Here is a 72089-nt window from a genome sequence, read left to right on the forward strand (position 1 = left end):
TTCTTTAAATCAGTATAATTTCCATATAAAACCATTATCTAAATCAGTATAATTCCCATATAAAACCATTCTATAAATCAGCATAATTCCCATATAAAACCATTTTTTAAATCAGCATAATTCCCGTGTAAATTAATAAATCAATTATTGAAAAAAGTATGATACTCATGTAAACTGACGGTTACTGCTATCACGACTTGCATTCCCACTTACTGTCTACATCTTATTAATATCATGTAATCTAGTACTGAAAATACACGTTTTCATGAACATTTTTCTTTTCCCCATGACACACCACCAAACACCTTAATATATTATACTTACTTTCACTTGACCTCGTTTCGTAAGGCCGGGCATGGATGGGGTGGTAATACAGTTCTGTTCTGATGTGGTAAGTACAAGTAAAGGTAAAAGAGCCGCCAGCCCCCAAGGCGGTTTGGGTAGATCAGGCCATTAAAATGTGTGCTTTCATTCGGACGAAATGGGTTTATAAAGATATTCCCCTCTGGCTAAAGCAACGAACCATATATATTGAGATGTTTAAATAACGAATACCAAGCGTAAGCTAAGCGGCATAAAGACTTCAGTCAGTCTAAGATAATTTTTGCTAAATATGTCAATCGAAACAAAAATGCACACATGTGTCATTTTGCATGCCGCATTTCCACTCTCATACTATTTGGTGACTTTGTTTATGATTTGTAAATGCACATGTTTGATGAATTGTTACTAACTAGATCTCATAAAATTTATTGAAACTATTCCTAATGTGTATTTTTGGCTTTATAATTTCCTTGTGATAAGGAAGAATATTCCTATGTTACTTGATCACAAAGATATTGAATTATTCTCTCTCTCTCTCTCTCTCTCTCTCTCGTTGACGATATCAACGTATCAATACAGATTCTTTAATTCCAGTGTTATAGGTCAGTTGTAAAAGGCACTCAGTGCTTGAATCAAAGTACCTTAATATAAATCCAGTCATCCGTTTGAGCAGTCTACATTTAGTTATACCTAAATAATTACAACTATTTTTCCACTAAGGGTTAATGAAAATCACTCGAGTATAAAGACCTATTCCGTGAGCTCATTTGGTGGTGACTTACGAGGCATTTAGATTTTACACAAACTTCTGAACAGAATAAGGACAATATGTGGAAAGAGGACATTCAAGAGGAATTCCGTCTGAAACAACTTGTCCCCTCAATCTATTGACCGATCGTGCAGCAACGCAATCAAACGTCTTCCTGCGGATAGACATATGGGCCAAACGTTATACAGTACAGTGTGTGTGTGTGTGTGTGTTACGGATGAAAGCTTGGATTTATATATTTCTTGTTATTGTTCTTCTATACCTACCAAGGAAACGTTTTCATTTTTAAGCTGTAAACTTTTAAACTAATATTTATCTTACGCATGTGTAGATATAGAATTTAAACACCGTGACGAATGTATTCTGATGTTACAAAGAGGCAAGGCCTACGTTATTGTATCTTGTGGTCTATGAATAACAAAACATTTTGTATTTATATCATACGATGGTTGTTGTGTATGAGTTGGCGTCTGTAGAGAATTGGTAATCATTTATTCATGTATTAATTTTGCATGCGTAGGTGCATACTTTTACCTGTTAACCTACCTACCTAGATCATTTACCAACCATACCACCCACCCAATAACCACGTTACTTATCTACTCACCCGCCTACCTACCTACCTACTCATCTACATTCGTAAATATATACATGCGTAGGTGTATGCTCTTCTCACTTCCTCTATTGTTTTGGTATACCATTCAGTCTTTCATAAACACATTATCGCAGGACAGTCGTGTTGTAACATGTGAAGGCGAGAAAAGGCGCTCACGTCCCCCTATCAAACTTTGCACTCATAACTTACACAACGTCTGACCGGGCAAGAAACTACTAGTCCATATAACGTTGATCGCATTCGAGCGATAAGACAACATTGATTCTTTGCAGGTTTTACTCTTCCCTCTGGAAAATGAATATGATTATCCTGTAAATAAAACGTTTGTCTAATCAGCAATCTGTCTCTCGTTTCAACTTTAGTGTCATCTATAGATATGTGAATTTTCGTTTTGATACTCCTTTTTCTACTCTAATTTGTTTAATTACTTTTCTGTGAGTTACTTCTTTCCCTCACCAGTTTTGTCATTAATTAATAGATTTTTTAATTAATAGATTTGTTTATTCTCTCTTCCACTGTGCCTTATATCTCCCTAATCAATTCACGTACTAGTTCATAAATCATCTTTCAATAATATACACATTCTTTTACTAAGTTTTTTATTCCCCAGATTCGACACTTCACTTCCACGTTCAATTTTTCATTCTTTATAATAAGGGACATTTTCCACTTGGTAAAATAAAAGAATGTATCTATAGTAATTCATAGTACAAAAGACGATGTAATATATTGGGCAGATGAATGGGGGTACAAATGTATATTTAGCCACTGCTCTAGTAATAGCGCTGGAGTTGCAATATGTTTTAGAAATACTTTTGAATTCGTAATTCATAGAGAAAGATGTAAACAGTCAAGGGAGACTTATTTTAGACATTACAATTAATGGCAACATAATTAATCTCGTGAATTTGTATGGTTATAATGATGATAATCCAGGTTTTGTTTTAGAAAGTTAAAGGAGGAGATCTTATTTTATTTTTTGAGAACTCATCAATTATAATGTGTTGAGACTGGAATACTGTTCAAGGCTTAGATTTGGATACTTATAATATTTTATATGATAAACACCAACAGTCTAGGGCAGCGATTCAAGACCTGAAAAACGAATTGGAATTAAGATCCCTGGCGAAATTCCAGTCAAGACGTAGGGATGTGAACCTGGAGGCAAAAATGTCCCTTGAAGCAAAGTAGATTACTTTGTTGTATTAGATGACATTCATATGAATACAGCTGATGCGTGTATCTCACCAAGGTATAATACTGATCATTCAGCTATTATTTTGAATGTGGCTTTTTTAACGTGTCCAAGGGGAAAGGGAAGTAGAAATGTAATGCCCAACTGTTGAGGAACATTGAGCATACTAATTTGGTCAAAAAGTGTATAACTGAGACTGTAAATATATATTGTGATGGGGAAATAAAAAGATGACTCTCTACATGTTTCTCTTTCCTGTAAATATCATTTTGAAAATGAAAATGAGATCTGAAACTATATATTATTCTATAAGAAAAACAAACGAGAAACGGGAAAAGTTAAAGAAAATTGTGCAGGAAATAATAGACATTCAGGGAGGATTGTCAAATAACATAGATGGGGAAACTCTGGAAAATTTAGAGAATAAAACTAGAATTAGAAGAATCTAGGAAAAATACACAGAAGGTGTTATATTAAGATCTAAAGCTAGACGGTACGAATTTGTGGAAAAAGCACAAAGTACATTTTAAACCTTGAATAAAGGAACTATGTCAATAAGACAATACATGAAATCATTTTAGATGATGGAACAAATATATCTGACCAGGTAGATGTTTTTGAAGCTCAAAACAGTTTTCTATGGAATTGTACAAAAGTAAAATTGCTCAGCTTGGTGATGAGGCTACTCAAAAAACTCGAAATAGATTTTTAATCACAATATTAAACTTAATCAAGAAGAAAGCGAATCATGCGAGGGTCTGATTACAATTAATGAATGATGAAAAAATTGAGGCCATTCTGATCACAACACAAAGACTTTCTTATTCACATCCTTTACCTCAAACAATAAATATCAGCAACACAAACATTAAATTCACACAATCAGTACGAAACCTAGGTGTTACTCTGGACAGTACTCTCACATTGCACCAGCATGTCATGAACATATGCAAGGCTGCATATCTTGAGCTGAGACACATCAGCTCAATTCGCAAATATATTTCAGTTGATGCCACTAAAACACTTGTGTGTTCATTATTACTTTCAAGACTGGACTATTGTAACTCAATTCTGTCAGGTTCATCTCAATATCTACTCAAGAAACTTAAAAAAGTTAAAAACAGAGCTGCTCGGATCATACTTAGATTGCCACGATCAGAACACAACTCCCTGCTGCTCTATACCCTACACTGGCTATCCATTCGATCCAGAATCAAACACAAAATGTGTTCTCTTTGCTATGTTTCACTGTCGGACTCTAGTTTAACGTACCTATCCGATCTCACCCATGTGTACACACCAGCAAGATACTTACTCTCCTCTTCTGATAATCGTATACTCATTATTCCCACTATGAAAACAAAGTCATATGGACAGCGTTCTTTTGCATACCAAGACCCAACAAAGTGGAATGAATTGCCCACTGAACTTAGACACAAAGACACAGTGATCACATTCAAGAGGGCTCTCAAAACTCACTTATTTCGACTGCAAGAACAAACTTAAAGATCTAATAATGTTTTCTACCTGAAATATTCACAGAATGTTTTTTTATATTTTTATAATGTTTTTTCTAATGTCATGGTGTTTGTTTTTGTAATAATATTACTATATGTTTTTTTATCTTATAGGTGTTGTCTAATGTTGTAAAGCGCTTAGGGCCTCTAAAGATTATTCGCTATACAAAGTCCACATTATTATTATTATTATTATTATTATTATTATGTCTATAAAACGGATGATAAATGGAACATGTCCTGACTCAGATGGATTCACTGTAGAGTTCTATAAATTCTTTTGGAAGTCTCTTGAGGTATTTATATGCAGATAAAAGAATTACGGATATACTGTAGGAAAGCCTTCAGATTTTCAGACTCAAGGAGATATCACATGTCTACCAAAGGAAAAAAAAAGACAGAATATATTTTGACTGGTGACCTATATCACTTTAAAATATTTACTATAAGATTGCTTCGGGAGCTTGGATTAAAAAGTTTTATCCATCAATAATCAGTGATACTCAAATAGGATATCTGTAGGGTAGATTCACTAGATAAATATCAGGCTATTATATGATATCATGGACCAACTTGAGAATTAAAAAAGATATGGTTTAGTTTTGTAAATATACTTATAAAAATCTTTTGACTCAGTTAACTGGACCTTTGTGGAAGAAGTTTTACAATCTTTTAACTTTGGTGATTACGTTTGCAAGTGGTTTTAACTGTTTTGTAATTACTCTAAATGTTGCATTAAAAATAATGGGCATATATCATCTTTTTAGACTTGAAAGAGGATGTCGTCAAGGAGATTCCCTTGCACTTTATTTGTTTATCACTCCTTGGCATATATTTTTCTCCCGATTTACAACAAATGATGGAAATTAATTATATGAAGAAACTAACAAAGGCAAACGAAATACTGGCAAGCTGGAATCAAGGACAGCTGTCATTGGTTGGTGAGGCAATTGTTACAAAAGTTCTTGTTCTACACATATTCATACATCTTTTTTCAGCACTTCCAAATCCATCAGCAAAAGTTAATATACTAGTATACCAAGAAAACGAGAGAGGACTAAATATGATACACATATTTCAATTCATTAGGTATATTAAGATAAGATGGGTAGAAAGACTGCTAGAAAAGGAATGTGGAACGTGGCAAAACAACTATACTCAGAAATAAAAAAGTTATTTGGAACTTTGAGAGAAGAAAATTAGAAGAATTTAGAAAACTCATTAAAAACAGTTTTTAGAGAGATGTAATTTTGTCATCATCTAATTGGAAAGTGGAACCGCAATGTCCAAACGAGTATCTATCCATGAACATTTTAAATTTTGTCCCCCCGCCAAAAAAAAAAAAATAAAAAAAAAATGTTCAATCAATACAAATCCTGGACTGAAACCGGTTGTGAAATTCCTAATGATCTAGTAGATGATCACGGTAATTTAATACCTTTTAAAATAATAAAACAAAAAACTAGAAGCGATGATTTCTTGAAATACTTCTTCTTAATATTGAAAAATTCCAAAATCATGGAAAGACGCTGTAAAATTCATTAGGTACATAATAATTTTGATAAGCAGGAGAATAAAATAATCCACTTGCAAAAACAAAATTCATTCAATTTTTTTACAAAGATCTTTTTAAAACGCTAAGAGGCAGTACTTTGATAAGCAAGAAACTTGGATACAAGTATTTAATGAAAATATAAGCAGTGAGGAGTAGTCTGAGATTTATAGCCGGGCCAAATGCTATACCAAGGACACCAAGTTGATCTCTTTTAATTTTAAATTAATCCATAGAATAATCGCTACTAATGATTTTCTGAAAAGAATTAACATATTAGACGGCAATAAATTTACTTTCTGTAAGAGTGAAAATGAAAATAATGAACATCTCTTCAATGATTGCATTATTACTTCACAGTTTAGGTACCGTTTTATTGAAGGGTTTGCATATTTTTGCCCAATTATTGTACATTTGTCCAAAAACGGAACATTTTTAGGAAGTGAACAACTGGACAGTTAGTGTAACTTCTTGCTTTTCTGGCAAAATATTATACTTATACTTGCAGATTCGATATGTAAAATCCTTCTATTTATGCTTTTGATAAAAAAAATTGCAATGAACAAGAAAATTTAAAAATACACTGCTAAGATAAATAAAAAAGTGGACCAATTTCTTCAAAAATGGACCTCATTAATGAAAATGTAACTTGTATCTAACTTGATGGTAAACAGGAACAAAATATTTTAATATAACAAACTCCATATCTCCTAAATTGAGTGCCATATGCATGTGTGCATGCATGTACGTATGGTTTCTTTTTCTGTAGATTATATGTATTATCCTTATATTATCTGATAACCAGAAATGTTTGATTGTGAGGTGACCTTGGGAAGGTTCCCCGACCCAGTGATCAACCTATTACGGGGTTTAAAAATAATAAGACACAATAATAAAGCCAGAAAAAAAAAACAAGGGCGGGGGGAGGGGGGACAAAACAAAACAAAATAGAAGCCCGATTGTCCCTAATGTGTCCTCATTCACTACTGACGTACTAAGTCACGAAACTTGCAACTTATGCAGTTGATGAACACTTTGTTGACTGATACACTGTAACCATTCGTTTTCTAATATATATATATATATATATATATATATATATATATATATATATATATATATATATATATATATATATATTGATACTTATTTATTGATTGTATTCAGATGATTTATTCTTATATCATGTAATCTTCCATGGAAGGAAATGATGATGATGATATCTTAGGTGAATTTTTATTTCAACAGGGCCAAATTATGCACACACTTTTTAACAAAACATTTTATATACAGTTTACAACTGTGAATACAAATTATGAAAAGTAAAAACAATCACATGCCACAAAGCACAGAAAATATAGATATTCGTAACAGTTGTATATAGTGTCTTATCCTATTATACTGTAAGTTCAACACAACATAAACATATAATAGCGAAATAACATTCAATTCAAGATGTTTCTACATATATAAGTAGAGTCATGGTTTGGTAAAATACTCCTCGATCAAATCGTTACTGTAAATCAATTGGAAAAATGCCCGTCTATTACAAGTAATGACTGCGCATTTCACGAATAGAGTTACACAAATCGTTTTACTTCCTGTTGCTAATATCATCTAACCGCAAAAGTGCACATACAACAAATACATTTTAATCTGTGTTTTTCCTAGATAGTATCTGAAGCCAGTTTAGGCAAGAATCGATTTGTTATATTAATATTGTTGAATAAACGAGAAACCTGGTCTAATAAAGCCAACAGCATCCTTACCTATCTTTCAGTTTATGTGTTAAGATATTTGAGTTTGCAATAACAAAATAATCTCATGTAATATTGTTAATGTATTAATAATGTTTGATCTGATAAGATTTGTTCATTTAGTTTCTGACAAAACGGGTTCATACCCTCTGGCAAAAGGAACCCAGCTGTACATATTGAGATGATTTGATAGTGAATACCAAATTGAAAGGCATTCAGCATAATAAGACTAGAGTCAGTTTACAATAATTTATTAAAGATGCATACATCGTTATCCTTTTACAGGCATTTTATGCCTTGATATTATTGTGGTAATTTTGCTTCTGATTTCTTAATTCAAACTTGTTGATACATGTTAAATAACTGTATGCTGAGTGGATATACAGTTGATCTAACTGCTTTCCACAGACGTCATCAGCCGAGAACCCATCTTTCCGCGGATGTAAGTAATTTCGATAAAGATTAAAATAAGTACATTTTTTAAATTTGTATTTGGATTTTATGATTTCCTAAAGACGAAAAACAATTATTCTACATTATTTAATCTCTAAGAAATATAATTACTAACTTTCAAATACGGAACAGTCTCTCTCTCTCTCTCTCTCTTTGACAAAGTCACTTATTATGACATAATGCAGCAATTCCTCTACGTCATGGATCAATTGTAAACGGCATTCAATACTTGAACCAAAGTACTTCAACATAAAGAGCAGTCATCCGTTCGGGCACTCAACGTTCGGTTTTCCCTATAAAGTCACAAATATATCACGATATTTAAGTATACATTTAACTATCTGATCTTGCATAATGAAACAATATGAAAACAAGGTAAATTTCAGCTGAAGAGAGAGAGAGTATTCACGTGTACCCCCGATCGATTTTAGAAACCAAAATAAACAAGGATATAAAAATGCACAAAACTTAAGTCATTTCACTCATTGATTTTTAAATTTCTAACCTGTTTCTCGCCAAGTGGTCCCCAACACTGTCCAATTAATGGCATTGCATCGCAAATGGAAACTCCCCGTGTAAACAAGCTCGCTGTCCGCTTCAGGTTTCTAGAATAGTTTATTTAAGTTAAAGCTGTGTCGTCTGAGTCCAGTATTTGCAATGTCTAGTTTCAATATTTCTAAAACAAATTGAAAAATAAATAAAAGGAACTCTTGTCTATACATGTCTTCAAAGAGATGTAAATTCAAAACGTAGGAATTATTGAAATTTTCACAGACGTTGAACAGCATCACATATGTTGTTTGAAATCATATTTTTGCCCAAGCAAATATGGTGTCAGTGCTGTCATAGAAATTCCTGTTTTGATTCGAAATGACAGCGAGTTGACAGTGTTAGTACTTATCAAGGTCTTTATACGCATTCTAGACAGGAGCTAGAGTCTTTGTAGACATTTTGGGAAGGATTTGGAATCTGTGTAGGCATTTATGGAAGGGATTCGATTCGTTGTAGGCATGATACGATAGATCCATTCCATGAATATCGTTGTATAAAATATAGAATAGGTATGACAAAAGATTCTTACCTCTTTTCAGTTAATATGTTGATTAGGTGAGTAATGAAAGCAAAATGAAGCAATTTTAACGTATTTATATGTATGTGTTATATGATAAATTTATTTGTTTATATTCTAAAAGACGATGTGAATTAAATGTATTACTCTCTCGCAATGAAATCAAAGAACACCAATCGCACTGTTTGCGACTGAATAAGAATATAAATGCCAATCAAAACATAATTTATGCAAAGACACGCACACACACAAGTGTTTCTTTACACGTCGTATTTTCTCTCTCATATTCTTGTGTTCAGTTCGTTTCTGATTTTAAAAGGCACGTCCTCGATGAACTTTCAATAAATTGATGCCATGCAAACCCGTAAAACTGAGTGGAAATCTAAAATTTCAAAGTTTCATTTTGTTATGTTTTCCTAAAGATGAAAAGTAAGTGTCCCATAATATTAGATCTTTAGGAAATTAAAGTATTGACTTCAATGTAACGACCACTCATTTTCTGGGATAAATTACTCTCTCTCTCTCTCTCTCTCTCTCTCCACGCGTCATTACAGATGCAGTAAAGCCTGTATGTCATGTAGTCCTAACTCAATTGTAAACGGCTTTCAGTACTTGAATAAAGGTACTTCAACATAAAACACGGTCATGCGTTTACGCACTTTACCCCTGTATAATTACAAGTAATGTTGTTCTTGTGGTCTTATTTTCGTTTCAGTCACTCAGTTGTGAGGGCCAATCCTTTTAGTTCATGCCCTGGTGACTTGAAAGTTTGGACCTCAGGAAAAAGAATATAAGAGAGACAATGTGCTCTAAAGAGGGCATTCGGGAGGAATTCCGTCTGAAAAATGTTGGATTAACTCATAATAGTCCTAATCTGTTTTCGACGTTGGAGGTATCTCTCTCTCTCTCTCTCTCTCTCTCTCTCTCTCTCCTACATTGCTAGGTAGTGAAATTTCTTCATGCTGATTGTATGTAAATATGCCAGTAAATTTCACAGCTTCCTTAAATCATCATATAACCAATCACTTTTGAGGCAAAGGCGTATAGGCACCATACGAAATGTTGTTACTGATGTCCTTATCATCGTCGTTATTATTCCAAGTCTCGTGCCTACCTATTCGAATCCAATTATATCCTATTGATCTGTTCGAGTCCTGGTTTCACTTAAAGAGTACCATTGGTTAAACGGAATATACAAAGAGATGTAATTCGCAAACTGTTCTATACAATGAAAGATTAATTTTTATTCTGAGATAAAATATGAAATCGAAATGTCTTTCTTCTACTATATTGAATGTTGAGGTGATGATGTTTTTGTATACCTGCCTATGGGCACGTTTTATCTTGACCTGGTACATTTTAAACCGTCAAATCTTATTCTTATATTGAGATCTATTTGTTACACCGTCACGCACGTGTTTGAAGTAACAAAGAGGAGTGGCCATCATTATTGTATCTTGTGATCGATTAAGTATAAATTTTACATTATATACCTACTTAAGTTAATCCATTGACCTACCAACATATTGGCTAACCTCTCTACCCACCTATTATCATAAACCCCTCTTACCTATGTACTTACCCGTTTATATGTACTTCCCTCATCTACAATTTGTCAAGTATAATATTCAGTCTTGCTCATCCATGTTTTCGTACAAGAATCTTACCATAACACGATTGCTTACCTGTTCAGGTGGAAAAAGTAGGTTATATCATTATGACAATCTTTGCCTCCAAAATATGTTACACAACGCATTACCAGGCATGAACTACGAGTACATTTACATGATCGGATACGAGCGATAAAGCAACATCGTTCTTCCATTGGGTAACATTTATATAATTATCAAGTAATTACATTTTTGTCCAATCAGAAGTCTATTTATCGTTTCAACTTCAATGTCAACTATATTTCAACCTGAACAAAATCTTACACACGAGAACACAAAAGAACGGGCATTTTCTCGATATACTCTAACTTGAGACGCATACAATTCTCTGATTATTTCTGAAATTCATTCTTAACCAGCTGAGTGGACCAATAATGCTTTCGCACAGTCCTATTCCTATAAACACAGAAACCGTTTTTAAGTTTTATTAACACCCGCTTGTCTGAGCTCACTATGAAAAGTCACAATTATTGCTATTATTACACTCCATTCGCCCAGACATTTACATTTTTGTTTAAAATATAATTATTTATAAAGTTTAATTCTTTGTTATCTTATTTATATTTGCAAAGTCTGCTTTCTGTCTAGGTTTGTAGATCTTATATCAACTGTGAGAGACAGACAGACAGAGAGAGCGAGATTGCTTTCAATGAACGGTACTATGTCATCGTTGAAGATGCTAGTGCATAATGTACAAAATATTCGCCTGAAACAAGATTCTCGTTATCAGAAGCAGAAATGCTTAAATAGATAACTAAATAAATAACTAAATAAATAAATAAATAAATACAAAACCCGCATTGACATAAATACCAGATCTTGAAGAAATTGAAGTATTGATTTCACAAATAATGAACAATCTCTCTCTCTCTCTCTCTCTCTCTCTCTCTATTAAGATCCGCATATCATTACAGCTGCAGTAATTCCGGTATGGCATAGGTCAATAGTAGCAGCAGAGAGGGTGAATTGACCACTTGCTGGAAGGTCCATTTTTGAAAAATAAAGCTTCCTACGAAAATGAAAAAAAAATAAGGTAAATAACGTCAAACCGAAGCCACTGACTGACCGAGAGTTTATCTAACTGGGTTAGTTTATTTTGTTACTTTATCTTCTTGTCGTTTGTGTTTTTCAAACTTTGTGTGTGTTTTTGTTTACCCACCTTGACACTTATTTGTGGTCGTACCCTCTCTGCTGCTGTGATGTGTGAGTAATTAAATCATTATTATATCAATAATGGAATCATATACTGCTAGATTAGCTCGAAAAATATTAGAAGCAATTAGAAAATATCTTCCTGTTCGTGATGCTGTCCGACAAAAACCTACAAGAACGTCAAGAATCTCAAGTGGAATTTATAGAAGGTATAGAGCAATTATTTAAACCTGTTACAAAGATTAATGAAAGAATTGCAGAAGCTACTGAATGTCTTCTTCCCATGTTAAAACAAACGGCTAAGCAAACTGAAAAGACAACAACAAGAACTTTAAAAAATTTTAAAAAATTAAAAGATCTTCCGGTGTAATACCTGCTGCTCAACCACAAATTCTTGAGGGTGCTGTTGGTGAAATTCGTGCTATGTAAAAGAAGAAGAACCAAAACCAAAACCTATAATAAGAAAAGAAAATATTGAATTGATTAATACATTTTGATAAAGTTTCATTAAAGATTTTATTGATAAAGAAAACGTTAAAGAGGAAATGTACATAGTGTTGCAGCGATGAGTTTTCTTCAAAAGTCTGAAAATTTGAAGCCTACATATGTTAGCGTAAATATTAATAATTTTCATAAATCAATATATCGTATATATTACAAAAACAGGCTAGAAAGCTTGAGCCAAAATATAGAGAATATATTGAAAAAGTAAATAATGTTTATACAGAGTTATTTAAACTACAATCTCATCCTGAGCCACAATCTCAACCAGAAACTGAAGTTGATGTTAAAACTAAAGTTACATCTTAAGGTTTTTTCACTATTAAAAATTCAATATACAATGAACTAGTAAATATTGCTGCAGAATATAACCAAATAAATTAATATGTAATACTTAAATATGCTAGATCTTGGACAAAAGATTATTGGATTAAAAATGTATATTTCATCAATTATGGTCTTAGTTCTGTCATCGATGATGACCAAAATTGTAATGAATTTAAAGATAATGTAGAACAGCAAGAAGAATATGATGAAGAATTTGGCACATCTCCTGGTGCTACTGGAAGCGGTTCTTTTACTCGGTGAAGTAGCCTTATTATTTGTCTTAACAATGTTCTTTCTGATGTTGAACGATTAGAAATTCTGATTGGAGGAAAACGTGCTGGAAAAAAATTCTCCAGAAATTGTTAAGGAACTTTCTGATATTTGTCGAAGATTATTTACAGCCGGTATCATGGATATTATTGTGTATCGATCACTCGTTAATGAAATCGCCAATAATTATTACAGCGATTAAAACAGTTAATTTGTCAGTCCGAGGCTGGTTGTTTATTTAAGAGAATAGCTTCAAAAGCAATACCGATTGCAAAACAATTAGGAATGAAAGCTATTGACGCTGTTGGTGAAAAGTCATTGAGTTCTGTTGCTAGTAAAACATTTTCAGCAAAGATATATTAGCACGATTAATACGCAGAAACCCACAGCCAGTAAAATTACCCAGCCCTGAAGTTAGGCCTGCAAATGTTAGTAAAATAATACATCAGGCTGCAAAAAAAAAAAAGTTAGCGGATTTGGCTAATTAAGTTATACCTGCAAATGTCAGTAAGATAGTAATTCAGGTTGCAAATGAATCAAACAAAAATATAAATGCAAGTTTAAGGACATAAAATGGAAATTCCGCAAGTGGTCTTCGTGTTAGATGATAATAATTTTAATAAAAATGTTTAGACGTATATTTGATATGGAAGCACCAGTTCTTAAAGCTGAACCAATACGTGATTATCAATATTATTCTTACGACGCACGTAAAATTATATCCGGTTTTATTATGTCAACGATATTAGATAATATTATGGTCGAGTACGAAAGTCCGGTGATGCAACGACTGGTTCTCTCAATATGTCTAATAATAAAAGATCTGATCATTAATTTTTGGGAAGTCCACCAGCCATCGATATTAAATTCTCCGATATAAAAATATTACAGACAGTGTAGTATATACAGTAGCGTCTGGACAAGCTTTATGGTCACCACTTAATAAATTTATCAAACATCGCGCTGAGGTTACCGGTATATACAGGTTCTCAGTACTTGGCGCTACGACATTTACAATATCTACCACAATTTCACGGCGTTATCCACTAATTGGATCCTCTGGATCTATGTTATTGATGTTGGAGCAAAACGACGAGGAAATATTTACTGTGTAACTCAAAGAAAAAATGGCTTGATTTACTATTTGTGTCTTCGATTAGTAGTTAAATTCCTAAATTCCCACCTTAAAATATAATGAGCATTCCAATCAACGTTCAACGTATTGATACAATGAAGAACGCAAATGGCAAACAAAATTAAAACTGTCGTTGACAAATATACGGTAATAGTGAACTGCAGACGAATAGATGTTGTTGACACAATTGTGTATTCGGCTTCTGCTGTGGAATTGGTATATTATTATCAGTAATAACAATGACATCACCAGTAGTTGTAACAATCTGTGTTTCATCTGCAACAATTGCTGGCAATCTTAATATTATTGCAAAAAATATGTACATGAACAAATGTAAAATTGCATGAGCATATAAAAACATTACACACAGCGACGATGGCATACTCCAAATTTTCCTCGTTATTATCATCAAGTCTTAGTGATGGACAAAATATCAGATTTTCAGTTCATGGAGATGATTAATATTTACAAGGAAGTAATGACTGTGATAGAATCCACGCCTGATTAAAAAAATCAGGATTTAGACAATAATAATAATGATAATAATAATAATAATAATACTAATAATAATAATAATAATAATAATAATAATAATAATAATAATAATAATAAAATAATGTCAACTACATCGAATTACTACAATATATTGTTGTTGATACAACGCGGTCAAAAACAACGATGATATCAGCAAGTTCGACTTATCCTGAATTTAGTGTCAACTTTTCAATGCAATTCCAGCGAAAAGAAAGCGCTAGCACAATGACGATTATATTACAGATGGCCAAATATCAGATCAAAATCATTCGGCGGATTACCAACAAATAATTCACTGGTATTTGCAAATAAGAATAAAGATGACAGAACTCCTGATTAGCAAGTTATTGGAATTCCCACAGGCATTTCTCAAATCGAACAAATCAACGATGTATTTCAGCGTAGAATTAAATCAATACGGAAAGAGAATATAATGTTGCTATCAATGTTCATCAACCAACATTATCAGCTGCGATAGAAATAAATTCGCAAGATTATGTTGTATATATATTTTTCATCAATCCAAAGTGTTTTAGGATACCGGAAATTCCGCCAGAATAACAAGTACCACCAGAAGCAAAACTTTTTGATTTTTTTACTCACGAATTTAAAAAAATATTAAACCTCCAGAATATCGGGAAGGTTATCCGTGGAGTATTGAACGTACTTCTATTGCTTCTAATGGTACAAAACTTCCTGATTTAGGAATAACAATATATATGGAATATAATGAAGGGAGAAAACCAATCATAGACAAACATCACACTAATATGTCTGTTTTTCGAAAATATTCGGTCTGAATACTCTAAATCACTTATAGATCTACGAAATAAGTTTTCTTCTCTATCTCAGTATTATGATGATGATGATATAAAACAACAGATCATTGAAACAATACAACATCTAAACCAGGTTGCATCAGACCTTGAATATATAAATAAAATTGTCGTTGAAATAGAAGTTTTCCGAAATGCAATAACACTAAAACACTATTTTCTTAAAATAACCTAGGCAGATCTACCAAAATTGATACTGCCAGGACTTAACGCCGATGAGTTAAAAAAACTCAATTAACGACCTAATCATTAGCTGCATGGAGAAAAATAAATCCACCGGCAGGTATTCCCACACATAACAATAATCCGTACGGTGAACGTCTTCATATTTCACCAGGAATTGTTAATATAACTTCCACGATTGCAGTCAATCTATTATGTGATGCAAATGATGGCAGTTATCTTGATCTTGAAAACTCCAGTCAGGCCCAGCAAGGATATGTTTAATATACATGTATGCCTCAAGTACCTCCTGGATATTTGATCGTACAAGAACCCATTAATCCGGTTTATCTGCGTTGTCATAATCCGTTATCAAAAATACTTTTAAAACTTACTGACGAATCCGGACACCTTCTTGATTTGAAATAAAATATTCTGAGTATACATTTCTATGTAAGGTCATAGATCTTCACAACTGTGATTGATTTTCAATCGAGGAAATCAAATATATTGTAACAGAATTTAGTTTTTACTGATTCTAGTCATGATTTCATGTAAATGACATACATAAAATAACAACAGTCAGATTTTAGAATTTGATGGGGTATACGGTTCTCGAAATTTAGAAAATCTGTCAGCTTTTGTAATTTGATGTGGTAATAGGTACTAAAAACAAAGAAAATCTCATCAACATAAGAAAAAATTAAACAGTTCTGTAACAATAATAATCAGGTAGAATTAAAAAGTTTGAATCCCTTTAAAAGTCAAAGATAAATATAAATCTGAATAAATATTTCAGAATTTAAAAAAGTTAATCTGAATAAATATTAACTTTCACGTTTACAATCACTTGTCACGACAGGAACCTCAGTTGCCATAACTTTCATTTTCACCAGTGTCACTACTTTCACCTTCCCAATCTCCATCACTGACGTTGTTACTACAGTCACTGACAGCACTTATCACTTTCACAATCACTTATGACAGCGCTTTCATTTTCGCGATCTCCCATAATATTTCTCAACTCCCTCACACGCGTGTTAATAAACTATTTTGTTTCGTATTCGTGAGCTAATCCTGACATAATTTTTTTTCAATCGGGCATTAGAGAGATACGAATTTTTTAACTTCTTTATCTTTGCCTGTAGCTAAGGATTGGAACATAGACTGTTGGATAAGCCTAATGAATCGATACTCTACTGGGAATTTATACCTATCCTCGAATTGTCGTGTTTGTAATGATTGAAACTCACATATGAATTGTTTAATGATAAACCCAGCGTTGATGATCTAAAACCGATGTAATTTTCGAAAATAAATTATGTAACCGAACGAGTAATAGAACAATTTACAAACGCGATACGCGGAAGTAAATTAACAGATCTACGACGTGAAAAATAAAGAATGGGTTGAATCAGTCAAGGATAAAGGAGCTACAATAAATGATGTTGCTGAATTAGGAAAGAAACTAAAATTCCTAATAAGATTAAAAACAATAGCAGGAGAGATTTTATACGAATCGAAATATAAATCGAAAGGAGCTCCGATTAAAATTACTGATGATTGCGCGCATGCGTGGACTCATGTAGTAATCGAATTGTTAATTATGCCAAGGAGATATATTTGATTTTATTAACGAAATAAGTAAGAGTGATCCTGTATCAATATGGCTATTTCAGAGCTCCGATGATGGAAACTATGATCAGTTTATACGAAAGATTCAAGATATTTATCGCACAGAATTTCTCCACGAAGAAATGAAAGATATTGCGTCAAAATACACCTATGAAGATGTCATGCATGAAAAGTTGCTAGGTAACAGTTTTACAATTCCATCAGTCGAGGGTCAATTTGCTAGAGAGAAACATTCGTGGAATCCTACGAGGTTTGATTTTCTTAATGATATAATATCGATTTGTGTCGAATAAGGAATACCAGATACTATTACAAGGATTTTTATCTCGTTTGATATGAATTCATGTTATCTGGGAAGTTTCTTGGAATGGGAGAGTGTTCTAAGTATTTTGTGCGATTTGGACATCCAATGCACGAGATGACCCGAGTATCGATGAATAGACCATTACGAAATGTTGACCTGAACGGATTCGCTTGTATCGAGTCATTTAAGTTTGCGGAAGATCTTCATCCGATTTGTTATGTCTCGTTTGGCAAACATTTTTCAGAAAAAATGTGGGTGCCAAGAGTATTATTCCGATAGATGTTCGATGTAAAAAATATCATTCATTGTAAGTGAAAGAATTATATCATATAGTTCGCAGAACCAAGTTTGGTTACCACAACAAAAGAAATATTCTGTAGATGGAAATCCTAATATGATTTTGAGAATAAAATCGCGAAAGATCTTGGCAGAAAAATAATCGGTAAATTCACTCGAAGACGATCATATGATCATAAACGACATTGTACAAGATTAATTATAGATGATGCTGTACTCGATTTTATAACTGATGATGCAACGAATATAAACACATTTATAAGTCGAACTACCGTTAAATTATCGGACGAACTAAATTAGATACAATTGTGAATTAAACTGATGGAGAGTCACCGCAGTTTACACATTTAAGATCTTTAATGCTCGCGTACGTTTGCTAAGTCTATTATCAACTATAAAAATAGTTTCTGAGTTTGCTGTTAAAGTCGCTACGGAAACATTTGATAATTAAAGTTCAAGATTGCTGAAACAACTATCGGCACTTATGCATCATGGGATGAATGGAGGATAAAACAAGAAAATATACTTAATTCTGAATTCGTCGACGTTGAAATTAAGCATGTTTATTACGAAAAAAGTCAAATATTACAATTTTCATCTGCGCCATCAGTTTATGATCATGTGACCAGAAATAAGACTGTTTATCTTAATGGACCTGGAATTCGGGTAAAACAACTCGTGTGATTTAATTATTTTGGAATTTTGATATATCTGTATTAACACTTACACACAGACTCGCAAGGGAAATGAAAGAAAGAAATATTGAATCATGTTTTTAACACAAATTCTTTCAATGGAACGGAGATACACGGACTCATGAACGAATGGGCGAGAAATATATTCTAAGGATTATTGTTTGGGATGAAATATGCAACGTTTCATTAGAAACGTTAAAAATATTTCTTTGTTGGTTATCGACAAAAATACTGCTGTGATAATGTGTGGCGATCATGGTCAACCCCAGCCTTTAGTTGGATTGTCTCCACATAAATGGCTAAAAGACCGTGTGGATTATTATGAAGAAATAACTGATGATCTTACAGCGCTTGATCCAGAATTGAGAATTTAAGAAATCAAGCAGACTACAACCGAATAAAATTAAATGTAAAATAATCCGTGAAATAATTTCAGAAACTCCTATAAACAATTGTTTGAAAATATGAAGACCACCTGATTTGATAGTTGCAAGTAGAAAGATAGTTCGTGATACACTTCAAGAACAACTAGTTATGCTACATAAAGAACAAATCTCAAATCTACCCGTACCATCGTGGTATCGACCAACAGATACGCGACGACAAAATATTGAAGCTGATATACCAGGCTCGTCAGAGAAACAAAAACTTTTGTTGAAATATATTGTTTTAGTTCCTGTCAGTGTTGTTGAGAGCGCGTTATTTATGTACAAAACTCATTGGACTCTAGGATACGCATTGACAATTCATTCATAATAAGGATTAACCATCTCTATGTTTGCATCGTCGATGATCATATCGAATGGTAACACTTAGTTTATCTCTCAGTGTCTCGAGTCAGAAGAATATCTAAGCTGCGGAGGGTTATCATAGACTTCACAGAAAATGATAATCAAATTCAGGAAACTAACGATGATATAGTAAAAAACAAATTAGTCATAAACAGTGTGACACAAATTAAGCGCGACTTTGATCTCGATGATGGCATTGCAACAACGGTAGAATATTCATTGTGCTAGCTGTAAAAGCTGTAACACAGTAATGTTGTGTCAATATTGAAATAATAATTCAAGACAATTTACCTTGGATAGAATTAATAGTAATCATGGTCACACACGCGAAAATGTGATGCTGACTTGTCTTGAATGTAATCGATGTCGAGGTGCTAGTTTATAAAAGTGAATGCGGTGGTAATTGTGTGTCTTCAAGAATTACTTGTAATAGTTCACATACAAACCCAAGTTGAGGAGCAGTTGACTCTAGTCTGTATATTGCAGGTCTACCCTCAGATCTTACTACGCAGGAGAACATTTTCGTGTCGTAATACCACCTTCAAGGTCACCGGGTTCATTTAAATATATTACTGTTACATTACCTAGTACTGGTTGTTTTGAAAAGTCATGTCGTTGTATCGGTATATGTTTTTTGTAATCGCACTAACGGGTTTAATAGAAATTATACTAGTAATTTCATTCTTTACATTCAGCTATCACATTTGGTAATCTTGCAACCTATTCACGAGACCTCATATCTTTCTCAATTATTTCCTTTGCATATTGATATCCAAGTAACCGATCAGCAAGTGTTCGATTAAATCGCTCAACAATTGCCTGATCACGATGAACTGCAGTATGTCTTCGTCTGATTCTGACGTTATGTTTTTGCATCAGAGATGATACTGCACCAATAAATTCTTTGCCAGGATCAATCTATAATAGTTGTGGCCATCGTAAGGGTCTTCGGTGATAAATACATTCGAAAGCAGATACAGTTTCAGCTGCTGTTTTAGTTGGTATTAGTTCTGCTTCTTTATATCTGCTTGCAACGTCAACGACAGCCTACGCGTATTTGTATGTACGTGATTGACGTCTTCCAATTTTAATAGTATCGTGTGGTAAAAATAGAATATCTGCTTGATGAACTTCATTAGCAGTGTGGACATCAAAATGTGAGTACTTAATTTGTTTAGGTGGTGGTAGCTAAATGTGCCATATTGCCTGTCGTGTTAACCAACTTGCAGCAACAGAACGTGTAACATTTGCTGCATCAGCAAGTTTACTAATTGCTTCTCTACCTTTCCGATATCCTCTTGGGCTATAATAAATCGGTTCCATTATTTTATAATAATCAGTTTATTAATTACCGACCCCTAATACTAGCTTACCTTTCATCGCAGATCTTAACAACCACTTAGCTAATAATTCTCTGAAAGATTTTTTAAAATGGAATTTAACGACTAAATCAACTTCACATCTGCAATATGTCGTTGATATAAATAGTTTCTTATAAGCTATCTCATGAACTTGACATGCTTGAGCATATATTGAATACTCTCCAGGTCTTGGTTGATCTCGGTCGTCAAGTCGGATATCAGGTCGAGTTTCAGGACCACAATAATTATATCCAGAAAGGTATTTTTTCACAATAATTATATCCAGAAAGGTATTTTTTCTCCTGGGGCTCCTGGTAATGTTCCTAATGAAGCAGCGATCTCACCACCTGTCTTCGTACAAGACGAAATAAATTTATATTCATTTGTACCACATTTCACACACTTGCCTGTAAGTGCGCGGTTTTTATTATTGTTGTTAATCCACTTGAGGGGGTGAATGGTGTGCATCGAACACAATATAGATCCATATTATTTATTATATGTGTACAACATTGATGTGATTTATTTCTCAATGACTCGAAAGCAAGAGCCAGTAAAACATCATCCAGCGCTACAAAATTCTATCAAAGCAATGTCGGTTTGGTAAGACGCAATTATTATTTAATCTGATAATGAAATGGCTCAAATGGGATAAGTTGAATTTAGTAGCTTTGTCAGTTGATGATCAGAGATGTTACGATGTACTTAACATTTGTAATGAAAATGCAGTATTGTTGGATGAGGACGGCAATGATATTGATTTTATCACCGATATTGATGAAATCTCATCTGAAGATGACCTCGATCGATTTATTAAAAATATCGTGGTATACGATGATGTAATGTATGATACACTGTCAAATCCTGCTCAGGTATTTTCTCGAAGAAGACATAAAAACGCCGATTTTATATTTGTTACTCAGCTATATACACAAATATCTCAAGTGATCAGAGATAACTGCAATATTTTAGTTGTGTTTCATGGAGTCGTTACATACACTCTGCGTGATATTCATCAGACTTGGTGTAGTGAGGACATGGACATGATTAAGTTCAAAAACTTCTATTCAAAAACACAATCTACTCCACATGGATTTATAACTATACATTTACTAGTCCGAGTTTGCTTTGATCCTTGCCACCCCATTTTTGATATTTGAACATTTATGTTCGGGTGTAGGCTCAGAGTAAATTCCCTATGGAAAGGTTAAAATTGGCCGACACTATTTGGTGTCGGCATGGGGTAGCCGTTTACTAGCCGGCTCAGCAAACTTGAACGACTTTTCATCTAGATAGGATATGATTTATTTTCTCAGAAATTGCGATCATGGCATTCGTTTTGTCTTTAATCCGCTGACAGAGGAGACAAAAGTACATCGTTGCTGAAATTTGACTTTGTTCTGGCCATTTTCATTCCTAGTCACGTGACTACACAACTCTTGCAACCTACATGTCAATGGCATCAGAGGTCATACGGTCACGTGATATCAAGAATAAACCATGTATAGTGTTTCTGTAGGAAAACACATAAATGAGTCACGTAATTTTTATATAAAATGAAAAAACAAAACGTTCTCAAAATATTTATTGTGAAAATAACGACCGAAAATGTCAATGTGGTAGTCACGTGACACCAACAGAAACATTTCTGACACGTACTCGGTACTTCTTTAAAATGGTTTTCTCCGCCCTGCAGTAATACCGACATGTTTGATCGTTGTTCTCAGAATAAATATGTTGAGAATTAAGTATGCGTTATTTTTATTTACAAACATTAAGTGACGTATATAATATATCAAAATTCTTTATACAACAACTTTGGAAATTTTTGTATTGTCCGTATCACGTGACTATATGGCCTTTGCTGTCACTGACATGTAGGTTGAGAAATTTGTAATGTCATGGGACTCGGAATGCAAATGGCCATATCCACGTCAAATTTCAGCAACGACGTTCCTTCGTCTCGTCTCGTCTCGTCTATCAGCGGATGAAAGACATGACGAATGCTATGTTTACGATGTGCGAGAAAATAAATCATATTCCTTTCGATTTCATGCAGATATATGTAGACGAAAGGTTGTTCAAGTTTGCTAGGACGGATAGTAAGCGGCTATTCCAAGCCGACACCAAATGGTGTCGGCCAGTTCCAACCTTTCGATAGGGAATGGACTCTGTCCCTACACCCCAACATAAATGTCCAAATATGCAAAATGGGGTGACAAGAGTCACAGAAAACTCGGACTATAAATTTACATGATCCTCGATTCTCGATCACGATATCGTATAGGTCTTGATAAAATATTTAGTTGAGAGATTGATATAATAATGATTTAATTACTCACACATTACAGCAGCAGAGAGAGTGCGAACACAAATAAGTGTCACGGTGGGTAAACAAAAACACACAAATTTGAAAAACACAAACGACAAAGCTAATGTAACAAAACAAACTAACCCAATTACAGAAGCTATCGGTCGGTTAGATACTTCGGTTTGACATTATTGATCTTTTTTTTTTTTCGTTTTCGTAGGAAGCTTTATTTGTTAAACATGGACTTGCCAGGAAGTTGACCCTATCTGCTGCTATTGTAAACTGCATTCAATACTTGAATCAAAGTACTTTAACATGTCAGGTTGTCATCCGTTTGAGCACTATTCATGCTGCTGTCCCTATATAATTACATGTTATCTATAGATAATTACAACGAAGGACTGATCCCAAGAGGTCCCGTACTGATTGCATATAATGTTTTGGACTAACTCATAACTTCTCTCTCTCTCTCTCTCTCTCTCTCTCTCTCTCTCACACACACACACACACACACACACACTCGCGCGCACACATAGACACACAAAACACACACATACGCACACATGCACACATTGCTATGACAAAATGCAAAATTGATCGTACTAAAAGAAATTAAGTTAGTATATCCCCTATCGCTTTCAAAGAAAACTTAGGAGTGCTTATCAAACCCGGTAGAAGTTTCATGGAGACGACCATAAAATATTGTGTTTGTTGTCATCGTATTCTTTGTTCCAAGAGTCTTGCTTCCCTATTGTTACAAATTCATTTCCTGCTGACATGCAATGGACGCTATTATTAAAAGCTGAATATGCATACACCAATAAACGTAATTTGCAGAAAGTGCCATAAAATAAAGAGGTGATTTTGTTATGTTATATTGTTTGATACAGTATAGGTGATTTTGTTACATTGTTTGATACAGTATAGGTGATTTTGTTACATTGTTTGATACAGTACAGGTGATTTTGTTACATTGTTTGATACAGTATAGGAACCACGATGCCGAGTGCATGCTGACTTGAACCCAGCTATATTCCGAAAATATATATAGAATGATCATGTTGATGCTTTCTTTTTCAGTCTACTTTGGCCACGGTTTATTTTATTGTCTTCAGAATTGTTAGACTATACATCTATACATTACGAAGTATACGACCATTTCCTAGACACAACGATTATGTAGCTACACATGCACACATTCGGTCACAATTGAGCCAACTCGTCACGCGCCTATATCACTCGCCTTTTACGACATGTGCAAGAAGGTACATCGAGCATAATCTGTACACCCAAGTCTGCAGGGGCAAATTTCACAAGTTCCTGTGTTTTTCAAAATCAATCACTTCTGTTTCTGAATTACGGTATTGCGGACTACGGTCAAGAATTACTTTCCTCCAAACATGAAGAGCTTTACAACGTGCAAAACATACGCAACTCCGATTTGACAACGGAAGCGCTTCAATAGGCATCGGCAATTTTACGCTTTGCAAAATTACATTCTGACACATTTTTCTTAAACAATTGTGGTTAGGTTAAAATTCCTTTTAGAAGATATATTTAATTCATCTCAGTAAGTCATGAATACTATAGTAATGCGGCCGCGTGTTTGGAAATATTTTGTTTCTCATAACATACAGACGCTACCTTTGAGTTGGTTGGCGAGGTGATAATATCCAAAATTGGATAGTAGATCGCCAGGTTGCAGAGTCGCTTATTTAGCCCGCAGAGGTTGGTGGAAAATGATGTTTGAGACACTAACGGTTGTAAATTTTATTGTCTATCCTTGACCATAGTCTGTCGCAGGTCCATTATGAATCGTACCTCACCTCCGGTCTTTCAAAGTATTTACCTGGCACGATAACAGGTTATAAAGCTATTCATATGGGTCATGTAGGCGTTCAGTACGATTTCAGTAATAGGTGGTTGCAACAAGATAACCCGGTGGGATTTCGGATTTACTATACAACACTTTTAATGGTGATACAAATACAATGTTAAATGACGAATGACTTGAATGAAACAAAGAATTATTATTAATACGTGCGTGTAATATCCAAATATTGGATAAATTAAAATAATCCGCATTAACTAAATAATGAAAATACAAATAAATGACCTTGCACAGTACAAGGACAAGGGGTGGATGATTCGCAGTGATTTCACAACGAAAGAATGTGTTTACTCAAATAGTAAAACTGTGGTGTTTTACTCATATAGCAAAAATGTATTCACTCAAATAGTAAAATTATGAAAACAAAGGGACAGATGTACAAAATATCTTTACGGTCCCAAAATCATACTGGGTATTACAAACCCGAAACATTAGCACACGGCTAAGATATTTCATGTATGGAGATACACACTCCGTCACCAGCACACTTGGCTGCCAGTCACACTGGTTAGTCAATCAGTCAGTATTCCAGGTTGGTCAATCAAGCGATCGGCACCCACCAATATCGGTCAGCAACGCCCGATCACCTGCTACTCGACCAGCAACACTGTTCATTCAGCTCTATGGCTGCTATGGTTCAGCTTCACAGCTGCTATTGTCAACTTCTATGGTACCACGTCGACTCCGATAACTCTGATAACTATGATCACTCCAATCAGCTATACAGCTGCGACTCCGATCAGTATGGTCCGCTGAAAATACATATAACACTGTGTACTATGCATGATACGGGCATATACGATAAAACGTAATGACGTCATGTACGGTAAGCTACACAGATTACATTATAGGCACAATAATTACAAAACAATACAAAAGTTCAGAAGTGAACCTAACCGTGCCCGACAAAAATCCTACGCTACTAAACCTTTCTAAAAAATGCAGCTTTATATATTGCTAATTCAAATCTCTTGCTAAGACACAAACAAGAATAGAAAATATTTGCATGATACTACGTAAACCGAAGCTATGTAGAAAATGTACAACAATAAACGTGGTAATACAATAGTTATAACTTATACACAAGAAATTAGTAACTCACATACCTCTACATCTGAAGATTTGCAAGTCCTTAAAGTAGACTGCTCACTGATAAGACGTTCTGTAATGTAAAGATTTTGACATTAGGTGAGGTATTTATACACAGACGATGCCGCAATACATCGTATGTGCGCTGAAAGTATTCGGTTCTTCCCATCGAAAGCACTTTGCACGTGCGGCATAGGATGGACCTAACTCACTATTTCGAAATCTTTGTACAATATACATAAAATACCATCAGGTATCGTCGTACACATAGAACGATACCCGAGAACATGTATTTAATAAATAAATGGATTAATACAACTCCGTGGCAGTGGTATTTTTTAGAATGTGATTTCACATACTTTAAACGGTAATTGTTTACCTTATTTGGATCCTCATACATCCATATTCCTATGTAAGGTCATATTGTTCACTCCCGAGAAAAACGAGCGGCTAAATCAAAGGTAATGTATGTGAACATTTGTGAACAAGGTTAACCGAAAGTGTGATCAAGTACAAACTGGTATGAATGTCGCGCGCTATAATGTTACAATGAATGCTGAGAATGTGGGAGAATTGTACTACCTTGTTATTTGTTATGGGAAACCCGACATTTGTTTTACTTGGCTGAATTCTGTACCTGGCCAAGATCGTAAAAGTCCGTAGCGATCAATAATTTTGGTCTGGAGGATCTTTAATCACATGAAGAGCATTCAACAGTGAGTATTAAACAGACTTGGCTTGAACTATATTATAGTACATTTCACACCATCGTACATGATATCGACGTCTGTAGCCCAGTGAAATTTTAGGTTAGCGTCAATAAATTTTGCTTAAAGTAACTTACTCGTTTCTTGCACGAAGTGTTTCGACACCGTTCGCACCGACATTGAGCATAACACATATCTTTAAATATATGCTGCATCATGGTGGTCTATTTAGATCAAATTTTTCTACGCTGCTATTGCCTGTGGAACAGTCGATTTGTTTATTAAGGAGTGATCAGCTTCTTTATTCGGCCATTTTGCAATTAGCTACTTTTGATTTCAGTGCAGTATTAAATATGAACTCTTCCAGAACTGAGGATGGATATGACTGATTACTTGTACACCGCCAGCCATTTTCAACATGTACCGAATGAATGGTGTTCCGCTGTATATCAATATACATTATGTTTAGATCATTCGTACACGAAACGAATTAAGTAATTTTAGTAGCATTCCGAGATGCTCAGGGGAAAAGGCAATGATAAACAGACGCATATAGCATTCGCGATGATGTGTGGAATGAGCTATAGTAATAAATGTTAGAAAAATAATTCAAATTTAATTTAACTTGAGTAAATGCGTCTACATGACCACGTATACATGTGTTTTATCAGAGGGTTGTTTAATCCTTTCATACTTTATAAATTTCAAAACACTCCTAGTTCAATTAGCACAAACAGTTTTAATTAAGAAAAATAAAATCAAAGGGCGAGTGCGGTATTAAAGAAATGTTAGTAGATGGAATAAACATGTGTGCGTCATAAGGTGAATGGTTATGACGTGGATAATCGCGCAGGTAAAATAAAAGTCGGTACATCTATTATTCTGGACAGTACTCTCACATTGCACCAACATGTGATGAACATATGTAAGGCTGCATATCTTGAGCTGAGACGCATCACCTCAATTCGCAAATATCTTTCAGTTGATGCCACTAAAACACTTGTGTGTTCATTAGTACTTTCAAGACTGGACTATTGTAACTCAATTCTGTCTGGTTCATCTCAATATCTGCTCCAGAAACTTCAGAAAGTTCAAAACACAGCTGCTCGGATCATACTTAGAGTACCACGATCAGAGCACACATCCCCGCTGCTCTGTACCCTACACTGGCTATCCATTCGATCCAGAATCAAACACAAAATTTGTTCTGTGTGCTACATTTCACTGTCGGACTCTAGTCCAACATACCTATCTGACCTCACCCATGTCTACACACGAGCAAGATACTTACGCTCCTCTTCTGACAATCGTATACTCATTATTCCCACTATGAAAACAAAGTCATATGGACAGCGTTCTTTTGCATACCAGGGCCCAGCAACGTGGAATGAATTGCCCACTGAACTTAGACACAAAGACAAAGTGATCACATTCAAGAAGGCTCTCAAAACTCACTTATTTCGACTGCAAGAACAAACTTAAAGACTTAATAATGCTTCCTACCTGAAAGATTCTCAGCATGTTTTTTATTTTTTAATGTTTTTCTAATTTCATGTTGTTTGTTTTTGTAATAATATTATTATGTTTCTTATCTTATAGGTGTTGTCTAATGTTGTAAAGCGCTTAGAGCTTCTAAAGATTAGGCGCTATACAAAGTCCTTATTATTATTATTATTATTATTATTTAGCACTACACCGCATATTTTAACTCTTGACCCTGATCACGCATGCGCGACTATGACGTATAATGGAGAAGTAAGATTTCCTTTGGACATCTCAGTGTTAGAAACTTGAAGTGGCCAAAAGTGATGGACAAACGGATGTATCAGAAGATATGATCCTCCCCCCCCCCCCCCCCCCCCCGGAGTTGTTTGCTCACTGCTGAGAGATAAGCGGGCATTATAATATATAGGTAATGATAGATCATGCTTCTCAAAAGGATCGCAATAAAGAAGCGAGGTAACGCATGTTACTGAGATGCTGGTGGGGTTGGTGAGCATACATAGGTAAGGGAACGCGCAAAATAGTAATGGGAACGGTTCCCATGGCATTAAACCGCTGGTTAAAGTCAACAATAGTTAATTTGATTATATTCCTTGCTTTCAATATTCCAGTGTGGAACACTGTTAGGTCATGTGATCTGGTTGGTGCCATGGATTCCCTACTTCTGGGTGACGACAGTGGTTGATGCTACTTTATTAGAATACAGAGGCTGGCAAGGTGCCAAGTGGCTCACTTTACTTAGCAACTGGGACTACCTTCTGTTGGATATAACGTCTGCGTTGGATATGGTGTGTGCCATAGTCATAGCTCGTAGAAGAACGGATATTGTGAAAGGTAGTGTGGAAAATTCTCATCTGCGTACATTTCACTTATATTTAACCTCATTTTCATTCTCTGTATTGAGAGGGGTCAAATGAAAGCTGTAGTCCTACAAGTAAGACAGCACATTTTGATTTTGTTTAGGTGCTATGTCTTACTTTCCAAATGACGGCCTTGTATAGTGTGTTCCGGTGTCGTTGACATCGGAATGAGTAATCAAAGTTTCAGGAACATCTCACACACTTAGAAGCCTGTATCGACATTTTTCCACTAATTTATGTGTAATTAATATACTTACTGTGGTGTCTTTATCCTGGTGGAATGAAAATATGACACAAGCAAATGGATGCATTTTCACATTCCGTGGACATACATTTGAATTTGTTGCAATACGACGGTAGTCGAGGTATGCCGAAGCAAGTTCAAGTAGGTTCATGTTGGGGATCTGTTTCTTGAACGAAATAAACCGTTGCTTATAGTTCCAATAGACATAATATACTTTTTATTCGTTTCGTTAAAAAATAATATTTCGAATGAACCCGATTTTGGCATTCTCGGCTTTCATCGCTTTCCAGCCAACTGAAATGTAGGCCAAACAAACTTGAAAACGGGTCCATTTCTTTTGTGAGAATTTGAATTTATTAGAGAAAAGGCATCATAGTAAGTAAAGTCTGACTAAAACATTATAACTTTACTTTGTAGAAAAGCGTCGCTATTTTAGTTGTCAGTTGTGTGAAATTTACCTGAAAATTTTACTTTCGTGACGATGTTAGTCGACGTCAAACACACTACACAGCGCCGTTAGTTAGGCTGTAAGACCCTGACGCCCACAACATAATATCAGCGTCAGGTCTTACACGTAGGACTAATGAAAGCTGATGCTATATTCAAACGATTATTGCACTCTCTTGGTACAGAAATTGAAATGAATGTTCCATAACTGAAATGTGAAATGATGTGCAAATCATCGTCGACAGGATCTGAAAGGATACGTATACTAAATAGTCACTGTGTTCCAAGGAGTTTCTGCTTTCCCACATAGACCGGAAACGAATTGTCTTGTGACTGCAAATAGTATCGCAGGTTTCCATGGAATTGGGGAAAGAAACACACACGCACGTACACACAAATATATATATATATATATATGTGTGTGTGTGTGTGTGTGTTCGGCATCTGAAGATGAAAGTATTGAGCATTCACTATGTTCACGTAATACTAGTTAATATTTTCCTTATTTTTGCTTTCAACCCAAAATAATATACCTCACAATTTTGTAACCTTAATAGTTCCATAGTTTGATGAGATCAGCACACATTATATATATATATATATATATATATATATATATATATATATATATATATATATATATATATATATATATATAACAGACAGAAAGGAAAGTGCTATCCCTGGATTCTATAGAAGAATGCTTGATAATAGTGGGCAGAATTATTATTTTAATACAAATAATAATAAAATACAGGTTAGACATTTTTAATTCGTACTCTACGGAGATTCGAACCAAATTCCCAGGTAAACGTTTACCCGCGGACCTGGGTTCGAATCTCCGCAGAGTACGAATTACAAATTCTCTAACCTGTATGATAGTATTATTTGTATAATATGTCACAGCCTTGTAACTACACCTAACTTTATTGATGGATTTTTGTGTCACGCTTACTAAATATTGCGCTCGTCACATGAACGTGCTCAGTTTGGTAAATAAATAGGCCTATTCCATCGCCATTTTTGAATGAACTGTCACCTCTCATGACCAGTGTCCCTCTAAGCTGCGCCCCCTCGCATCCGCGCAAGCTGCTCAGACATTCCTTCGTAGCAGATCAAAATTACCAAATATTCAATCCAACATTATTTTTTGCAATTTATAATGATGTTTTATGATGATCTAAAAATTGTGCTCAGTGCCTTACGCATAGCGCGCACATCTGCCATTTGCTTAGAGGGAACGTTGCTTATGACCTGTTGCTGGAGGCATCTATTTTCAGAGCTGGCTTGGTGAGATACAATACATTACACCAAAGTCGGTCAGGGTTGCTTAGATGGGGTGCGATAGAGGTCCCATGCTGAACAGTCCTTTAGCTAAGTGAGCTATATAATCAAAATTTATATATTTCTAAATGAACAAAAATATTGTAAGTGTGTCAGTCAGAAATGCCTGAAAGGAAATGAATACTACATAGGAGCTGAATGACTAACACGAATGTTTCAACATACCCATCCACAATGTGTAAAGTCCTTGTGCTAAAAGATGCATTTCACGTCGGATCAGACCAAGCTAAAAGGCAACACTGGTCAGACCAACAGAAATCAAAACATATAATTCCCATTTATTATAATTGTGAATTTGCAATTGCAGTCTTTCGCGTCATGTTGACAATAATTTAAAATTGACTTTGAGCGAATTCAAATCCGAGCCATCGTTTTATCCGTCACCGTGTAATATTTATTGCACTTTGTGCATCAGACCTGCAATTTACACTATAGAATGTCTTCGAGTTAGACAAGTTTGATCTATTAGCATTAAATTTCATTTATTTTGTTATTAGCTTATCTTAGACATATCATACTTTACTTGTGATAATTATACATGTTGTATTGCTTTCTGTTTTCTGCAGGTGAGTGCAGAGAGACACCATGGTATTTAAAAGTTTTGTGGATTCTTTACAACGTCATCAACACTGTAGCCATATTTGTTACACTAATGTATTGGACTTTATTGCCTCCAAGTGAGTTATGTGCAGCAGTCTCTTTTTGCACAAAATCTCTCTCTCTGTCTCTCTCTGTCTCTCTCTCTCTCTTTATATATATATATATATATATATATATATATATATATATATATATATATATATATATATATATATATAATATGGCGAATAACAGTCCTTTCAAGTGCACTGGATCCAACAAGGGATCACGTATGTCAGGGACTGATTAAGGTAATTGCAATAAACTGACAACGAACAGTGCAAAACTAGTATCTAACAAGCCTGAGTGCTTTAAACTGTAACTGAGTCTTTTTAAAAAGCAAATACAAAACAGAGAGAAGACAACAACAACAAAAAAATCCAGAAAAACCGTTGAGGCTACAGAACTTAACATTACTGTTCCTACAGGGATAAAATATTGAAATTGTTATGTTTTAATTAGTTTACTGTGATGAAATAAATAGATACCAACACATAGTCTTACACTTTGAATAGCGAAAAACTGAACATACATAGTTCCAACAAAACCTGCAAAACAGAGAATGTCATCACACATAAGAGCTGTAGCCTTCAGTATACCAGAGAAACTGAAAAGCTACACAAAAGGATCGATCTTCATAAATCGGATTGGATGACAAAGAAGCTGTACATAAGTCCAGTGGCTGAACACTTCTCCTCCTTTGGCCACATTTGCAGTGGTATAGCCCTGATCGCAATTGCTCACAACCCCAAATGGAACTCCGAAACCAGGAAAGAAAATGAATCTTACTGGATACGCTGCCTATGAACATTGAAGCCACGCACAAATAAAATCATCTTTTAGCAGCCGACAAATTTTCTTTTAAATAATTCTCTAAATTTGCTTATTAGTCACACAATAGCCTATAATTACTAATATAACAATGAAAAATCCAGGATATAATTTGCGGTCACATAAATTTACATACAATAACAGATGGCAATAGGGCTCATTGATTTCTTGGCAAGTATTTAAAAAAAATTCAGCATCCGCATCAAGCTGGAATAAACTAGTTCAAACATTAAAAAGTTCAAGTTTTTATTCCTGTAGAAATATTGAAGTAAAGTTTTGTAACTTAACATTTCTTTGGAACAGTAGTCTTGTTTATGATATGTATGTGAATTGAAAAAGACTCCTTTAGGGTCGAAAGCTCTCGTGCTAGTTAGGTACCAGTTCTGTAAGAACAGTAGTAAATGTTTTCTTCTCTGAACCATTTACATAAAAGAATTGTAGTTACTAAAAGTATATGGTGTGACTCTACATAATGCTCAATTTTTGCAACCGAAAGGTGCCTTGATGTGTCAAACAAATCTCATTTAGGACTATATCTTTATTAATTTTCCCGTTAAACACAGAACCAGTACCATCTCACATATTTACACTCACAATGTATAAACAGTGGTAAGTTTGCGCGAGTGACAGAAAAAATGGCCAAGTGCTTTTTGTAAGAAAGTCTGTAAAACTACGAAACATGTCATTTGCAATAGATTTCTGCCTGTAAAGATGTTTAAATAATTTGGTATACTGAGCATAAAAAGGGAGACATAATTAGAGTCACAACCTGGATGTGTTTCCAATAATTTTATCCATACGAACAGACCAGTTCAGTCAATTCTACTTAGTAGTATTAGAAATCAAACTGTTCCAAGGGCGTAGAGATTGGCGACTTCTGGGAGGAAAAACGACTTAAGAATGCGAACCCATGTTATGATGTTTTGTGATGATTTTCAAAGCATAATATGGTTTGAGTTAGCTTATCAAAGCCCAATGGTAATCGTGCTGTACTTCCGTTTTACGTGTTGATTGGTGCTCAGTAAACAGTTTGATTTCTGCAAGATAACTTTACTGGAAGTCGTTGGACTTGAACACATTTGCTAGGCAACATTTTATGGAAGATATCTCGAAAGACCTCACATAAGGGTTCATGACTTTAATTGTCTGCCCGGCTGTTTTAACTTGGTCATTAGATTTGCACGAAATTTTGCATGCAACTTTACATTCATGTGACCTTGAACAACTTTGATTTCCAGCGCTGCATAACAATATTTACAGGAGTTGTGTCCCATTATTATTCATGCACCTGATTTTGTTTTCCACAGCATAATTTTATCAAGGCTTGGTGGATTTCAGCTAAATTTGGTATATTGTTTTATCTTGACGAAATCTTCAGTGAGGTCCATTTCCCGCATACTACAAAAACATTTAGTAAAGTTTGATTTTAACCGAATTGGGTATGCAGATGTATGTTGATGGGTCAGTCAAGTCGACATTTTCGAACGTTCCACATTAATATTTACATGACCTATCTCTCTCGCACACCCACCCACAAACTCACCCCCATATATATATATATATATATATATATATATATATATATATATATATATATATATATATATATATATATATATATAAACACCGATTTTGTCTATCTTCCTGATCATGATTTTCTCATTATAATGTTACGGAGGTTTGCTGGAATTAAACCAAATGTAGAATACGGCATTAAATTGATGAGATCATTTTACCTTCGAATGAGTTATATTTACAACATTACGCCACATAATTTTCAGGAGTTATGTCCCCGGAACCTCCAGCGTTCTTGATCGTGGTCTCCACAACAAAGCTCTGCGAAGGTTTAATAAACTAGTTGACTTCGATTTTTTTCAGCACCACACGATATAGTTTATGGTAGTTTTGCGTCTGATTTCCTGTCTTAATGGCATTGGTTGTCAATCACTACTGTACCAAAGATTTTTGCTTTTCTGATAAAGGATTGTGTGTAGCTTTATTTTGATGATAATTTGAATGGATACGATTTAGCTTTACGTAATATTTGCAGGAGTTATAGCTCATGCTGTCTCATCTACTTTGTTTTCTGCAGTAAAAATTTACGGAGCATATTTTAATTTTGAATAGATTTCCATTCCATCTTTATATTGATAAATCTTGAATTGGTTTCATGGCTAGTCTGCCAAGAAAGACTTTTCGGGAGTTATGACCCCTGATTGTCTAACCTCCTGACTTTGGTTTCTACAGCATCACATACACACCCACCTGGTTGTCTGTCTTCCTGGTGCAGCTTTATTTAGATAAGACACTGAATGAGTTTTGTTCGTGTTCCAGTAGAGTAGTTATGTCTCCTGATTGCCTATCCTTTTAGCCTAGTTTTGGGAAGTATTCATTTATACCAAAGATTGATGAGATTGGGACGAAGCTTTACTGAACTGAGACTTTAATTGTGTGTCATTTCCAGAGTCTACGTTATCATTTTCAAGATCTTTGACCCCTATCACTTATCCTCCTGAATTTGGTTTCGGCAGCATTGTTTTACAAAGAAATATTGGATTTCAACCAGGTTTATGATGTACTTTTTGATGAGACTTTGAATGAATCATATTTCGATTATTTCAAGTAATTCATTATAATATATATGTCCTTTAATTATCCATTCTCTTGACGTTTCAGTTCTTAAGTCCCTGTTTAGCAAATAAGCCTGAGCTTGGTCCTTTGCGACAGACGCGTCGCTAATATGTCTATTTCCTTACAAATTTATGACTTTTTCTCCTTGTATTCGTCTCAGATGTAATCTCCGACGATATTTTACATAAAAACTGTGTTGAAGAACGAATCCATGTTAGACGAAATCGATTCGAGACATTCTTGTTTGCTGTATGATCAGAGCATTTTTCAACAACACTTGCTAGTCAGTATGATCTGTCTACACTTTAACTTATATCTGAAAATTATCACACAAATGGTGTTTTGGATAGAAATTTTACTCAGACTATCTTGGTGTGAAGTAACATCCAAAATAGCCTTTGAATAAAGAACTTGGAAGACAGAAACTTAATTTAATGATTTTTTTTATAGCAATGCTTCTTCCCTGTCTTAAAATATTTTAAAACTATTTTAGCGTATATTCTTGAAAATTAAAGATTTCAGATCATACTGTCCTATTTTATTAGTGCAGCACTTCCGACCACATTTCCTTCCGACGTTTCTATAACAGTCTACGATTCACTTACTTGCTATTGTATTGTATGTGTCCATTAGTTTTGGGAGTTCTATTCCATTTTAAACATTGAAATTTGAGCCCAATTGAATCAATGTATACTTACTGTATTACTTTATACTTTTCATAGTAATACTGTTATTGCATGTGTATTTAACGCTACACAAAACATTCAATAACGGAAATTTCCCGTAGTTCTGAAGAAAAAAACACTTTTATATAGTTCGTTTTCCATTTCAGAGAATGACCATTCAAGTATCAACAAGCACGTGATCAATTCCGTATTCGTGGTCTTTGGTATATGTATTACGGCCAAGCCCATTCGTCTTTACCATGTCTACCAACCAATGGTTTTCGCCGTTATTTACATAATTTTTAGTGTCATCTACCAGACTGCAGGCGGAGGGGTGATATATGCACCATTAGACTGGAACTCATCCGGAAGAAGCTCTGGGGTAGCAGTAGGAGTTGTTTTTGTGGCAGTACCACTAATCCACACATTTTGTTTCTTCCTGTCTAAGTTGCGACAGCTTATCGGTGGAAAATGCCGTAAGAGGAAGACAAACGAAGTTAAGAATAATGGTGGGCATATTGTCAAAGAAATTGAAGAACAGACCGTATTTTAGCGACACACGTTTAAAAAATGTTATTTGGTAAAAATATTTAAATATACAGAGAAAGAAAGAGAGAGAGAGACAGAGAGAGAGAGACAGAGATCCATTATTGCTGTATATGCTACAAAGCCGTTGTTTCTAATTTCGATGTCTTCTACGTGTTTTAATATTTGAATTGCGCACAAGTGAACAAACTTTTAGTTAGCTATTTTGCCGAGACCTCTTATATATTATGAGTGCTTTAAAAATACTTGGATATTGTAAATTCTGCATATATTTACAGATTGAAGTGTTCAATATGATATTTCCATCATAGTTCGTTCTGCTCGTATTAGAAATGTTAAAATGGGTGTACCTGAGTCCACGAAATACGAATACAGCCCTGAAATGAAACTGCGGTATTTGGAACTAAATAGAATGGAAATACTGTCAGTTTCATTTATTTTTCATTTCAAATGTCAGGCCTTAGCTTTGAGATGAACCAGAGTTAACTGATGGATACAATAACAGTCATTGTAAATTAACATATATCACTTCATCTGTAGCAGACAAAGAAGCAAACATTATGTGTATGGATCAATGTTATCCGTTTCTTAACATTACATGCATTCAGAATGTCTGTTATAAGTAAGTGAAAATGTTAGAAATTTAAAATAACAATCAACCTTTTGCAAAGGGCTCCCTTCCTAACTTTACTGAGGAAATATTTAAAATCAAGCAAGCAGTGTTTGGTTATCAATTTGTTTACTAATTGTAAGACCTAAAGGAAGAGAATGTTGAGGGCATGTATAACTAATAAGGGTCGTCAGTGTACAACACACAAGATGGCATATGGCAAGCTTTTAACAAATTTGAAGGCATAAATAATAAACTATAAATAAATGAATTATGAAATGGAAGGGTTATGATGAATTCTTTCACGCAAAGATACCAGTTGAAATGTTATGCCATTCATAACATTTCCATCAGAGACTACCGAATCATGCATATACATCCTAAAAAATGTAATACATATACAACCTAAGAGAGTGTAAAACATACAACCTTAAAGATTGTAAGACATACAACCTAAAAGAGTGTAAGACATGCAACCTAAAAGATTGTAAGAAATACAACGTAAAAGAGTGTAAGACATACAAGCTTAAAGAGTGTAAGACATACAACCTAAAAGAGTATAAGACATACAACCTAAAAGAGTGTAAGACATACAACCTAAAAGAGTGTAAGGCATAAAACCTAAAAGATTGTAAGACATACAACCTAAAAGACTTTAAGACACATTTAACCTAAAAGACTGTAATACATATATAACCTAGAGGACCGTAATACATATAGAACCAAAAGGACTGAAAGACTGTTAGCCTGCCTGTGAAAAGCTAATGACAATAGGAAATAATGACAATCACAAATATGTTACTACAATCAGGCTAACATCATATTTTATTCAAAAAAGGTACAATAACTAAGCGCATTTTGTCAACAAATAATTACCTTTCACAATTTTAACGCGTCCATTAAACTTTCTGTTACACAGACTTTAGAAGTACGACTATTATGCATTTCTCCTGAGCAAATATTTACGGTGTAGAATTTTACCTTGTCAACAAAACCCCTGTTAAATAGACTTCCAAGAAAATTAACAAATATTAGTAGACATGGAGTGAAGTTTTACACCACGAGAACAGAATAAAAATTTACCATTGTTCTGATATATGGATTGCGGAGATTGGATTCTTATCAGAACTGAGAGAACTTTCGTTTGACATTTAGCATTAAATGAAATTACACAAAACAAATGTGCAACCATTTGTACAATGTTACAAAACAAACATAAAAACTGGAGAGGAAATGGAAAAAACTAAACACGAATGAAAGATGACAAGTGAGTGGAAATGGAAAAGCGAAATACAAATGGCAGATACAACTGATAGGGGAAATAGTGGGGAAAAAAGAAACACAAGCGAAAATGTTAAAAATAATGAAACGAGAAAATGGAAAATGAAATACAGATGCCAGATAACATCTGACAGAGAAAATGGAAAATGAAATACAGATGCCAGATAACATCTGACAGAGAAAATGGAAAATGAAATACAGATGCCAGATAACATCTGACAGAGAAAATGGAAAAACGAAATAATAAGCTGCTGCTACCGATCTTAACTTATGCGCTGACGATCACAACACACGTTTTATACATTGCTAACATTTAGAAACAAATAATAAACGATAATTGTCGTAGAAGTTAGTGTAGAGCTTAGAATACTTGCGTAGCTAGTGCATACTAATTCTAAAGCATTTTACCTAATTTTATATTTCTTTAAATAGCTATTTTACTCCATTCGAATGTTTAATTATTGAAATACATTTTTAAAAATATATTTGACAAACGTCACACTTTCATTGGAGGTTATTGATTGTTTACGCTTCAATATTCTGCACATATAGGTATTTTCTATCCATGTATATTACTGACAGTAAAACAAGGCCGTCTAATGGCGTATATTCAGCTTTTCTGAGGTGGCTCATCAGATACATACTAGGTGTATATAGAAAGTTCTGAATATTACCACGCCATACCTACATTTCTTTTTAATTAGCGAACATTATGTAAGTACAATTCTTAAGGTGTCACGGTGCCAATTGTTTTTCCATATCAATGCTAATATATGGTGAAATAAATATATTTTTTGTCCTGCCTCACACACACTGACATAGAGAGCAATGTTAGGTTGTCAACCTGACCAGGACAGAACCGTGGCACCGGGTTGCCAAGTGCTTTAAAGCGCCAGTCTGTTCCAACCACGGCCGTCTAAAGATCTGTCGGCGTTGGTTCCAGTCTCAGGATTGGCCAATAGTCGGTATGTGAGAACCTGCCATTAGCCTCCCATAGGTCGGCGGTTCTTCTCGGGTTTTTCCCGGTTTCTCCGTTGCATCTAAGAGAAATAACTCTTCTGGAATTTAACAGGGGTAAGAGTTGTCCAGTCACAAGAGATATATTTTCAATTACGTGTCTCGGACTTAAAAAAAAAATCATGCAAAAATACAAAAGATAGATTAAGATGATCTCACATATTGCCAGGAGACTCAACTTCATTTTAAGCCTGGCAGAACTACAACTCCTACATAATGCATCAATCACAACTAGTCTTATTTATTTCCGAATACAATGTTCCCTCACACTACGCTACCCCGCCCCACCTCATTCACGTTTGCTCAATGCACTGTTCTGCCTAAAGCCAAAATATCAATTTTTTTTCTACTCAATAATAAGTTCAGGGCTGTACAATTAACAAGTGTACTAAGTCTCCTTTGTAACAAAAACAAGTTTACGAAGTACCAGTCTATGTTTTCTATTAATGTGCATGTAAACGTTATTGAGCTTTTCTAACAGCTGTTTTAATGTTCGTGTTTTACGTCTAAACTATATTTTTTGGAATAAAATGAATTGTTTTAACCATGGGTTGTGTTATATTCATATCAACACTAACTGAAGTTCACTAGGGTGATACGGGATAAATCACATTATCTCATATTATGTAATGACTAGGTCAAAGGGTCAATGTACTAATTAATCTGTCACCCTCCTATTTCAAACAGAGAATGCATCTACAAATAAAGGACCTTGTATGTGTTTAGTAGACACAGAACTTAACTTCAGAACAGGTGGATATGACCCAATCTTATTATAAAGTATAAACATTCAATACTTTAGATTGACTGTAGATACATGAGGTCACTAACCCCCAGTCCTTGCACAGAATTAGCATGCCCATCCTCTTTGCTAAAAATATATAGCTTCACACCTTTGCGATGTGAAAACAATCATGCAACGAGCATGTATGTGACCAAATATAGCAGAGCAAAGCTTCAAAACATTATTTTGGATTTTGGGTGTAATTTTGTGAATAAAATATTTTTTAAATGCCAAAGGTAAAAAATAGTTTTAGCAATTCAAATGGAGTAAACACATGGGGATAGCGTGCGTCTAATAGGAACAATTAGCTTATAATAAAGGAATAAAAAAAGACAACAACAACAGAGAGGAAAATGGGATAAGGACGTTAGATGCCTCACCTTAGACAAATATGTGGAGGCAGTGGCCCATGGGTCCAAGGCCAGTCCGAAGGCACCTGTACTTTAACATTTCTTGCAAGCACCAAAACTTCGGGGAAAAACGTGTGTATTCCTACATGAAATAAAAGGGTCAGTCATTTAGATCATATTGATGCATATAATTTATAGTGGACCTACACCTGACATTAAAATTAACAGTTAGTTGCAAAAGACACGAACCAAGCACAAACCATGTAACCATTTCAAAATCTTTCAAACTTTACTGTGACAAAATATTAAATAAGTTGTACTTACAATTGCATCAAGACCTAGGGCTAATATAATATTTCACACTAAATTGTGTCTTTATTTTCATACATAACCACTGGTAATATGAGTTCATGTTTCTTGAAATGTCAGGTATGGTGCAAGGGAGATAACTAAATGAAATTCACAATGTGTGGTACTTTTATATCCTCCAATATGTAATACATGTAGTATAAATCAGTTCATAACATGTATTAACTTGCATGCAATTAAAAAGTCCAAAATTAAAATAATTGATAAACTGACAACATAAACAACGGGTTTCTATGTTTTGGAGACATTGGGAGTTATTTAATTTTGTTCTTTACTTGAATTAGTTTGCATAAATGTATTTGTTGCATGAATGTCAATCTCGAAGCTGGCTTCACTGATATAAAGTCATGAGGCCATACAAATCTCTGTCTGCCAAAGCTATATTTATCAAAATCTGCCTCCCCCTCTAAAGACAGCATGTGCTATTTTCAGAAGATTTCATACATCGTGTTGTTAGGAGCCTGTCAATATTTGACTAAAAATGCTTAGAGTTCATTTCTTTTACTGCATCAAGCTAATGCAGTTAATAAATGGCGCCCACATGTATGCATCTCTATGGATATACTGCGAGGCTGTTGTTTCTTATAGGTGTAGTGGTACCAATATGGTGAAATAAATATACTTATTATCCTACTTCAGCATAGGTGTCACACACTGTCATACAGACCAAAGTTAGATTGTCCTTTTGACTAGTAAATAACCAGGTACTCGGATGTTTCCAAGAGGCTCAACATTTTTTGATACAGTCAAACTTTTGACGTATATTTTCTCCACGTGGAAGCGACAGTTAAAATACATATGAGATAGAAATACATAAGTTGTTCATTGCTTTAAAGAATTAACAAATCACCGGTCACCTATCCTAAAAGATTATTCATCAATAAGAATTGGACATTGAATCTAAGTGCATGAACATATGCACCGCAAATTTATCAATAATATCAGACCAAAACTTTTCACGGTCTTGTGCAAGTAAACTACATACTTAGAAAAAATGATCAGTCACTGAATTGCACACTGCATGACAAGAAGTACATGTTTTCCACTTTATCAGTTAGTAGAACTTATCACTTTACAGCAGCAACTTCCGTCTCCAGAATGGCAGACATCAGTCTTCCAGGAAGTGAGTCATGTTTAATAGATTTACGACCATCGTAAAAAAAGAAGACCCCTCCTCAAAATTCTATCATATGACAGAGAATTATGACAGAGAATTACATCCGTAAACTTTTTCCAGGTTGACCTTAATAGCAATCGGAACGTACACTAAGAGCGCACGGATTTTCCAAAATGTTCTTTGCTCAGTAGCCGAATGGTTCTCCTCTGACAGTTATGCGTCACTGTCATTTTCCTATGTTACGTCATACATATGTATCTGCAGGTATCCGTGCAGCTGCGGATCATTTTATTGATAGTCTCAAAGAAACAAAAAAGTTGTAACAAAATATTCAGAACTTTTAAAACACACTGTTTATATGGTACCTTAGCACAACTGCCGTCAATATTTACACATTTGAGATGAAGAAATGACAACCACAAAAGAACGCTTTATCCGATTGCAAATAACTAAATAGCATGTGAATCCTTGAAAGTTGGTAGTGTTATTTCTTAAGTATTTGGAAAAGACTGCCACATATATCGTCACAAACTTCCCAAAAGAATTTAAGTAAAAGTGATAGATTACAGATGGTGGGATCTTCGAATAGTGTACAAGACATAACATTCAGAAGTGGAAGCTTGTCTATTGAAAATCTTCTAATTTCATCCATTTTTCGTTGATATCTTTCCAGCCTTTAAAGTTATCAAGTAGAACAACATGTGCTGGTAACGAATATATACCCTGATCAATAACATATTGGTTGTTAATGTAGTGCTTAGAGAGAGATACATTAAGTAAAGTATAAGAGTTTTGCTTTTGTACAAACGAAAGGCAACATCCTATGATGCAACACTGAGGTTTATTTGGTTATAACAATGTTTATTTATCATGGGGACACTTCTCCAGAGACCTATTCAGGATTTCTGAAAACGTTCTTGTAGCTTGTACTATTTTAGATTAATTCTATAGTTCTTTTTTTAAAACAGGGCCTAAAGAAAGATAACTATTGTGAGTAGTGAAGTGGGGCACCCTAGCCTCAATGGGAATTAGCATTACAGACCCCCCCCCCCCCCCCCGGGCAACTCTAGCCTCAATGGAAATTTAACATGGGAAAAAATCATGGGCCACTCTAGTCTCAAGGGGAATTGAACATGGGGAAAAAGTGTTGGGTCACTCTAGCCTCAAGGGGACTTGAACATGGAAAAAAAAATCTTGGGTCTGTTGAGCGACAAGGGAAAATGGAACAGGGTCGATCCCTATTTTAATATGGCCCCGACCTGATGGTCTATGAAAAGGGAACATACGAAAATTGAAACAGGGAGGGGTCTCTATTTTTTTTTAAACAAAAAAAATAATAAAAAAAGGGGTAGGCAATTGAAAGTCTATCTCTTTTCGAGAAATGTGGGTGGCACTGAAAAGGGCCTTTGGATTTATGTTAATATGCCCTTAACATAAAGGGCATCTGCGGCATCTTCTTGTCCTCAAGCTGCGTCTTACTGCAGGGCCATAAATCAGAGTCCTCTTGAGGCATCCTTGTCTTTCCACATACATTCTTCGTATCCACAGACTGGTGTCTGACTTGTGGACAACTGTCCACTTGGATCGGACATACATTAGTATGTCCGTCCTGAACATCATCGAAGAAACAAAGGTGGATGATTCGACTGTGGTCCACATCTTGAGGCGCCGAGAACAGGTGAATCAATGCAGTGAACTGCGCTTATTTATAGGTAGAGGAAGGATTGAAACGGATTGAGTTCATTAACCAATCCAAACACGCGTTACAAAATTCAGTCAGCCATCGTCCAATCGGAAGAGAGTAGTCTGTGACGTCACGTGGTCTATATAGATTCGCTAGCGCCTGTGTGCAGTCAATCTATGCGACAGTTATTCAACATGACGGAAACTCAGAAAACGACCAATTGGGGTGCACCAGCAGTGGAGACCACTCAAGGGAACCTGGACTTACTTTCAGAAGAGGTAAATTGGGATTTTGTGGATTTTCTTACCTCGCAAGAATTTGTTCCGGAACCTTCGTCTCCTTCATTACCACAAGTGGAGAATTTTAGACAGAGACAGAAAGAAGAATTGGAGAAATTTATACAACAGCAAAAGGAAGCGGAACAAGCTTTTCTCCTACAGCAACAACAGCAAGAAGAAGAGGTAAGAAAAAAACAAGAAGAAGAAGCAGCAGCAGCAAAGAAACAAGGGTGTGAAAATCAAACGGTCACGGTACTGTTAAACATTTTAGCGGAGTTAAGAAGTCTGAAACAAATGTATCAGACTTCTTTATTACGACCGAAGAGAATACGACCTTCCCGAGTTAAACACTCCAACCCTGTGACTAAGACTACCGTACCACCCTTAGTGATTTCAACCAAATCATCATCATCATCATCATCATCAACAGTACGCAGTCCAGAAGTAGGCCTTGGCTGTGGCAAAGGCTTAAGACATTTAAAGTTGATTGCTTAAACTCACCCCTACACCAAAAAGGCCCTTTTCAGGGCCACCCACGTCTCTCGAAAAGAGATAGACTTTCAATTGCCAACATCCATTCAAACTCAAAAAAAAACTTTTTACCCCCTATAGTACCTGTCTGTGTATATGAGTGCGTGAGTGTAGGTTCTTATTTTAAATTCAAAACCCAAAGACACTTACCTTTATATCTAATTTATTATTTTATAAATATTTACAATCCAATTCACAATTCACAATTCTCAACAGAACACTTTAAAAAGTTCATAAGACTTCTTCTGTCTCATTGTTTACTCTCTCTCTGTTTTTTCAATTTTTTCACTTTAACAGTCTTTTCCTCTTCTTCCTCTTCACTTTCTTCCCTTCTTCTTTTCTTCTCCTGTTTCTTTTTCTTCACCTGTCTACTTTCTTTCTCTTCTTCTTCATCATCTTCCTCTCCATAATCCCTTTCTTCTTCTTTCTCCTCTTGTTTCTTAGGACAATCTGGAGACCAATGTCCTTTTTCTTGACAGTAATAACAGGTATCTTGACTTTTGTCTCTTTTAACCCCTGTTTTGCTTTTTTGACGGTCTGGACACTCTGAAGACCAATGCCCTTTCTTCTGACAGATATAGCAAGTATCTTGACTTTTATCTCGAAAGGAAGGAGAGTAGTCCGTCGGCTGGTCTGAAGAGAATTTTCGGATGACCCCTCGCAAAGCTCTGATGAAACGTTCGATCTATCTACTCTCTTCCATCGTTGTGCTCGGTTTGAGAGTGAAATGAATAGTGAAAGGACAAGACACATACCCTTTTATACACGCTGGTCTGCTAGGACTATAAATTAGTCCATGGTGTTTAAACTTTAGTCATTTGACATTTTACACTCAAGATAAAACGATCCAATTCATTCAAGAAGAAAGAAGAAGAAAGTAAGAGGCAGAAACGTGATCTATCGCCTCGTACGAGGGCTGAAGTCTTGGCACAAATTCATGCCAGTGATTTTGAAGAGGACATGAGTGAACCAGAATCCAAACCCTCTAAACAAAGTTCACCACCCTTAGTCAACCCTGAAAAGTACTATGACATTCGAGAGACGGAAAAGCGCTCCTCTAGAAAATTTAGAACTACGGCTTACAAATACACGGTGAAGTTAAAGATTTCAAGGCTGAAGTACCGTTGGAGAAAGAAGAAGGGTTCATCACCGGGGTGTGGGATTCTTTGCTTACCACACTCAAGCGACAATGTCAACCCAAAGAAGACGATCGCTTGAGACTTTCCATACAACACGACGGTTTGAAATCCCCTGTTTGGATCGAGTTTAGCAGCCCTGCAGAATTGACCGCTTCCAAAGTCATGGACAAGATTCAACACGTACAACAATCTAATGACCAGTTTGACATCACCGATGGAAAAGCCACACTGGACATGACCCACGTCTCTCCTCCTCAAGGCACTGGATGCAAAAGGATGTTATTGGTGGACGAGCTTCGCAGCACCAAAACAAGTCTCGTCCGAATTAACAACCCTGAAGACCAGATGTGTTTAGCCAGAGCCATCGTGGTGGGACGAAAATATGTCAACAAGAACGACACGGTAGAATGGAAAAGAGCCTGGAAAACTATTCGACAATCGGACCGAGCCAAACAACGAAACGAAGCAGAACTCCTGTTACAACAAGCTGGCTTGCCCAAAGATAAACCCTGTGGCATTCATGAAATGCAAAAATTGCAAGATGCCCTAGCTCCACGATACACCTTGAACGTGCATCCTCAAGAAATACGTGGGCCTCTGTTGTTTCGAGGGAAAGACTTCAAGGATGGAAAATACATTCACGTCTATCATCCATCACGATGACCATTTCGATACCATTACCACTATCACTGGATTCCAAGCATACAGTTATTACTGTGAGAAATGTGACTATGGCTATAACAATCGAGAGCAACACAAGAATTGTGGATCGAAATGCTCAGGATGTTTGGCCTCTCCACCCTGTCAGAGCGAAGGACAAGAACCAGTGCATTGTTTCACTTGTCTGCGCACGTTTGTCAGCCCTGCCTGTTACCAACAGCATTTGAAGACGCAAGGTTCACAGAAGAAATGTGCTTGTCAACTGCTGAAATTGTGCCCTACGTGCAGAGAAGGCATACTTACCAATAATGCCAAGGCACACGTATGTCAAGGAAAGAAAAAATGTTACATTTGTCATCACATCGTGGACTTGCAACACCAATGCTACGTGCAAAAATACCAACCCCAACCAGAGAAAGTGGATGGACACAAGAAGAAAGGCAATTTCATCTTTTTCGATTTCGAATGCATGCAAGAGACTGGTATTCACATTCCTAATTTCTGCGTGGCTCATCGAGCGTGCGAAAAGTGCATTCAAGAACCTATCGTGAGTCACTGCCCGTACTGCAGTAAGATTCCTGGAGGGCGTGAAAAAATCTTTCGGGGACCGAACACACTAGCCGATCTCGCACAATGGGTCTTAGACCCCATCGACAAGACATGGAGCCAAGAGAACATCGAACGTTACGGAGATTGTCATCGTCATGCCACGGTGATGGCTCACAATTTCTCCGGATACGATGGACAGGTTCTTCTCAGATACTACACGGAAGAAGGCACCGAACGTCCTAAAGTGACTTTGAACGGAGCCAAAATCATTTTCATGCAAGTGGGACAAGTACAGTTTAAAGATTCGATGAGTTACTTGGCCATGCCTTTGAGTCGAATGCCTAAAACGTTTGGAATGCCAGAATGGCTAAAGGGTACTTTCCGCACTTTTTCAATACGGAAGCCAATCAACATGCCGTTCTACCCCATTTGCCTGAGGCTCACTATTACGACCCCGACAACATGCGTACCGAACAACGAGAAGCTTTCTACGCTTGGTACCAGGCTCACGCCTCAGACCCTTTCGACTTTCAGGAAGAAATGCTAAAGTATTGTCGTTCCGACGTGGACATTTTACGGCGTTGCTGTGGAAAATTTCGAGAACTGTTCATGGAACACGGAGGGATCGATCCTTTGAAAGAAGCTTGCACCATTGCCAAAGCGTGTTCCTTAGTGTACCGCCAACGATTCATGCCTGAAAACACCGTAGCTGTCATCAATCCTCAATTGACCAACTATGTCAAACGTCAATACTCGGTCAAAGCCCTACGTTGGTTACATTACTTGTGCGACAAGGAAGACAAGTGGATTCAGCATGTCCGCAACGGAGGGGGCAAAAAGACGATCGGAACGCATTCGGTCGATGGTTGGGACTTAGAAAACCCCAAGATCGTGTACGAGTTTAACGGTTCTTATTTGACGGATGTCCCGTCTGTTACCCTGATCGCGGCACTAAAAAACAGTTTTTACAACGAACCATGGAAGACTTGTACCAGGAAACTTGTCAGCGACGCCTAAAGTTAGAACAGGAAGGATACCAAGTGGTGGATATTTGGGAACACGAATACGATCACCGTTTGAAAACCGATCCCGAGCTTAAACGCCTCGTGGAAAGTTACCAGTTCATGGACCCGCTGAACCCAAGGGATAGTTTGTACGGACGAAGGACCAATGCCACCTGTTTGCTGTACCAAGCCGACGAAGAGAAAGGAGAAGAAATGAAATACTTGGACGTGTGTTCGCTCTATCCTACGTTTGCAAATATTGTCGCTTTCCTGCAGGGCACCCACAATTGTTCACGGAACACATCGACCTGAAAAACATTCGACAATACGAAGGTCTGATCAAGTGCAAAGTCTTGCCTCCCACGGACTTGTGCCATCCCGTACTACCTCACCATTTCCAAGGCAAACTGATGTTTCATTTGTGCCGTACTTGTGCCGAAACGTGCAACCGAGACCAACCTTGTCAGCACACCCAGGAAGAACGGGCCTTGACGGGGACGTGGGTCAGCGTAGAATTGTTCAAAGCTCTGGACATGGGATACCAACTGTTAGAAGTGTACGAAATTTGCCACTTTCCCAAAACACAACAATACCACAAGGGTGACCCCACGCAGAAAGGCATTTTCGCAGACTACGTGGATGCCTTTTTGAAAGTGAAGCAAGAAGCCAGCGGCTATCCGACCTGGTGTCACACTCCCGAAGACCAAAAGACATTCAAAGAGAAATACTATGAACAAGAAGACATCACTTTAGATCACATCGAGAAAAACGAAGGCAGGCGATCGTTTGCCAAAGTGATGTTAAATTGCTTGTGGGGTAAAATGGCACAACGACCGTGTTTGCCCAAGACGGAATATTTGACCGAACCTTCCCGCTACTTCTAGATGATTCACGACAAAACCAAATTCATGAAACACGTGGACGTCGTTCGGGAGGATTTGATCTTGGTCAATTACGAAGAAGATCTGGACTTTGTACAAGACGACCCCTTTGGAAATGTCATCATTGCGACTTACGTGACAGCTCATGCTCGCTTAAAATTGTACGAAGCTTTAGAACTGTTAGGGGAACGTGTCCTGTACTTTGACACGGACAGTTGCATTTACATCCATCACCCGAGTCAACAGCACCCTGACATCGAAGGAGACCGTTTAGGAGCCTGGACAGACGAGCACCCCGACGACAAGATTCTAAGTTTCGCCAGTGGTGGTCCTAAAAATTACGGTTACGAATACCGGGACAAACAAGGAGAAGTGCACACGCAGTGCAAAGTGAAAGGATTGACTCTGAATTATCGTACCAGTCGAGTGGTGAACTTTGGGGTATTGAAAGAAGCCTTGCAGTCTAGAGAAGATGAACACTTTAAAGTGACCACCTATCAGCCCAACAAGATTGTACGTTTACCCACTCACCACATCGTCAGTCGACCCTTGGAAAAAGTCTATCAAATCGTGTACCAGAAGCGCGTGCGACTTCCCAACCACTTTACTTTGCCGTATGGACACGTCGGTATAAAACATTGGCTGTAAGAAGATAGCCACCCACCAGAAGTATGACTTCGCCACAGCAAGAATCGAGTGAGAAACCCGATGAGAACTCCAAGTTCAAACCCTACCATTTTCCGTCTTTCTTGCCTGACTATTGTGACTGTGCCCGTCGATTGGACACGTTTCAAAAATGGCCTACGGATAGGAAAGGATTACCTACTTCACATGTTTTAGCTAGAACAGGATTTGTCTACTTGGGACCTGAGTCAGCATTGGGATACGAAGTACAGTGTTTCGCTTGTGGACTGAAGTTACAAATGGATCTATGCATCTATAAAGATTCAGCTATTCTGGAACATACTCGATGGTCTCCGCACTGCCCTTACCTTTCTATGGCCTTTCCACCATGACACTACGGTACAATGATGACGGCACCTTAGAGACGGTACCTTCCAAAACTAAACATAAAAAGGGAACGATGTACAAGCTTGAGACTGCATTGCGACTAGTATAAAAAGGGGCTATGATCAAGATCGATAGTTCATTGTGACAACCAAGACCAAGCGAACAAGATGAATACTTTCAGAGAAACACAAAACAAGTTCAGACAGGCACAATTCAAGTTTGGGGACTCTGAAGTGGAATGCGATTGTGAGCCTTGCGATATGAACGATGCTGTGCGTTGTGACCTTAGCGATGCCGTAAAGCATCATGGGAACATTGTTCTCACAACCCCTATCATGGAAAGTGATGTTGTGCGTGCAAACCTGAGGGATGCGAAAGTGATGCCGCTCGTCCTCTTGGACACTTTACTGGGTTTCGTTTTAAAGGTGAATGTCCACCTTCACGTCTACCCCCCTACGGATGTCATCCAGCCCTGAGCAAACTCCTGTCCATGTCACCCTACCCTCGTCGAAACGAACCTGTGAAAGACGAATATTTTTTCCCTCTGCGTTTCTCGGAATACTGCAACTTTGAAAATCGTTTTCAATCGTTCAAAGGAAAATGGCCTAAGTATCTGGGAGGACCTACCCGCGAAGAATTAGCCAGAGCCGGATTTTACTACTTGGGCGAAGGGGATAAAGTCAAGTGCTTCAGTTCAGTTCACCACTGGGAACCGCAAGATTCAGCCTACCTGGAACATGCTCAATGGTCTCCCAGTTGTCATTACTTACCCTTAGTGGGACAATATATTTAAATGGATACTTTACAAGAGAACATTCGTGCTTTGCCTGTGGAGTTGAGAGAACGCATTTGCCGAGAACTGATTAAAATACAAGTGAAACGCAAACGCAAAGTTATTCATCCGTTTTTAAATTATGCTCTGTTCCAAAGTATAAGAAGACTGATTATGAGTGGATATTACATCAGGCACAAAGGTAATCGAGGCTATTGGCCACCACCCAAAGATTATAAAAACAGTGAATATACTTATGGATACTTTACAAGAGAACATTTTGGGCTTGCCTGTGGAGTTGCGAGAACGCATTTACCGAGAGCTGGTCAAAATACAAGACAAACGTAAAGAACAGTTGCATCCGTTACGTCACCGGTGTTTGAACCACTAGTACCTGAATGGTATAAAAGAACTGATTCGTCAGAAATTGTTTCAGTGGTCAGACATTGTTCAAAACTTTGAGGTCGCCAAAGATCGACATGTTCATAATTTTGGTTACTTCGAGATTCACCTAGAGCAACGCATTGAGGAAGACAAGTTAAAGGAATACCAACATATTTTACGTGGAATCTACTTAGCGGAAGAGGAAACTCCTAAACGAACTCTGAAGTGTGGGTTACAGTATGCAAGATTTAGATTTCCTACTGGACAACGAAGATGTCTGGCTAGAAAGAACTTGTATTGCATCCGAAAAAAAGAGAGTATAAAACAGGCTATCATGCCGAGGTTTTTATCACATGTGATTGAACAGATTCCGTGGAAGGAACTCAATGACCATATTTAAACCGTGGATCATTACCATCAATTATTACATGAACTATATCCAATCAATTTGGGACGACGCATAGTGTGTGTCTTAGTGACTTGTTTTCTGGGATTTCGTTTACCAGCCGATTCCTTGTGGACTCTTTACGAACAGTATTTACCACCCCATTCAATATGAAAGTGGTGCCTTTAAATGTTCACGAGAGACTCCTTTTGCTCAAAGCCTTACGTTTTCATCTGGATACTTCTCGACCTCTACGGGAAAAAAAGATTCGTCAACTTTTAGCTACCCAAGACGTGTATGACGATGTGTGTGTAGCTTGTGACTTACACCCCATTGGACAGATGTCCGTGCCTGGAAAGAATGGTATTTTGAATCTTGGACCCATGAAGTGGCCCAGTATGCACGAGGGTTGTGATCCTTCCTTTCAACGTCCAAAGAAAAAAGTTACTTTTCAACCTGTGTTAGTGACGGTACCAGAAGAAGAACTTGTCACTCAGGACAGGACTCTCGTGGACATGCCTGAAAGACCCTTTCGGGAGGACACGTGTGTGACCTTACCCCCTATAGAACTGGTCAGAACATTACCCAAAACATGTTGTACAGACACTTGTGTTTATTCCACGTTGATGGTTTTCCTGTGCCTTTTATCGTTGTACTTAAGCCTTTGGCTTTTATGTATTTTTGTCTTTCGTGTTCATGTTTAAAACATTCAATAAACGTGTCCTGAAAAAAGTATATAAACTCTTGTCTTGTCTGTTTTCGTGTCACAAGTGACATTCCTAACACTATGGCTCCTTCTGCTGTCTCTGTTCCCTCTTCCTCCACTGTCAGAGTCATCGACGAACACTTAGATCGTGCCAGTTGAGAGGCTTTGTATCTTCGCCATCCCTTTAACATGCTCATTGCTGGACCTAGCGGTTCAGGCAAAACCGAATTCGTCAAACGTTTGATTGAACATAAACATCATTTGATCGATCGTCCACCTCAACGGATCGTGTGGTGTTACAAAGAGTGGCAATCGGCGTACAGCCTCTTGCGAGAAAGTCATCGTGTTTGTGGAAGGCATTCCTAAAGAAGACGACGGCATCGTCTCTGACTCCCGTCAAACCCATTTGGTCATTTTCGACGACATGTTAGGAGAAGACGAAGAAGAAATTAAACTGTGGTTCACGCGCAAAGGGCATCATCGTAATGCCAGTGTCGTTTACATCACCCAAAATTTGTTTCAACAAAGTAAAGCCCATCGCACCATCAGTCTCAATGCACATTACGTGGTCTTGTTTAAAAGCCCTCTAGATAAATCGCAAGTGCAAGTCTTAGCCAAACAGTTAGGGACGCCTTGGCTGACTCAGGCGTACGACGATGCCACTCAAACTCCACACGCCTATTTACTCGTCGATTTGAAACCTACGACCCCCGATGATTTGCGATTTCGTACCCACTTGTTTCACCACTGGGGCCAAGACGGACGGCCTGTCCTGTACACGTCTCCGTCCTCGACTTAATTTCACTCCACAACAAAACTCTATAAAAACCTCAGACACTTTTCGTCTGTCTCACACAGTGTGAACATGACGTCCCTTCAGTCGCATCTTCCCGTCAAATTGATTCGTGCCTTGTATGGCATCAGTCGAGAAAAAAATCCACAAATACGGGCTTGCGTCTTAGAAGCTAGTCTCAAAGAAGTCTTACGATGGTTCACGGTGACAGCACGTCAGTTACTACAAGGGAACATTCAGATTCCTCATCAAACCAAACGCTTTTTTGATCGAAACAAAGTCGCTTTGACCCAACTGGCCGATCCCCGCATCGACACTCAAACCAAAAAACAAATCATTTTGAAACCTGGAGGGAGCGGTACTCTAGGTGGGGTCATCATTCGCTCTCTCTTAAGATGGAATCCTAATGCCCCCAAAGTTCTTCCCAAGAAAAAAGTCAAACGAAGCTCCAAGAAGAAGAAAAAGACCAGGTCCCCAAGGACACCCGTGTCTCCAAAAACTTCTCCAGTGGCGGGACCCTCCTCTTACCAGACACCACCCCGGAAAAAGAAAAGAAGCCCCCAGAAAAAGAAACAGAGAAAAATTCCCCAGAAAAAGAAAAGTCCACAGAAGAAAACTAGTCGCAAGAGAGGCACTTCGGCCAGGACGCAACCTTACACTCGCAAACCACAACCTGCCACGGCGGTGACTGCGTCTCCAGCAGCCTCAAGTTCATCCACTTCTCCGTTGATGACACCAATAACTGAAGAGTACTTGGAGACGTTGATCACACAAAGAACTTATCCGTTGATGACCCCAAGAACTTCCCCAGTGGCAGAACCCTCCAATTTAGTGGCAGTGGCTGCTGCTCACAAAATACCTACTCCCAAAATCAAAGTGCAAGAAAGATCGGGAATGTTACAGAGTTTACTGGATTTGTCCAAGCAAGAACTGGCTCGATTTAGTCCGTTACGTACCCCTGCACGACGTGTCATGCCTGTCCTGAAGTTGATGCGACGTAAAGACAATCAGTGGCGACGCGTTCCAGTATAAAAAAAGGTGTGTGACCAAGTAGGGTATCAGTGATTTTGGTGCTGAAGACTCAAAGATGTCACCCTCCAGAAAACATCCCTCTTCTAAACAACTCCAAGGAAAGAAAAGGAAAGGACTGCCTCCTCATTTAGTCAAACATGGAGACATGTTATCTGTCCTGTCCAAAGCTTCTCCACCCCTACGAAAAAAAACTCATTCAATCAGCTTCCAAAGAGGTCATCGATACCGTGTGCGAATGTTGTTTGAACGTCTTGAAAGGCACGATCCCTTTGTCCAAACATCAGAAACAATGCTTAGGCAAACATCGTCACGTTCTTCGTCAAATGGTTCAAAAGAAAATCCCCCTTCGTCAAAAGAAGAAGATGTTGGTCCAACGTGGAGGAATTTTACCCCTCTTGCTAGGCCCATTGTTGAAAGGAGTCTTGGGAACCATGTTGGGAGGACTGGTGGAACAAGATAAAAAGGCCCTCTGAAGTCCCAAGATCTCAGAATCGACCCCTGACATCCCATGGAAGGACGAAAACTAGCTTTAGTGCCTTACAAACGATGGATGGAATACCATCGTTGGCAAGAACAACGCACCACGCATTTACCTCCCAATCCCCATTTGAGTGAGATGTCCCAGTTACAACACAAATTGCAGTCCTTGATGAATCGCCAATATTTGTCCGAAACAGAAAAATCGCAAAAGTACGGTCAACTCTTGCAACGACTGCAACTCATTCACCAGAAAGCTTTAGACGAAACAGCTCTACCCACTCTGAAAGACTTTAAGACCTTGATGAAAAGTCAAGCACCATCACCAGTACCAGTACCACCACTACCAGTGACCAAGACAGAAAAAGGAGAAGAAGAAGAAGAAGAAGGGTTTCAAACTCCACCAGAAAAAGTACGCAAGTTAATAACACCACCTATGTCCAGAATTGGATGGATTTAAATGATGATGAACACCCCTTCTTCATCACAAAAAGAAAGTGAAGAAAGAAGTGAAAACAGATGTGAAACAAGAACAGATATCCTCTGTTCCGACATCCTCCTCTTCGACACCTATTGCCGGTCGCACATGCAAAGCATTGCAATCCAAGAAAATACCCCGAGAAAAAAAGAGTAGCATCCTCCAAGAGTGGGTGTCTTACTAACACACAAACACAAAATGGAAAAAGTGTTAGCTAGCATTTACTACGATCCCTCCCATCCTGCAGGTTATGCAGGAGTTCAAAAATTGTATCGTGCTGCCAAAACGCGACTGAAAAGTCTCCGTTTACCTCAAGTGCAACGATGGTTACAAGAACAAGCTACCTACACTTTACACAAACCCATTCGACGCAATTTTTCCAGAAGTCGCACCCTAGTGGAAGGCATCAATCATCAATGGCAAGCCGATTTAGCCGATGTCTCTCATTTGGCCAGCTACAATCGTGGCTACAAATATTTGTTTTGTGTCATCGAAATCTTTTCCAAATTTGCTCGGGTCGTACCCTTGACTTCCAAATCGAGCAGCGAGTTAGTGCGAGCCCTGCAACGAGTGTTGAATTAAAGCGGTCGTCACCCTCTTCGATGGCAAACGGACAACGGTACCGAATTTCTGAACCAAGCTTTCAAAAAAGAATTAAAGAAACGTGACATTCATTTTTTTACCACCGAGAATCCCGAAACCAAACCCAGCATCGTGGAACGTTTTCAACGCACTTTGAAAGAACGCATGTGGAAAAATTTACGCATCATCACACTCTGAAGTACATCGACATCTTACCGCACCTGGTGCAAGCGTACAACCAATCTTACCATCGAAGCATCGGACGTGCCCCGCAAGAAGTGACTCCCGAGAACGAAGTGTTGGTGTTTGAGCGCCTGTTTGGTACGTCCCCGACGAGGGCTGTCCCCAAGAAAAGTGGAATGTTGGCCGTAGGAGATTGGGTGCGCATTGGCAAAACCAAACGCACTTTCGACAAAGGTTACTTACCTAACTGGACTACCGCATTGTTTCGTGTCACTGGATATCCACCCAGTTTTGATTCTTGGATCGACGCTTCGCAAGTAATCGACTATAAAAAGAAGTGACCATCATGCCCTTTCACACAGACGCAGCTACGTCGACCACTCCTTCACCCAGTTCTTCTCTGCAAGATTTGCAAAAACAACCTTTGTGGGTGTGGTGTGGAGAACTTGTGCCTAAAACGCAAATCGTCTTTATCTGCCAAATCTTAGTGGTGTATTGTGTCATCGGGGCAGCCATTGCCAATCTGAGTTTGCAACAAGAAGACAAACAATTGTGGACCATTTTATTGAGCAGTTGCATCGGTTACCTGCTTCCCTGAAATTCTCCTCGAACCACGGGAACCTTGTGTCCAGTGCCAGTGTCAGTCACCACTCTAACAACAACAACAACAACAACCCCATTTTGAGCGGAGACACGCCTCTGACGTCCAGTAACCCCTCGGACAGCCACAGAACTCTGGAATTATGAGTCACCAAAACCAGTTTTACTTAACCTTACCCAGTGACAGTTCCATGGAGGTGTTTCCCAATAACACGTTGTGCTGTTACACGGCCAAATTACCTCAGGCCATCCTATTAGATCACGAAGCCCATTGGGAAGTGGCTTTAGTAGAAATCATTCACCCGACCCAAGTCCTCAATGTCCTTCCCAATCAAACTTTTTTTGATGTGGAAGTTCATGATGAGCAAATGCAACAGCACTTGGATACCCATGGCAAATATGACAAGAAAACCCCTAGCATAAAAAATCAAAAGTACACCACCTATCACTTGTTCATTCCCGCAGGCTATTATTTTAGTGGTCAACATTTGGTCAGCACCATAGCCTCCAGGTTTAATGTCGTGTTTATGAAAGCTTTGGAAAGTGTCAAAAAAAGTGTCACCCTGGAATACCACAAAGCAGCTCGTCGCTTCCTGATGAAATTTGACGGGAGTAAAATCGTGTCCATTTTATTTTGTCCTAAATTGTTTGACATGTTGGGCGGAGACATGGACATGAGAATGGCCATGATCAAGAAAAAGGAATTACCAGTCATTTACGACAACGAGTCTTTTAGCAAGTTATTTCGTGCCCCGGTAGAACTGAACCAAGGACTGAATTTGATGTTTGTGTACTCCGATGTGGTGGAGTACAACGTGGTGGGACACACCTCTTCGCCGTTACTGCGTGACATTCCTTTCAAAGTGGATTCTGCCACGAACGCTGACGAGGAAGGTGGAAACACTTACCACGTTGACGACGAATTTGTACATCCTCACTATTTACCTGTCAGTAAGTCTTATTTGGACACGGTCAACATTGCTATAAAAGGAGATCTGGGACAAAATATTTCATTCACCAAAGGAAAAGTCACGGTGAAACTCCATTTTCGAAAACGGTTCTCTCACGAGTCGTAAGTCATGTATCCAGTGTACCGAGGGGTTGCTCGACAGCGAGGACACGGTTTAGGAGAGATGCTAAAATCGGCCTTTCGTTCGGTGGCCCCAGTCTTGAAACCGATGGTGAGACGAGGATTGCACGCCTTGAAAGATGCGGCATTGACGCAAGGCAAAGAATTTCTCCAAAATGTCATCATCGACAAACAAAACCCTAAAGAAGCCTTTTTGAGGGCAGGCAAAAATGTCTTGCTGTAAAAGGGCAAAGACCTTTTGGGCCGACGAGAAACACCTATAAATGCCCTGCACGCTACCGAGTCAGGCATTCAGCAAGGACAAGGCAGAAAGAGACGACGAAGAAAACACCCTTTCACCAGACTTCACACGTCTAAAGCTAGAAAGGCAAAGAAAAGAAGAACCGTTCGTCTCGGTAGACGTTTTCGATTATTAAAAAAACAGAAACAAATGATGCACCGAGAGTCTTGCGCCTGTTCCAAGTCGGAACTGGATCTGTTTGCCATGCCCCCCCCCCCCCCACCATGATAACCATGCAAGAATCGCAGTGGATGGAATTTCATCCCGTCTCTTCTTTGACGGATTCCGCTCCCATCGAGTTTGAAATCAAAGGACAGCCCGAAGATTACATCGATCTTAATATCAGTTACCTGTACCTGAAAGTGAAAGTGATCGAACCACCCAACGCTAACCTAGACAATGATGATGTAGTAGCTCCCGTCAATAATTTCATGCATTCCTTGTTCTGCGAAGTGGACTTGTACTTGAATAACAAAATGGTCAGCAGCAGCATGGATACTTACCCTTACCAAGCGTACCTGGAAAATCTCTTGACGTACGGAAAAGAAGCCAATAACACTCATCTGGATGATTGCGTGGTATGGAAACCTGACAAAGCGACTACGTTCGGCGGCATTACACTTGCTGGGGATGCTTCAAATCCAACGGGATTTGTAGAACGACGAACGAAAATTCATCTAAGTCGTAGTTTAGAACTGATGGATCGCTTGCATCTAGACATGTGGTTGCAAGAAAAGTATTTGCTCAACGGTGTGGATATCCGCTTGAGACTGAATCGAAGTAGTGCCGCTTTCCATTTGATGGCTGCGGATGGTTCCACTTACAAACAATCATCCAAGAAGCCAGACTCTACGTGCGTCGTGTGGAAGTGTTGCCTAAAGTGGGAAACGACATCAGTCAGACGTTGAGCAGAACGACCGCCAGGTATCCGATACGAAAAGTGGAAGTGAAAACGTTCACCATTCCTACTGGACAGCGATCCATGATCGAAGATCATCTCTTCCAAGGACAGTTACCCAAACGTTTGATCCTTGGTATCGTCAAGAATTCAGCCTTCAACGGAGTCTACCATGAAAATCCTTTTGAGTTTCAACATTACAATGTGTCCAAGATCGACGTCAGTCGTGACGGCAAGACCTTGTGTACCCGACCCTTTGAGCCTAAGTTTGGTGACAGGGATTACTTGAGATCGTACTTGTCGCTGTACGAAGCCACCGGACAGTTAGAAACCAACACCAGTCACGGCATTACGTACGAGGATTATGCAGGAGGCTCTGCTTTGTGGGCTTTCGATTTCACTCCAGACCAAGGCAGCGACGAGGGACATTTCCACCCTATAAAATCCGGTCAGCCCTGTTTAAAGTAGAGTGTTAGTTGAAAAAATGTTTGGTATTTGAAAAAAATATTTGATGTTATATTGTTGAATTATTATTATTAAAAATGTTATAGTTGTTTGTTAGTGTTAAGAGATTCTGAATAAAAAATGTTGTGTTTTGAAGAAAATATGCCTTTGTGGATTGTTTGACTATAAGAATTTTGATTCATGCTCTTTGAGTTCTTACTATCCCTCTCATGACACTCATTGAACGTTGCGGCTCGAAAACCGTGGAGGGATGTTTTCCTTCACGTCCGCTCTTTGGCTTTAAAGCCGGGGTAGCCTCCAGTCTAACCATCCATTGTCCACTCATCCTTCTACGAAGATGTGCTCCAAACTAGCTAAGCTAAACGAAGCCTACGTGAATTTGCATAGGGTCAGACACAGTCTGATACCGAAGCCTGAAGAGATAGAGAATGTGAGAATCTTAAAAGTCACTGAAGACCTGATAGAAGAGCTCTTCAGAGAAGAAGTGAACAGGGAGAAAGAAGAATGGACAGAGAAGTACAGACTTCAGAAACAGCAGAGAGAGCAGCAACAGCAGCAGCAGCAGCAGCAGCAATCTGAACCTGACAGAGGCTTCGTCGATTGTTGTATCGACACCAAAGAGTTCTTCTTCTCTTTCCGAAGAAGCACACCTATCGTCAGAAAGTCTATCCTCAGAGGACGTCGCATTCTTAGAAACTAAAAGATTGCCATTACAAAAAAAAACAAAAAAAAAAAAAACAGCCCTTTTCAGAGCTACCCAATACTCTAGAAAGAAATAATAATCCATTTGCCAATGTGTGTATGTAGAGTAGTGCGAATATAAACACTGACTTTTTTATAGTGTGAGTGCATGTGTTTGTGTATATGATTGTGTGTTTGTAAGTGCTCATGTACGTTTGTGTGGATAGTAGATTATGATCATGTTTTTTTGCTGTTTGACGAGCGTGGAGAGTAGATTTGGGGTTTGATTTGATTGCTTTGCGTATGTGGATAGCATATTATTTGTTTAATAAAATTTTTTAGAATAGTGATGGGCAGTATAAAAAGTGAGTGAGTATTTCTTTTAGGTCCGCGCGTTGTTTGGTCATGATCTAGGTAATATCAATTTTGTTTTAGGGGGATGTTTTCCTTCACGTCCGCGCTTTTAGTATAAATTGAAACTCGCTTGGCAGTCTAGCTACCCTGTTCATTCGTTAACAAGACAATGAATACCAGAATAAGCAAACTTCTTGAACTCCAGATACATCTGGAATATGTCAGGCGCCTGTTAAATGAACTGGCAGCGGAGGCCATAGTAGAAGAGGGAAGAATAAAGAAGGAAGAGGAGGAGAGAAGACAGAGGGAAGAGGATGAAAAGAAAATAGGAGAGAGGATGGCTTACAAGATACCAGAGACAGAGGATTGGGGTGCTGAAGCCAATCATCCTCCCTCTGCACTCTCAAGAAAAAAAGTAAAAGGACACTGGGGAAGAAGATGTGTGTGTGGTGCCAGGCCTGGAAGGTGCCATCATTAACCAGGTGTCACTGGAGTTCAAAAACAAACAGCCCTTTTCAGGGCTACCCCAATCTCTAGAAAAGAAATAGTAATCCATTTGCCAATGTGTGTATGTAGAGTAGTGTGAATATAAACACTGACCGTTATGTGATGTGAGTGTATGTGTTTGTAAGAGCTGACGTACGTTTGTGTGGATAGTTGATTATTGGGCTTTGTAAGTGATCACGTATGTTTGTGTGGATAGTAAATTCGGGGTTTGTTTATTGTTGCTTCAGGTATGTGGATAGTAGATCATATGAAATGAGAAAAGTAGGGGATGTTTTCCTTCACGTCCGCGCGTTGTTTGGTTATGATCTAGGTAATATCAATTTTGTTTTAGGGGGATGTTTTCTATCACGTCCGCGATTTGACTATAAGAACCCACAACGTTCGTCGTTCGCACAATTCTAAGGAATAAAAAAGGAAGATGGAAGTGTCCCAACTGTTTAATGATTTAAGGCATGTTTATTTTTGGATGGTGGATGGTGAATATGGAGTTGAAAGGATTGAAAGAGATTGGAAGTTAAGAACAAGCATGCACTACGTGAACGAACTAAAATTAGCCAGGGAGATGATAGAGGGGTTAATTGAAGAAGAAGTAAAGAGATTGAGAGGGCTGATAAATCCCCCTTATATCAGAGTGGGGACAATAAAAGAGGCCATGGAGAAGGTAAAAGAAGTAAGAAGGTTCTTGGAAGAGATAGAACAAAGGTCAGAGTGGTCCTTTGTCAAAAGGAGTGTTGAACAATTGAAAAAAGGGGAAGAAAAGATGAGAAAGGTGATAGATGAAGAAGTGGAGAAAACAAAAGACAGGTGGGCAAAAGATAGAAAAGAAGAAGAAAATAGAAAGAAAAAGGAAGAACTAGAGAAACTAAACGCTAACGGGATGAAAATCCAACAGAAGTTCCGAACCATGGGTCACCCGGACTGGATACCGGAAACAGAAAAGAAGAAGAAGAAAGGAATGATTGAAAAAATAAGGGGATGGATAAAGAAGTTAAGGAGTTAGATAAAGAAGAAGAAACCCAAAGGCCATTTTCAGGGCCACCCACATTTCTCGAAAAGAGATAGACTTTCAATTGCCTACCCCTTTTTTTATTTTTTTATTTTTTGTTTAAAAAAAAAATAGAGACCCCTCCCTGTTTCAATTTTCGTATGTTCCCTTTTCATAGACCCATCAGGTCGGGACCATATTAAAATAGGGTCCCGATCCTGTTCCATTTTCCCTTGTCGCTCAACAGACCCAAGATTTTTTTTCCATGTTCAATTCCCCTTGAGGCTAGAGTGACCCAAGACGTTTTCCCCGTGTTCAATTCCCCTTGAGGCTAGAGTGGCCCAAGACTTTTTCCCATGTTCAATTCCCTTTGAGGCTAGAGTTGCCCATGATTTTTTCCCATGTTAAATTTCCATTGAGGCTAGAGTTGCCCGAGGGGGGGGGGGGTGTGTGTCTGTAATGCTAATTCCCATTGAGGCTAGGGTGCCCCACTTCACTACTATTGCGTCATATTTTTTCAGTAGCATATAAACGTCATCATTATTTCCCGTAATACCTTAGCAGTTACATTGGATTATGATGTCAGGCATATTTATAGAAGTTGTGCAAGTAACCGATTCTGAGAGGTTTGATGGTATAGTGTCAGGCGCTCTCCGGTGTACATATTTGATACACTTCAGGAAGAATTCAAGAGCTTGACAGATAATCAGATCACTTAGGAAGTCTAGTATATTCTTTAATTCGCTATTTATTCGGTTTTGACCGTGTATTTCTACTGGTGCCTGTGTCATAATGGCAAATCCGCACAAGAGATTTTGTCTGTGCTGGACAAACCACTGTGACCATTTAGCACACATCTGGTGCAAGCTGATTTCCTGTTGCAACCATCTTTGTGAAAGACCTGTTTCTGGCAGCTAAAGCATCGCGTGGATTTGAATGATAGTGGTCGACTGGGATGATAAAGAAGCAGCTTTGATCGATTAATTCAAAGTAAAGCATGCGAACCAAAGAATGTGAGTGTTTCTGGAATCAACTAACCGGTACGGTAGATGTTGGTTCGTTTCCTTAAACTTGGGATGTCAAGAACGGACGAACCTGCTTTTGAGTTGGGATATTTGTACGGAAATATTTTAATAGGTTTCTCCACAGATCCGTCTGAGCAAAGCAGATTATTAAAGTGAACAATACAGCTACACATGAAATTAACCCTGATCGAAGTTGTTAGCCACTCTAGCACTCCCGTCAACTTCTGAAGTGCGTTTGCTATCACAAAATGTAATAATCTTCTTAGCTTTTGATTCTTATCACTGGATTCAGTACAGAAAAATCGTGACCAGTTTCCTTGATTTGGCCGAATTTTCTCGTCCAAGATACTGGTTGAATAAACATAAATTGTTTTTGAGGTCAAGTCCCACTATATGGATATTTGTTTTGTGTTTTCCCATAATACTTCAACACCCGTGCTCCACGTTTCCGTAACCTGGGTCCGCCTTAACTTTTGACGCACGGTCTACCATTTGAACCATCCAAACGGGTTTGTCTAACGTCCTTATGTCTCAGCGTCCATTTAACTACACCCTCTGTACAGAGTTGGAAGTGCAGATGGGGAATCCTGCTCGCAAGGTTAAATGTAACAGTGACAATTTATAGCTTGACCTGGGCTTGACCTCCCTAACTCTAGACAGGAGAACTGTTAGTAGTATATAGGGATAGTATAGCGACAATGGGAATTAGCATTAAAAACACCCTTGGGAACATATAGCGACAATGGAAATTTAACATGGAGAAAAATCGTGGGAACATATAGCGACAAGGGAAATTAACATGGCAATAAATCGTGGGACTGTTGAGCGACAAGGGAATTGAATATGGAGAAAAATCGTGGGACTGTTTAGCGACAAGGGAATTGAACATGGGATTTTTTTAAAAATTTTTTTAAAAAAGGGGTAGGCAATTCAAAGACTATCTCTTTTCGAGAAATATGGCTGGCCCTGAAAAGGGCCTTTGGGTTTTCTTCTTCTAATTTCTTCTTTTCCTCCACCAAGTTCTTATTTTATCTCCTACACTCTTCTTCTCTTTCTTTTTTTTCTTCTCCTCCTCCTCTTCTTTCTTCTCTTCCTCCTCTTCTTTCTTCCTCTTTTCATTTTCTTCTTCTTTTTCAATTTTTTCGTTCCAATTGCGTATTCTTATTCTTTCCTCTTCATCCTCCTTCTCCTCCTTGATCTCTTTCATTACACCACTAATCTTGTCCTTTGCTTTCCTTAAGTTATTAATTTCCATCTTCACACGATGGGGACTATAGGAATAATGGTCTTCAACCAGTCTTAATAGCATCTGTTCCATTATTCCTAAGTTGTCTAAAACGTCTTGCAAGGTTTGTATTTTGTCCATTTGGTTTGACGCCATCTTCTTTTTATTCTTTGCAGAATGGTTTGAACGACGAATACTGTGGGTTATTATAGTGAAAGCGCGGACGTGATGGAAAACATCCCCTAAAAACATAAAATTCATCTTACCTAGATCATGACCCATCAACGCGCGTACGTGAAGGAAAACATCCCCTACTTTTCTCATTTCATATAATATAACCCTAACTATACTCTTCAGACACGCTAAGAAACCCATAATCTACTATTCACACAAACATACCTTAGCTCTTACAAACACAAACACACAAACACACAAACGCATACCCTCACACTATCTTAAAAAAGAGTTAGTGTTTATATACACACTACTCTACCTACACACATTGGCAAATTGATCGTTATTTCTTTTCTAGAGTATTGGGTAGCCCTGAAAAGGGCTGTTTTTTGAACTCCTGATGCACCTATCTAATGATTGCACCGTCCTGGCCTTGCGCCACACACGCATCTTCTTCCCCAGTCTTCTTTCACCTTTCTTCTGGGGAGCGCAGAGGGAGGATGATTCGCTTCAACACCCCAATCCTCTGTCTCGGGAATATTGAACGACATCCTCTCTTCTCTTTTCTTTTCCTCTTCTTCCCTCTCTCTTCTCTCCTCCTCTTCCTTCTTTACTCTTGCTTCTTCTACTATAGCCTCCGCTGATAGTTCGTTTACTATGCGCCTGGCATATTCCAGGTGCATCTGGAGTTCTAACAGTTTCACTATTCTGCTAGTCATTCTTCTGGCTGTGTTGATCAATCAACAAGGGTAGCTGGACTGCCGAACGAGTTTCAATTTATACTGAAAGCACGGACGTGAAGGAAAACATCCCCCTAATAACATAAAATTCATCTTACCTAGATCATGACCAAAAACAACAATGCGCGGACCTAAAAGAAACACTCACTCACTTTTTTATGCTACCCATCACTATTGTAAAATTTTTATAAATCAATTCAATAGACTATCCACATAAGCAAAACAATCCAATCTAACTCCGAATATACACCTCAAAAACCCAAAAAACATTATTTTAATCTACTATTCTCACCAACTTACGTGAGCTCTTACAAACACACAAACACACAAACTCATACTCTCACATTTTTTATAAAAGAGTTAGTGTTTATATACACACTACTCTACCTACACACATTGGCAAATCGATGGTTATTTCTTTTCTAGAGTATTGGGTAGCCCTGGAAAGGGCTGTTTTTTTGTTTTGCTATGGCATTCTTTTTTTAGTTTCTAAGAATGCGATGTTCTCTGAGGATAGACTTTCTGGCGATAGGTCTGCTTCTTCGGAAAGAGAAGAAGAACTCTTTGGTGTCGATACGACAATCGACAAAGCCTCTGTCAGGTTCAGGTTGCTGCTGCTGCTGCTGTTGCTGTTGTTGTTGTTGCTGTTGCTGCTGTTTCTGAAGTCTGTACTTCTCTGTCCATTCTTCTTTTTCCCTGTTCATTTCTTCTCTGAAGAGCTCTTCTATCAGGTCTTCAGTGATTTTTAACATTCTCACATTCTCTATTTCTTCTGGCTTCGGTATCAGACTGTGTCTGACCCTATGCAAATTCACGTAGGCTTCGTTGAGCTTAGCTAGTTTGGAGCACATCTTCGTAGGAGGATGAGTCGACAATGGATGGTTAGACTGGAAACAACCCCCGTTCTTAAATTCAAAGCGCGGACGTGAAGGAAAACATCCCCCACACGGTTTTCGAGCCGCAACGTTTAGTGAGTGTCATGAGAGGGATAGTAAGAAATCAAAGAGCATCAATTCAACATTCTTATAGCTAAACAAACCACAAAGGCATTTTTTTCAAAACACAACATTTTTTATCTAAAAATCACTTAACACTAAACAACAACATTTCTAACATTTTTAACAATAATCCAACACTATAACATCAAACAATTTTTTTCAAATCACAAACATTTTATTCTCAATAGACAATCTACTTTAAACAGGGCTGACAACGTTGTGAATGAAATTGTGATTTCCACTGTTGGAAATCATTAGGCCATTGATGGACACTACGTTTCCTAGCTTGAGACAAAAGATAAGCATAATGGTCACAAAACCATCGATCTACTTTCACATCGTTTCTAGCAGAAGAACGAGGATCGAAATGAGTCACTAAATGTTCTAAGGAATAGCCCAGGCTGCGATGATGCAGAAAATACACACAGTACTGTCCACACACCAAGGAATCTGTGCCTTGTAATTTCACGTTATTGAATCGGGTGGTTTGAGCATTTCTTCTCATAAAGTCGATGATATCGTCTTCCAAAGGGGGCAATCCGTACGAATCGAAATATTCCACACATCCTTCTTGAGGAAAGTAGACGGCTACCCAGTGGGTTCCTGGGAGATGACTGTCGTCCGTGTTGATCACGTAAGCTTGATGGTCTTTAGGTTTGCGATGAGGGAGTTCATCTTTAGCACAGACGACAGGATTCCAAGAAGCCGTATACGAACTGTGGTTCAAAAGGTAATAAAGTTCCCAGGTATCCATTGTTTTGTGTGGTTTTTTTCTTCTTCTTCACAGGTAATAATAAGTCGTCAATTCGATCCTGACTTTTTGCTTGAAAATGTCTGACGAATAAACGGTTATTCGTTCTGTTTCCTCACTCTGATTTAGGAGAGCTTCGATACGATGGATCTCTTGAGTGGTTAATGGTGGACAAGAATGTTCACGCAAGTCTTTATACCACTGGTGCAACACGTCTTTGTCCGAGATGAGACTCCAAGCTTCGTCCAGATACTCGTCCAATTTTTCTTCTTGACTTAACATTAGGCATTTATCGTGTTGAATTTGACTAGGATGATCGTTTTGACATCCATAACAATTTTTCTTGATCAGTTCCGTCATTTTGTCCGCCAAGCGTTTGGCAAAACAGGAGACTAAATGGGCTTCTTGTTCTGGCCATCTCGACTTCATCATGATTACTTCTTCTTTTTCCAGGGTCTCCTCACATTCCATGTCCAAAGTTTCTCCACTAGGTAAAGAGGGATAACAGTCTTCCATGGTTTCTAGTAATCTAGAATGACTTCTCTCAAACTGTTGATTTCTATGGTATTGTCGAATTCTGCATACAGGATGACGTTCACTGTCTTGTCCAGTGGCTTTGCAAACTGAAGTTCCACACGAATCTGACCCGATTTTATAGGGTGGAAATGTCCTTCGTCGCTGCCTTGGTCTGGAGTGAAATCGAAAGCCCACAAAGCATAGCCTCCTGCATAATCATCGTACGTAATGCCGTGACTGGTATTGGTTCCTAACTGACCGGTGGCTTCGTACAGGGACAAGTACGATCTCAAGTAATTTTTGTTGGCAAAGTCGGGTTCGAAAGGTCGGGTACACAAGGTCTTGCCATCGCGACTGACTTCGATTTTCTTCACGTCGAAGTGTTGAAAGTTGAAAGGATTTTCTTCGAAGGTTCCGTTGAAGGCTGAATTCGAGACCATACCAAGGATTAAACGCTTGGGTAACTGTCCTTGGAACAGATGATCTTCGATCATGGAATGATGTCCAACGGGAATGGTGAAGGTTTTCACTTCCACGCGACGTATGGGATACTTGGCGGTCGTTCTGCTCAACGTTTGACTGATGTCGTTACCTACTTTAGGTAACACTTCCACGCGTCGTACGTAGAGTTTGGCCTCTTCGATGTTGCTTTTATGAACCTTAGCATTCTCAGCCAACAAATGGTAAGCGGTACTGCTACGATTCAGTCTCAAGCGGACATTGACTCCGTTCAGCAAATATTTCTCTTGCAACCACATGTCCAAATGCAAACGATCCATCAGTTCTAAACTCTTCTTATCTAAGATTTTGAGTTCTCTTTGCTCAAAGCCGCTATTGGTTCCATCTACAAGGTCGAACTTGCCCGCTTCGTCAGGTTCCCACAGCACACAAGCATTGAGATGGGTATCCTTGGCATCTATTCCGTACGTCAAGAGATTTTCCACGTAGGCACGGTAAGGGTAAGTATCCATGCTGCTGCTGACCAGTTTGTTATTCAAGTACAAGTCCACTCCACTAAACAAGGAATGCATGAAATTGTTGACGGCAGCTATATTCTCAGTGTCATCTACTCCACCATCATCCTTATCTAGAACTTTGACTTTCAAGTACAAGTAAGTGCTATTCAGATCGATGTAATCTTCGGGCTGTCCTTTGATTTCAAACTCGATGGGAGCTGAGGCTGTCAATGAGGAGACGGGATGAAATTCCACCCATTGAGATTCTTGCATCGTCATCATGGTGGGGGGCATGGCAAACAGATCCAGTTCCGTCTTGGAACAAGCGCAAGACTCTCGGTGCATCATTTTTTTGTCTCTTTTCTCAATAATCGAAAACGTCTAAGTCTCGAACGGTTCTTCTTTTCTTGGCCTTTCTCGCTTGAAGTCTGGTGAAAGGGTGTTTTCTTCGTCGTCTCTTTCTGCCTTGTCCTTGCTGAATGCCTGACTCGGTAGCGTGCAGAACATTTATAGGTGTTTCTCGTTGGCCCAAAATGTCTTTGCCCGTTTGCAGCAAGACATTTTTGCCAGCCCTCATGAAGGCTTCTTTAGGGTTTTGTTTGTCGATGATGACATTTTGGAGAAATTCTTTGCCTTGCGTCAGTGCCGCATCTTTCAAGGCGTGCAATCCGCGTGTCACCATCGGTTTCAAGACTGGGGCCACCGAACGAAAGGCCGATTTTAACATGTCTCCTAAGCCGTGTCCTCGCTGTCGTGCAACCCCTCGGTACACTGGATACATGAATTACTTACGAGTCGTGAGAAAACCGTTTTCGAAAATGGAGTTTCACCGTGACTTTTCTTTTGGTGAATGGAATATTTTGTCCTAAATCTCCTTTTATAGTAATGTTGACCGTGTCCAAATACGACTTGCTGACAGGTAAATAGTGAGGATGGACAAATTCGCGGTGGACGTGGTAAGTGTTTCCACCTTCCTCGTCAGCGTTTGCGGCAGAATCCACTTTGAAAGGAATGACACGCAGTAACGGCACAGAGGTGTGTCCCACCACGTTATACTCCACCACATCGGAGTACACGAACATCAAATTTAGTCCTTGGTTCAGTTCTACCGGGGTACGAAAATACTTGGCAAAAGTATCGTTGTCAGAAATGACTAGTAATTCGCCTTTTTGTTGTTCTACTTTCTTCCTCAGCTCCATGTCACCGCCCAACATGTCAAACAATTCAGGACAAAATAAGAAAGACATGATTTTGGACCCCTCAGGAAATTTTATCAGGAAGCGACGAGCTGTTTTGTGGTACTCCAGGGTGACACTTTTTTTGACACTTTCCAAAGCTTTCAGAAACACACTATTAAACCTGGTGGCTATGGTGTTGACCAAATGTTGACCACTAAAATAATAGCCTGGGGGAATGAACAAGTGATAGGTGGTCTACTTTAGATTTGGTGTACGGGTTTTCTTGTCATATTTGCTATGGGTATCCAAGTACTGTTGCATTTGCTCATCATGAACTTCCACATCAAATTTATTTTGATTGGGAAGGACATTGAGGACTTGGGTCGGGTGAATCATTTCTACTAAAGCCACTTCCCAATGGGCTTCGTGATCTAAGGGGATGGCTTGAGGTAATTTGGCCGTGTAACAGCACAACGTGTTATTGGGAAACACCTCCATGGAACTGTCACTGGGTAAGGTCAAGTAAAATTGGTTTTCGTGACTCATAATTCTAGAGTTCTGTGGCTGTCCGAGGGGATATTACTGGACGTCAGAGGCGTGTCTCCACCCAAAATGGGGTTCTGGTTGTGGTTGTGACTGACACTGGCACTGGACACAAGGTTCCCGGGGTTCCCGTTCGAGGAGAATTTCAGGGAGGGATTGGGAAGCAGGTAACCGATGCAACTGCTCAATAAAATGGTCCACAATTGTTTGTCTCCTTGTTGCAAACTCAAATTGGCAATGGCTGCCCCGATGACACAATACACCACGAAGATTTGGCAGAAAAAGACGATTTGCGTTTTAGGCACACGTTCTCCACACCACACCCACAAAGGTTGTTTTTGTAAATCTTGCACAGAAGAACTAGGGGAAGAAGGAGTGGTCGACGTAGCTGCGTCTGCTGTGTGAAAGGGCATGATGGTCACTTCTTCTTTTTATAGTCGATGACTTGCGAAGCGTCGATCCAAGAATCGAAACTGGGTGGATATCCTTTCCAACGTACTTTGACTTCTTTGACACGTCGTTTGCCCACTTTACGGGTTCTGCGTTCGAGAATGCTTTCGATGTCGTACACGTCGTCTTCTTTTTTGGTCACACGTTGTAACTCGGGCAAATAAAACGTTCCTTTGAGTACATGTCTTCCAATTTATAGACGGCAGGATGACGGCCATGCACTCGTCCAGTGACGCGAAACAATTCGGTCGTCCAGTTAGGTAAGTAACCTTTGTCGAAAGTGCGTTTGGTTTTGCCAATGCGCACCCAATCTCCTACGGTCAACTCTCCACTTTTCTCGGGGACAGCCCTCGTCGGGGACGTACCGAACAGGCGCTCGAACACCAGCACTTCGTTGTCGGGAGTCACGTCTTGCGGGGCACGTCCGATGCTTCGATGGTAAGATTGGTTGTACGCTTGCACCAGGTGCGGTAAGATGTCGATGTACTTCAGAGTGTGGTGATGCGTAAAATATTTCCACATGCGTTCTTTCAAAGTACGTTGAAAACGTTCCACGATGCTGGCTTTGGTTTCGGGATTCTCGGTGGTAAAAAAATGAATGTCACGTTTCTTTAATTCTTTTTGGAAAGCTTGGTTCAGAAATTCGGTGCCTTTGTCCGTTTGCCATCGAAGAGGGCGACGACCACTTTGTTTCAACACCCGTTGCAGGGCTCGCACTAACTCGCTGCTGGATTTGGAAGTCAAGGGCACGACCCAGGCAAATTTGGAAAAGACGTCGATGACACAAAACAAATATTTGTAGCCACGATTGTAGCTGGCCAAATGAGAGACATCGGCTAAATCGGCTTGCCATTGATGATCGATGCCTTCCACTCGGGTGCGACTTCTGGCAAACTTGCGTCGAATGGGTTTGTGCAAAGTGTAGGTAGCTTGTTCTTGTAACCATCGTTGCACTTGAGGTAAACGGAGACTTTTGAGTCGCGTTTTGGCAGCACGATACAATTTTTGAACTCCTGCGTAACCTGCAGGATGGGAGGGATCGTAGTAAATGCTGGCTAAGACTTTTTCCATTTTTTTGTGTTGGTTGGTGTGTTAATAAGTCACCCACTCTTCGGTGATGCTACTTTGGGTGGGTCGAAAGGGTGGTTTGGAAACGGATTTACGTGTCCGATGGGCTACGGGAGTAGAAGTCGAAGGTAGTGGTGGTGGTGGAGGTGGCAATGGAATGGCTTTGGTTTTCTTTTCTTTTTTCGCTTCTGGTTTCTCTTCTTTCTTTTTCACTTCTGTCGAAGGAGGTGTGGACATCATCTTTTTAACCCAAGCTTTCATTTCTTCTCGTTGGGGTGTGGGGGACGGGGTCAATAAGGATGCTGCAATCTTACTCGAAATGGGAGCTGCTGACGGTGTTTGAAACACTTCGCGCGTCTCTTCTTCCTCAGGTCTTCGTGGGGTAGCATCTCTGGTGACGGTTGGGGATGACAGTGGTGGTGGTAATGATGATGATGGTGCTGGACTTTTCATCAAGGTCTTAAAATCTTTCAGAGTGGGTAAAGCTGTTTCGTCTAAAGCTTTCTGGTGAAAGAGTTGCAGTCTTTGCAAGAGTTGACCGTACTTTTGCGATTTTTCTGTTTCGGACAAATCTTGGCGATCCATCAAGGATTGCAATTCGTGTTGTAACTGGGACATCTCGCTCAAATTGGGATTGGGAGGTAAATGCGGGGTGCGTTGTTCTTGCCACCGATGGTATTCCATCCATCGTTTGTAAGGCACTAAAGCTAGTTTTCGTCCTTCCATGGGGTTGTCAGGGGTCGATTCTGAGATCTTGGGACTTCCGAGGGCCTTTTTATCTTGCTCCCACCAGTCCTCCCAACATGGTTCCCAAGACTCCTTTCAGTATGGGGCCTAACAAGAGAGGTAAAATGCCTCCACGTTGGACCAACATCTTCTTTTTTTGACGAATGGGAATTTTCTTTTGAACCATTTGGC

General features: G+C 38.1%; 1 protein-coding gene across 2 annotated transcripts; it reads left to right on the forward strand.

The window, feature by feature from the left end:
* Positions 1-9914: 9914 nt before the first annotated feature.
* On the forward strand, positions 9915-40082 carry LOC149787508 (protein rolling stone-like). Of its 2 annotated transcripts, XM_089973627.1 has the most exons (4): positions 9918-10144; positions 29035-29257; positions 31885-31995; positions 36252-40082. In XM_089973627.1, exons 1-4 carry the CDS (start codon positions 10055-10057, stop codon positions 36635-36637), a joined length of 810 nt encoding a protein of 269 aa, XP_089829753.1. In that variant the 5' UTR covers positions 9918-10054; the 3' UTR covers positions 36638-40082. The 2 variants fall into 2 exon arrangements, with proteins under 2 accessions (XP_089829754.1, XP_089829753.1); XM_089973628.1 differs by lacking the exon at positions 31885-31995 and having other exon boundaries at positions 9915-10144.
* The last annotated feature ends 32007 nt before the right edge of the window (positions 40083-72089 follow it).

The sequence above is a fragment of the Sinohyriopsis cumingii genome, chromosome 11 (assembly GCF_028554795.1).
Source record: "Sinohyriopsis cumingii isolate HCF-2022 chromosome 11, ASM2855479v2, whole genome shotgun sequence".
Classification (NCBI taxonomy): Eukaryota; Metazoa; Mollusca; class Bivalvia; order Unionida; family Unionidae; genus Sinohyriopsis; species Sinohyriopsis cumingii.

Excerpts from the sequence above, each read along its gene's own strand:
- LOC149787508 (XM_089973627.1), top strand. The coding sequence starts at position 10,055 with ATGTGCTCTAAAGAGGGCATTCGGGAGGAATTCCGTCTGAAAAATGTT. Across the intron at positions 10,145-29,034 it reads ATCTGTTTTCGACGTTGGAG|TGTGGAACACTGTTAGGTCA; the intron begins GTATCTCTCTCT and ends TCAATATTCCAG. Across the intron at positions 29,258-31,884 it reads AAGAACGGATATTGTGAAAG|GTGAGTGCAGAGAGACACCA; the intron begins GTAGTGTGGAAA and ends TGTTTTCTGCAG.